Source organism: Salmo trutta, unplaced genomic scaffold (genome assembly GCF_901001165.1).
Source record: "Salmo trutta unplaced genomic scaffold, fSalTru1.1, whole genome shotgun sequence".
Lineage (NCBI taxonomy): Eukaryota > Metazoa > Chordata > Actinopteri > Salmoniformes > Salmonidae > Salmo > Salmo trutta.
The window spans coordinates 4,159,192-4,227,595 of record NW_021822992.1 but is presented as its reverse complement, the minus strand read 5'-3'; the positions used below and the strand labels follow the sequence as shown (position 1 = coordinate 4,227,595).

Here is a 68,404-nt window from a genome sequence, read left to right as displayed (position 1 = left end):
AGAAACAGATTGAAGATTTCCATTTAACCAGTCAGGATTTCTTTATTTTATTCTAGAAAAATCTATTTGATGATAAACTCTAAAGAGATGATGAGATAAGCGGGGAAAAATGAAATGACGAATGAGGAGAAACTTATTATCAGCTGTAGTTAGACAGTGTTATTCTGAACAGTAGATATTCTTATTCTAGCCTGGAACGCTCAGTTGATATGGTGATGAAACACAGCATACAGGTTAGGATTCCAGGCTATTCCTGTTGTAACCATGATGGGTGACGAACTAGAGGACTCATTAGCTGGGATGAGCTCTGGGAGACTCACTGTGGTGTGAAGTGATAAGGACTCGGATTCAGAGTAGAGAAGGCCCGAGTCCTAAATGGCACCCAAATGGTCTTTATAGTGCACTACGGGGGAATAGGGTGCCACGGCCCATAGGGAATAGGGTACCAGGGCCCACAGAGAATAGGGTACCAGGGCCCATAGGGAATAGGGTACCAGGGCTCATAGAGAATAGGGTACCAGGGCCCATAGTGTAGTGTCCTACGTTTGACCAGGGCCCATAGGGAATAGGGTACCAGGGCCCATAGGGAATAGGGTACCAGGGCTCATAGAGAATAGGGTACCAGGGCCCATAGTGTAGTGTCCTACGTTTGACCAGGGCCCATAGGGAATAGGGTACCAGGGCCCATAGTGTAGTGTACTACGTTTGACCAGGGCCTATAGGGAATAGGGTGCCAGGGCCCATAGTGTAGTGTACTACGTTTGACCAGGGCCCATAGGGAATAGGGTGCCAGGGCCCATAGGGAATAGGGTACCAGGGCCCACAGAGAATAGGGTACCAGGGCCCATAGGGAACAGGGTACCAGGGCTCATAGGGAATAGGGTACCAGGGCCCATAGGGAATAGGGTACCAGGGCTCATAGGGAATAGGGTACCAGGGCCCATAGGGAATAGGGTACCAGGGCCCACAGAGAATAGGGTACCAGGGCCCATAGGGAATAGGGTACCAGGGCTCATAGGGAATAGGGTACCAGGGCCCATAGGGAATAGGGTACCAGGGCCCATAGTGTAGTGTCCTACGTTTGACCAGGGCCCATAGGGAATAGGGTACCAGGGCCCATAGTGTAGTGTACTACGTTTGACCAGGGCCTATAGGGAATAGGGTGCCAGGGCCCATAGGGAATAGGGTACCAGGGCCCATAGGGAATAGGGTGCCAGGGCCCATAGGGAATAGGGTACCAGGGTCCATAGAGAATAGGGTGCCAGGGTCCATAGGGAATAGGGTACCAGGGTCCAGAGGGAATAGGGACCAGGGTCCATAGGGAATAGGGTACCAGGGCCCATAGAGAATAGGGTGCCAGGGTCCAGAGGGAATAGGGACCAGGGTCCATAGGGAATAGGGTACCAGGGTCCATAGGGAATAGGGACCAGGGTCCATAGAGAATAGGGTACCAGGGTCCATAGGGAATAGGGTTCCAGGGTCCATAGGGAATAGGGTACCAGGGCCCAGAGGGAATAGGGTACCAGGGCCCATAGTGAATAGGGTACCAGGGCCCATAGAGAATAGGGTACCAGGGTCCATAGGGAATAGGGTACCAGGGCCCATAGAGAATAGGGTACCAGGGCCCATAGGGAATAGGGTGCCAGGGCCCATAGAGAATAGGGTACCAGGGTCCATAGGGAATAGGGTACCAGGGCCCATAGGGAATAGGGTGCCAGGGCCCATAGGGAATAGGGTACCAGGGCCCGTAGGGAATAGGGTGTCAGGGCCCATAGAGTAGAAGTTGTGCACTATTTATGAAATAGAGTGCCATTTAGGACACAGCCGAGGGCCTGAAGTAATGATAAAGAGTGAGGACTTATTTCAGGGCCACAAACTCACAGCACCTCTACAGGGAATACAGGATATTACAGAAAGGAGGAGCAGCAACAGCTAATGAACAGTCACAACCAGCCATGTACTTGACTTGAGAACGGCCCTGTTTTTATCTCTACATTTGGAATCATCATTTGAATTGGTCTGGACAAAAAAACATATGGCATCCTATTCCCTATACTGGACACTTTTGACCAGGGCCCATAGGAAATAGGGTACCAGGGCCCATAGGGAATAGAGTACCAGGGTCCATAGGGAATAGGGTGCCAGGGCCCATAGGGAATAGGGTACCAGGGCCCATAGGGAATAGGGTACCAGGGCCCATAGGGAATAGGGTACCAGGGTCCATAGGGAATAGGGTGCCAGGGCCCATAGAGAATAGGGTACCAGGGCTCATAGGGAATAGGGTACCAGGGTCCATAGGGAATAGGGACCAGGGCCCATAGGGAATAGGGTACCAGGGCCCATAGGGAATAGGGTACCAGGGCCCATAGGGAATAGGGTACCAGGGCCCATAGGGAATAGGGTACCAGGGCCCATAGGGAATAGGGTACCAGGGCCCATAGGGAATAGGGTACCAGGGCCCATAGAGAATAGGGTACCAGGGCCCATAGGGAATAGGGTACCAGGGCCCATAGGGAATAGGGTACCAGGGTCCATAGAGAATAGGGTACCAGGGCCCATAGGGAATAGGGTACCAGGGCCCATAGGGAATAGGGTACCAGAGCCCATAGGGGATAGGGTACCAGGGCCCATAGGGAATAGGGTACCAGGGCCCATAGGGGAATAGGGTACCAGGGCTCATAGGGAATAGGGTACCAGGGCCCATATGGAATAGGGTACCACGGTCCATAGGGAATAGGGTACCAGGGCCCATAGGGAATAGGGTACCAGGGCCCATAGGGAATAGGGTACCAGGGCCCATAGAGAATAGGGTACCAGGGCCCATAGGGAATAGGGTACCAGGGCCCATAGAGAATAGGGTACCAGGGTCCGTAGGGAATAGGGTACCAGGGTCCATAGGGAATAGGGTACCAGGGCCCATAGGGAATAGGGTACCAGGGTCCATAGGGAATAGGGTACCAGGGTCCATAGGGAATAGGGTACCAGGGTCCATAGAGAATAGGGTATCAGGGTCCATAGGGAATAGGGTACCAGGGCTCATAGGGAATAGGGTACCAGGGTCCATAGGGAATAGGGTACCAGGGTCCATAGAGAATAGGGTACCAGGGCCCATAGGGAATAGGGTACCAGGGTCCGTAGGGAATAGGGTACCAGGGCCCATAGGGGATAGGGTACCAGGGCCCAGAGGGAATAGGGTACCAGGGCCCATAGGGAATAGGGTACCTAGGTCCATAGAGAATAGGGTACCAGGGTCCATAGGGAATAGGGTACCAGGGCCCAGAGGGAATAGGGTACCAGGGCCCATAGGGAATAGGGTACCAGGGCCCATAGGGAATAGGGTACCAGGGCCCAGAGGGAATAGGGTACCAGGGCCCATAGGGAATAGGGTACCAGGGTCCATAGGGAATATGGTACCAGGGCCCATAGGGAATAGGGTACCAGGGTCCATGGGGAATAGGGTACCAGGGTCCATAGGGAATAGGGTACCAGGGCCCATAGAGAATAGGGTACCAGGGCCCATGAGGAATAGGGTACCAGGGTCCATAGGGAATAGGGTACCAGGGTCCATAGGGAATAGGGTACCAGGGCCCATAGGGAATAGGGTACCAGGGCTCATAGGGAATAGGGTACCAGGGCCCATGAGGAATAGGGTACCAGGGTCCATAGGGAATAGGGACCAGGGCCCAGAGGCAATAGGGTACCAGGGTCCATAGGGAATAGGGTACCAGGGCCAATAGGGAATAGGGACCAGGGCCCAGAGGGAATAGGGTACCAGGGTCCATAGAGAATAGGTACCAGGGCCCATAGGGAATAGGGTACCAGGGCTCATAGGGAATAGGGTACCAGGGCTCATAGGGAATAGGGTACCAGGGTCCATAGGGAATAGGGACCAGGGCCCATAGGGAATAGGGAATAGGGTACCAGGGCTCATAGGGAATAGAGTACCAGGGCCCATAGGGAATAGGGACCAGGGCCCAGAGGGAGTAGGGTACCAGGGTCCATAGGGCTCTATAGAGGGAGTAGGGTACCAGGGTCCATAGGGCTCTATAGAGGGAGTAGGGTACCAGGGTCCATAGGGAATAGGGTACCAGAGCCCATAGGGAATAGGGTACCAGGGCCCAGAGGGAATAGGGTACCAGGGCCCATAGGGAATAGGGTACCAGGGCCCATAGGGAATAGGGTACCAGGGCTCATAGGGAATAGTGTACCAGGGCCCATAGGGTAGTGTACTATATTTAACCAGGGCCCATAGGGAATAGGGTACCAGGGCCCATAGGGTAGTGTACTACATTTAACCAGGGCCCATAGGGAATAGGGTACCAGGGCCCATAGAGAATAGGGTACCAGGATCCATAGGGAATAGGGTACCAGGGTCCATAGGGAATAGGGTACCAGGGTCCATAGGGAATAGGGTACCAGGGCCCATAGGGAATAGGGTACCAGGGCCCATAGAGAATAGGGTACCAGGGTCCATAGGGAATAGGGTGCCAGGGCCCATAGGGAATAGAGTACCAGGGTCCATAGGGAATAGGGTACCAGGGCCCATAGGGAATAGGGTACCAGGGTCCATAGGGAATAGGGTACCAGGGTCCATAGGGAATAGGGAATAGGGTACCAGGGTCCATAGAGAATAGGGTGCCAGGGCCCATAGGGAATAGGGTACCAGGGTCCATAGGGAATAGGGTACCAGGGCCCATAGGGAATAGGGTACCAGGGCCCATAGAGAATAGGGTACCAGGGTCCATAGGGAATAGGGTGCCAGGGCCCATAGGGAATAGAGTACCAGGGTCCATAGGGAATAGGGTACCAGGGCCCATAGGGAATAGGGTACCAGGGTCCATAGGGAATAGGGTACCAGGGCCCATAGGGAATAGGGTGCCAGGGCCCATAGGGAATAGAGTACCAGGGTCCATAGGGAATAGGGTACCAGGGCCCATAGGGAATAGGGTACCAGGGTCCATAGGGAATAGGGTACCAGGGCCCATAGGGAATAGGGTACCAGGGTCCATAGGGAATAGGGTACCAGGGTCCATAAAGAATAGGGTGCCAGGGCCCATAGGGAATAGGGTACCAGGGTCCTTAGAGAATAGGGTACCAGGGCCCATAGAGAATACAATAGCACGTCCAGAACATCATGACGGACCTGGCAGAACAGTCCTGTACGTCCATCTGGTGTCAGCACGACCAGAACATCATGACGGACCTGGCAGAACAGTCCTGTACCGTCCATCTGGTGTCAGCACGTCCAGAACATCATGACCGACCTGGCAGAACAGTCCTGTACCGTCCATCTGGTGTCAGCACGACCAGAACATCATGACGGACCTGGCAGAACAGTCCTGTACCGTCCATCTGGTGTCAGCACGTCCAGAACATCATGACCGACCTGGCAGAACAGTCCTGTACCGTCCATCTGGTGTCAGCACGACCAGAACATCATGACGGACCTGGCAGAACAGTCCTGTACCGTCCATCTGGTGTCAGCACGACCAAAACATCATGACGGACCTGGCAGAACAGTCCTGTACCGTCCATCTGGTGTCAGCACGACCAGAACATCATGACGGACCTGGCAGAACAGTCCTGTACCGCCCATCTGGTGTCAGCACGACCAGAACATCATGACGGACCTGGCAGAACAGTCCTGTACTGTCCATCTGGAGTCAGCACGACCAGAACATCATGACGGACCTGGCAGAACAGTCCTGTACCGTCCATCTGGTGTCAGCACGACCAGAACATCATGAACAACGAACCAAACAGAACAATATTCACCTGCTGAGGAGAATGGGGACGGACCTCTATTCTACTACTTCCTTGATTCCTCACATCCTGTCTCCTTGCTTCCTTCTCTAAATGCATTGGTGGAGAAGATCAGAAGGGAGGAAGCTCAGATCTTCGACTACAATATCCTTTGAGAAAAGAGATGAGGAGGGAGGATGTGAGGAATCGAAGACATACAATTGAGATTCACCCAAGGTGTCTGGCCTTAAGATACAGCACCCCCCCATCAGTACAGACAGCAGTAGATCACCCAAGGTGTTGGACCTTAAGATACAGCACCCCCCCCCCCCCCCCCATCAGTACAGACAGCAGTAGATCACCCAAGGTGTAGGGCCTTAAGATACAGCACCCCCCTCCCCCATCAGTACAGACAGCAGTAGATCACCCAAGGTGTCGGGCCTTAAGATACAGCACCCCCCCCATCAGTACAGACAGCAGTAGATCACCCAAGGTGTCGGGCCTTAAGATACAGCACCCCCCCATCAGTACAGACAGCAGTAGATCACCCAAGGTGTTGGGCCTTAAGATACAGCACCCCCCATCAGTACAGACAGCAGTAGATCACCCAAGGTGTTGGGCCTTAAGATACAGCACCCCCCCATCAGTACAGACAGCAGTAGATCACCCAAGGTGTTGGGCCTTAAGATACAGCACGCCCCCCCCATCAGTACAGACAGCAGTAGATCACCCAAGGTGTTGGGCCTTAAGATACAGCACTCCCCCCCATCAGTACAGACAGCAGTAGATCACCCAAGGTGTTGGGCCTTAAGATACAGCACCCCCCCATCAGTACAGACAGCAGTAGATCACCCAAGGTGTTGGGCCTTAAGATACAGCACCCCCCCCCCCATCAGTACAGACAGCACCCAAGGTGTTGGGCCTTAAGATACAGCACCCCCCCATCAGTACAGACAGCAGTAGATCACCCAAGGTGTTGGACCTTAAGATACAGCACCCCCCCATCAGTACAGACAGCAGTAGATCACCCAAGGTGTTGAACCTTAAGATACAGCACCCCCCCATCAGTACAGACAGCAGTAGATCACCCAAGGTGTTGGGCCTTAAGATACAGCACCCCCCAATCAGTACAGACAGCACCCAAGGTGTTGGGCCTTAAGATACAGCACCCCCCCATCAGTACAGACAGCAGTAGATCACCCAAGGTGTTGGGCCTTAAGATACAGCACCCCCCCATCAGTACAGACAGCACCCAAGGTGTTGGGCCTTAAGATACAGCACCCCCCCCCATCAGTACAGACAGCAGTAGATCACCCAAGGTGTTGGACATTAAGATACAGCACCCCCCCATCAGTACAGACAGCAGTAGATCACCCAAGGTGTCGGGCCTTAAGATACAGCACCCCCCCATCAGTACAGACAGCAGTAGATCACCCAAGGTGTCGGGCCTTAAGATACAGCACCCCCCCATCAGTACAGACAGCAGTAGATCACCCAAGGTGTCGGGCCTTAAGATACAGCACCCCCCCATCAGTACAGACAGCAGTAGATCACCCAAGGTGTTGTGCCTTAAGATACAGCACCCCCCCATCAGTACAGACAGCAGTAGATCACCCAAGGTGTTGGGCCTTAGGGATCCACCCCTAAAATGACATACCCAAATCTAACTTCCTGTAGCTCAGGACCTGAAGCAAGGATATGCATATTCTTGATACCATTTGAAAGGAAACACTTTGAAGTTTGTGGAAATGTGAAATGAATGTAGTAGAATATAACACAATAGATCTGGTAAAACATAATACAAAGAAAAAAAACTTGCATTTTTTTTGTATTTGTTTTTGTACCATCATCTTTGAAATGCAAGAGAAAGGTCATAATTAATTATTCTAGCCCGGGCGCAATTTAGACTTTGACCACTAGATGGCAGCAGTGCATGTGCAAAATTTTAGACTGATCCAATGAACTATTGCATATCTATTCAAAATGTTGTATCAAGACTTCCCAACTGTGCCTAATTGGTTTATTCCTACATTTTCAAGTTCATAACTGTGTACTCTCCTCAAACAATAGCATGGTATTATTTCACTGTAATAGCTACTGTAAATTGGACAGTGCAGTTAGATTAACAAGAATTTAAGCTTTCTGCCCATATCAGATATGTCTATCGCCTGGGATTTTTTGTTTGTTTATTACAACCTCATGCTAATCACATTAGCCTACATTAGCTCAACCGTCCCGAGGAACGGGACAACGATCCTGTAGAGATTTTAAGGTACAGCACCCCCCAATCAGTACAGACTGCAGTCGATCCAAATCCACGGAGAAAATACAACATTCTCATGAGCAGATTTGTCCTGTAGCTCCCCCTCTGGTCAAATAGAGTTACAGTACTAGGATAGATTCATCTTTCAGTCGTAAAGGTTATTAAATGAGGTTAAACAACACTGATTTAGGTCACTCGGGAAAAAAGGCAATTAACTGTGAGAAGGATGGTCCCCTGATTGGACAACAGAGAGACAGAGACAGGAAGTTAGAGGTTGGGAGATACATCTGGGTCAGAGACAGAGACAGGAAGTTAGAGGTTGGGAGATACATCTGGGTCAGAGACAGAGACAGGAAGTTAGAGGTTGGGAGATACATCTGGGTCAGAGACAGAGACAGGAAGTTAGAGGTTGGGAGATACATCTGGGTCAGAGACAGTGGTATGCTCTGTATTCAGCGACCACTGGCTGGCCACTGGTAAAAAACATTAATTGGAAATCTGTGACTGAACAATGTATTTTCACATGTTTTTAGATTAAGTTTGAGAAGAGTCACAATATTGTTGCAGAGTTTGAAAGGTGAAGCACCACAACATCCTGAAACGGGGTGTAGTGTTATGTAGTGTTATGTAGTGTTATGTAGTGTGTTATGTAGTGTTATGTAGTGTTATGTATTGTTATGTAGTGTGTTATGTAGTGTTATGTATTGTTATGTAGTGTGTTATGTAGTGTTATGTAGTGTTATGTAGTGTTATGTAGTGTGTTATGTAGTGTTCTGTAGTGTTCTGTGGTGTTCTGTATTGTTATGTAGTGTGTTATGTAGTGTTATGTAGTGTTATGTAGTGTTATGTAGTGTGTTATGTAGTGTTCTGTAGTGTTACGTAGTGTTATGTAGTGTTACGTAGTGTGTTATGTAGTGTTATGTAGTGTGTTATGTAGTGTTATGTAGTGTTATGTAGTGTGTTATGTAGTGTTATGTAGTGTTATGTAGTGTAGTGTTATTTAGTGTTATGTAGTGTTATGTAGTGTAGTGTTATTTAGTGTTATGTAGTGTAGTGTTATGTAGTGTTATGTAGTGTTATGTAGTGTAGTGTTATGTAGTGTTATGTAGTGTAGTGTTATGTAGTGTAGTGTTATGTAGTGTTATGTATTTTATGTGTTGTGTTTTGTTTCCTGTTTGTTTACATACATAATAAAAGACTGGCAGTAAATGTGTCAGTGTTTCTCTCTGTTTTCTCCCCAAGTCCACCACACTGTCTGTGCTGCTAAGCCTAGTATTACTGATACCAGGAGACCAGGGGACCAGGGGACCAGGAGACCAGGGGACCAGGGGACCAGGGGACCACCACACTGTCTGTACTGCTAAGCCTAGTATTACTGATACCAGGGGACCAGGAGACCAGGGGACCAGGGGACCAGGGGACCAGGGGACCAGGGGACCACCACACTGTCTGTACTGCTAAGCCTAGTATTACTGATACCAGGAGACCAGGGGACCAGGGGACCAGGGGACCACCACACTGTCTGTGCTGCTAAGCCTAGTATTACCAATACCAGGAGACCAGGGGACCAGGGGGCCACCACACTGTCTGTACTGCTAAGCCTAGTATTACTGATACCAGGAGACCAGGGGACCAGGGGACCAGGGGACCAGGAGACCAGGGGACCACCACACTGTCTGTACTGCTAAGCCTAGTATTACTGATACCAGGAGACCAGGGGACCAGGGGACCAGGGGACCAGGAGACCAGGGGACCAGGATACCAGGGGACCAGGGGACCAGGGGACCAGGGGACCAGGGGACCACCACACTGTCTGTGCTGCTAAGCCTAGTATTACTGATACCAGGAGACCAGGGGACCAGGGGACCAGGAGACCAGGGGACCAGGGGACCACCACACTGTCTGTGCTGCTAATCCTAGTATTACTGATACCAGGGGACCAGGGGACCAGGGGACCACCACACTGTCTGTGCTGCTAATCCTAGTATTACTGAGAATAGTGAATAAAACACTCGCCCCGGGCTACATGATCTGTGTCAGTGGGTGTCAGTGTCTTTCTCTGTTTTCCCCCCCTACCCAGACTGCACCACAGCAACTGACCTGTCATTTCTCACAGACACAGACACAGACACAGATAGACACAGACAGACACAGACAGACACACACAGACAGACAGACAGACAGACAGACAGACAGACAGACAGACAGACAGACAGACAGACAGACAGACAGACAGACAGACAGACAGACAGACAGACAGACAGACAGACAGACAGATTTATCAGCTTCGGCCTCAAGACCCCTTTTGTTCGTCTCTCAACTTTTTGATGATGTGCTTTTGACTTCGAATGTGAATTTGCGCCACGTCAGCTCGGCCACTATTGGTCAGCCACCTCAGCTCGGCCACTATTGGTCAGCCACCTCAGCTCGGACACTATTGGTCAGCCACCTCAGCTCGGACACTATTGGTCAGCCACCTCAGCTCGGACACTATTGGTCAGCCACCTCAGCTCGGACACCATTGGTCAGCCACCTCAGCTCGGCCACCATTGGTCAGCCACCTCAGCTCGGACACCATTGGTCAGCCACCTCAGCTCGGACACTATTGGTCAGCCACCTCAGCTCGGCCACCATTGGTCAGCCACCTCAGCTCGGACACCATTGGTCAGCCACCTCAGCTCGGACACCATTGGTCAGCCACCTCAGCTCGGACACCATTGGTCAGCCACCTCAGCTCGGCCACTATTGGTCAGCCACCTCAGCTCGGACACCATTGGTCAGCCACCTCAGCTCGGACACCATTGGTCAGCCACCTCAGCTCGGCCACTATTGGTCAGCCACCTCAGCTCGGCCACCATTGGTCAGCCACCTCAGCTCGGCCACCATTGGTCAGCCACCTCAGCTCGGACACTATTGGTCAGCCACCTCAGCTCGGACACCATTGGTCAGCCACCTCAGCTCGGACACTATTGGTCAGCCACCTCAGCTCGGCCACCATTGGTCAGCCACCTCAGCTCGGACACCATTGGTCAGCCACCTCAGCTCGGACACCATTGGTCAGCCACCTCAGCTCGGACACCATTGGTCAGCCACCTCAGCTCGGACACTATTGGTCAGCCACCTCAGCTCGGACACCATTGGTCAGCCACCTCAGCTCGGACACCATTGGTCAGCCACCTCAGCTCGGCCACTATTGGTCAGCCACCTCAGCTCGGCCACCATTGGTCAGCCACCTCAGCTCGGCCACCATTGGTCAGCCACCTCAGCTCGGACACTATTGGTCAGCCACCTCAGCTCGGACACCATTGGTCAGCCACCTCAGCTCGGCCACCATTGGTCAGCCACCTCAGCTCGGACACTATTGGTCAGCCACCTCAGCTCGGACACCATTGGTCAGCCACCTCAGCTCGGACACTATTGGTCAGCCACCTCAGCTCGGACACCATTGGTCAGCCACCTCAGCTCGGACACTATTGGTCAGCCACCTCAGCTCGGACACCATTGGTCAGCCACCTCAGCTCGGACACTATTGGTCAGCCACCTCAGCTCGGCCACAATTGGTCAGCCACCACAGCTCAGACACCATTGGTCAGCCACCTCAACTCGGCCACCATTGGTCAGCCACCTCAGCTCGGCCACCATTGGTCAGCCACCTCAGCGCTACCTCAGCTCGGCCACCATTGGTCAGTACCATCTCAGCTCGGCCACAATTGGTCAGCCACCTCAGCCACCATTGGTCAGTACCACCTCAGCCACCATTGGTCAGCCAAATGCTCAATATAGATTATTATTACAACAGAGAAATTGCGCAAAAGTCATTCATATTTCATTTTTTTTAACCAAATATATATATTTTTCTTCGACCAGCCCACCTCAATACAAGATGGTCCAGCCCCTCTGTCATTTGGCAGAATTACCAAACGGCCAATCCGCCCAAGTCCTGAAATCAGTTCTCCTTCTCCTAATCAATTCTCAGAAATGTAGTACAAATATGTTCCACAAGGTGGCATAATATCCCTGAAAACAACTTGTCGTCCACTTACCGTAGTATCAAAACTCTCTCTGGCCTCAGACCTAAATGCATTTACACACTGTGATTCGCTGATGTTAGGAGGTCTCACCTTGTGTTAGGATCTAACTGATCTACCATCAGCAGCATCCTGGCTCAGAGCATCCCTAAAGATGCAGGCTATTGGGTCAATAATATAATTACACAGCATCATATCCTGCTTTCCTCCATGACACAGGGACAACTAGCCATCACACTAAATTATTATATTTTTTTAGTAATTGTGATGGCTAAGCAACCTGGTCTCATAGACTAGACGTAACATAGTAAATGTAAATCCGGGACATTATAATGAGTATGATAGGAACAGACGTGAAGTAGGGTGGCTGGTCGGGTGGAGAGATGGGCGACAACGCAAAAGTCTAGCGACCCAAAAGTTGTGCGTTCGAATTTCATCACGGACAACTTTATTGTTTTAGTTAATTAGCAACTGTGCAACTACTTACTGCTACTACTTAGCATGTTAGCTAACCCTTCCCCTAACCCTAAATCTAACCTTAACACTTTAACCTAACTCCTAACACTAACCTTAACACTAACCTTAACCCCTAACCTTAATCCCTAACCTTAACTCTAACCTTAACCCTTTAACCTAACCTTAAACCCCTAACCGAAACCCTAACCTTAACCCTTCCCCTAACCCTAACCTTAACCCTAACCTTAACCACTAACAATAACCCCTAACCCCTAACCTTAACCCTAACCTTTTAACCTAATTACTAACACTAACCTAAACCTGAACCCTAACCTTACCCCTAACCCCTAACCTTAACCTTTAACCTAACCTTAATCACTAACCCTAACCTTAACCCTAACCTTAACCACTAACAATAACCCTAACCCCTAACCTTAGCCCTAACCTTTTAACCTAATTACTAACACTAACCTAAACCTGAACCCTAACCTTACCCCTAACCCCTAACCTTTAACCTCTCATCAATGAATGGCGCTGTAATGGCGCTGTAACCCTAACCCTAACCACTAACAATAACCCTAACCTTAACCCTAACCTTTTAACCTAATTACTAACACTAACCTAAACCTGAACCCTAACCTTAAACCTCTCATCAAAGAATGCCGCTGTAATGGCGCTGTAACCCTAACCCTAACCTTAACCTTTAACCTCTCATCAATGAATGCTGCTGTAATGGATAGCAGATGTTTTTCCCCCGGGCCTCCTGATCAATTTCTTTACACTGATCTTAACTTTTCTTTGTACATAATGTTTTTTTGCCGTCACGGCTGTCGAAAGGAGAAGCGGACCAAAGTGCAGCGTGTTTCATTCCACATTTTATTTACACTGTGAAACTAGGCAATACATATAAATAAACTGAATGACAAAAACAACAAACCGTGACGCTGAGGTGAAACATACACTGACTCAAAGATAATCACCCACAAACCCAGGTGGAGAAAAAAAAAACCTACTTAAGTATGATCTCCAATTAGAGACAACGAGGACCAGCTGCCTCTAATTGGAGATCATTCCAAACAAAACCCCCAAACATAGAAATACAAAACTAGAACAACCCAACATAGAAATACAAAACTAGAACATAACAACATAATAGAAAAACTAAACTAGAACCCCCCCCCCCTGTCACGCCCTTACCTACTCTACCATAGAAAATAACAGCTTACTATGGTCAGGACGTGACATTTGCCATCGTTTCCTACGACCGAACAAGATCTCCTGCACAGCAGAACAGCGATCAATAACCTGGATTTGGATGCCGATGTTCTACTTCAACGAGTCGGAGGAGCAGGACATATTACTCACCCCGGACCTTAATCCCAGAGACTCGGGAAAAAGAGGAAAAATAACAGGAATATTTTATACTTTTAAACTGGAAGAACTTGTCCCGATTGGTATTTTTAAATCACTGATGAATGATCTTGAGACTGATTCCCTGACCTGTCAATGTTTTTAATTTGCTGTTTTTTATTTTGTTATACTCTTGTGAATTCTATGGCTTTTACTAGATTACTTGTAGTTTTTTCATGTTGTTTATCTGTAATTCTTTGTAATGACTTGGTGCTGCCTATCTTGGCCAGGACGCTCTTGAAAAAGGAGATTTTAAATCTCAATGAGCCCTTCCTGGTTAAATAAAGGTTAAATAAATAAAAAATATTTTATGTCTCTTGAAGTCGTGGCTGAATAAGGACATGGATAATATACTGGTCTAGCTGTTTTTTTCTCTCTATGTCACGCCCTGACCAGGGGAACTCTGCTATTTTGGTCAGGGTGTGGTATTTCTATGGTTTATTTTCTATGTTTTGTTATAGCCTTTCTTTGTGGTTTATTTCTATGTTGGGCTCGGGGTGATTTCCAATCAGACAGCTGTCGCTAGTTATGTCTGATTGGGAATCACATTTAAGTTCCTTTCCCCCCACGATGTTTGTGGGTTGTTGTCTCTTTGTTTTTGAGCAAGTAACGTATCGGCATTTTTTCTTGATTTTGTGTACATGTTTAATTCTAGTTCGTTGAATAAACATGTATTCGCTCCCAGCTGCGTTTTGGTCCGCTTCCTCGTCACCAGACGCCGAACGTTACAGAACAACCCACCAAACCAGGACCAAGCAGCAGAGGAACGAAGAGGAAGGATGGACATGGGCCGAGTTAAGGAGGAGCATTTCCAGGGCGATGGAAGAGTTTAGGGAGACCGAGAGGCATCCCCAAGAATTTTTTAGGGGGGGGCACAAGGGCTGTTTGACGGGGCAGGAGCTGCCCGCCAGTCAAAAGTCACCAGAGCTGCCCGCCAGTCAACAGTCGTCGGAGCTGCCCGCCAGTCAACAGTCGTCGGAGCTGCCCGCCAGTCAACAGTCGTCGGAGCTGCCCGCCAGTCAACAGTCGTCGGAGCTGCCCGCCAGTCAACAGTCGTCGGAGCTGCCCGTCAGTCAACAGTCGTCGGAGCTGCCCGCCAGTCAACAGTCGCCGGAGTGGTCAGACTGCGCTGAACTGCCGGAGTGGCCAGACTGCGCTGAACTGCCGGAGTGGCCAGACTGCGCTGAACTGCCGGAGTGGCCAGACTGCGCTGAACTGCCGGAGTGGCCAGACTGCGCTGAACTGCCGGAGTGGCCAGACTGCGCTGAACTGCCGGAGTGGCCAGACGTCCCCAGTCCAGTCCGGCCCGTCCCTGCTCCCCGCACCAAGCCAGTGGTGCGTGTCCCCAGTCCAGTCCGGCCCGTCCCTGCTCCCCGCACCAGGTTAGTGGTGCGTGTCCCCAGTCCTGTCTGGCCCATCCCTGCTCCCCGCACCAGGTTGGTGGTGCGTGTCCCCGGTCCTGTCCGGCCCGTCCCTGTCCCCCGCACCAGGCCCACGGCGCGTGTCCACAGTCCGGCACGGCCTGTGTCCGGTCCACCGGTGACCAGTCCTGTTCCGGTCGGCGGCTCCGCTTCGGAGCCTGAGCATGCCGCTCCACCGTGGTCCAGTCCGGGCCAGAGGGGTAGGGCTAAGGTGGAGGCAGGGGGAGAAACACGCCCGGGGCCAGAGCCTCCACCGAGGGTGAGGCGCCCACCCGGGTCCCCCCCCTAATAGACTTTAGGTTGGTGCGCCGGGAGTACGCACCGTTGGAGGGGGGGTACTGTCACGCCCTGACCAGGGGAACTCTGCTATTTTGGTCAGGGTGTGGTATTTCTATGGTTTATTTTCTATGTTTTGTTATAGCCTTTCTTTGTGGTTTATTTCTATGTTGGGCTCGGGGGTGATTTCCAATCAGACAGCTGTCGCTAGTTATGTCTGATTGGGAATCACATTTAAGTTCCTTTCCCCCCACGATGTTTGTGGGTTGTTGTCTCTGTTTTTGAGCAAGTAACGTATCGGCATTTTTTCTTGATTTTGTGTACATGTTTAATTCTAGTTCGTTGAATAAACATGTATTCGCTCCCAGCTGCGTTTTGGTCCGCTTCCTCGTCACCAGACGCCGAACGTTACACTCTATGCATCGGCAGGACAGAACGGCGACGTCGTGAGTAAGCTCAACGGAGGAGGTGTGTGTGTCTCTTTGTTAACAACAGCTGGTGTGTGACCTCTAATATTAAGGAAGTATCGAGGTTCTGCTCGCCTGAGGTAGAGTATCTCATGATAAGCTGTAGACTTTCGTAGCTGTCTACTTACCACCACAAAGTGATGCTGGCACTAAGATCACATTCGACGAGCTGTATGAGGCCATAAGCGAACGAGAAAAGGCTCATCCAGAATGAGCTCCTAGTGGCCGGTGTTTTTGACGCAAGAAAACAGAAATAACAATATATATTTTTAGGTATTTACATCATTTCTACCAGCATGTCACCTGTGCAACTAGAGGCGAAAAAACTAGAAAACACCTTTACTCCACACACAGAAATGCGTACAAAGCTCTCCCTCGCCCTCAATTTGGCCAATCTGACCATAACTTTATCCTCCTGATTCCTGCTTACAAGCAAAAACTCAAACAGGAAGTGGTCCGATGAAGGGGATGCTAAGCTACAGGACCGTTCCGCTAGCACTGACTGGAATATGCTCCGGGATAAATCCGATAACATCGACGACGTCGACCCCACAGTGACCGTACGTACATATCCCAACCAGAAGCCATGGATTGCAGGCAACATCCGCACCGAGCTAAAGGCTAGAGCTGCTGCTTTCAAGGAGCAGGTCACTAATCCGGATGCTTATAAGAAATACCGCTTCACCCTCCGACGAACCATCAAACAGGCAAAGGGTCAATACATGACCAAGATCGAATCCTACTACACCGACTCTGACTCTCGTCGGGTGTGGCAGGACGTACAAACTATCACGGATTACAAAGGGAAACCCAGCCGCGAGCTGCCAAGTGACGCTAGCCTACCAGACTAGCTAAATGCCTTCTATGCTCTCTTCGAAGCAAGCAACACTGAAGCGTGCATGAGAGCACCAGCTGTTCCGGATGCCTGTGCGATCACACTCTCGGTAGCAGTTGTGAGTAAGACCTTTAAACAGGTTAACATTCAGAAGGCCGCAGAGCCAGATGGATTACCAGGACGCGTACTCAGAGCATGCGCTGACCAGCTGGCAAGTGACATTTTCAACCTGTCCCTGACCCAGTCTGCAATCTTTTAAGCAGACCACCATAGTCCCTGTGCCCAACAACGCCAAAGTAACCTGTCTAAATGATTATCGTCCCGTAGCACTCACATCTGTAGCCATGAAATGCTTTGAAAGGCTGGTCATGGCTCACATCAAAACTATCATCCTAGACACCCTGGACCCACTCCAATTCGCATACCGCCCCAACAGATCCACAGATGATGCCATCTCTATTGCAGTCCACACTGCCCTTTACCACCTGGACAAGAGGAACACCTATGTGAAAATGCTTTTCATTGACTACAGCTTAGTGTTAAACACCATAGCTCATCACTAAGCTAAGGACCCTGGGACTAAACACCTCCCTCTGAAACTGGATCCTGGACTTCCTGACGGGCCGCCCCCTGGTGGTGAGGGTAGGCAACAACACATCCGCCTCGCTGACCCTTCAACACGGGTGTGCGTGCTTAGACTCCTCCTGTACTCCCTCATTCTGCGTGGCTGTGCACGACTCCAACACCAACATTAAGTTTGCAGACAAGACAACAGTGGTAGGTCTGATCACCGACAACGATGAGACAGCCTCAATAGGGAGGAGGTCAGAGACCTGGCAGTATGGTGCCAGGACAACAGCCTCTCCTTCAACGTCAGCAAGACAGAGGAGCTGACCGGGGACTACAGGAAACAGAGGGCAGATCATTTATTTAGACTTGGACATAACAAAAAGAGGTTGAATACTTACTGACTCAAGACATTTCAGCTTTTCATTTTTAATTAATCTGTCAACATTTGTAAAAAACATAATTCCACTTTGACATTATGGGGTTTTGTGTGTAGATCAGTGATACGACATTTACATGTAAAACATTTGGAGTTCAGGCTGTAACACAACGAAATGTGGAAAACGTCAAGGTGGTGAATACTTTCTGAAGGCACTGTAGGTAGTTAGTTCAATAGTTAACCAATTAGTTAGTTAAACAGTTAACCAAATAGTTAGTTAAATAGTTAACCAATTAGTTAGTTCAATAGTTAACCAATTAGTTAGTTAAATAGTTAACCAACTAGTTAGTTAAATAGTTAACCAAATAGTTAGTTAAACAGTTAACCAAATAGTTAGTTAAATAGTTAACCAAATAGTTAGTTAAATAGTTAACCAAATAGTTAGTTAAATAGTTAACCAATTAGTTAGTTAAATAGTTAACCAAATAGTTAGTTAACCAAATAGTTAGTTAACCAAATAGTTAGTTAAACAGTTAACCAAACAGTTAACCAAATAGTTAGTTAAACAGTTAACCAAATAGTTAGTTAAATAGTTAACCAAATAGTTAGTTAAATAGTTAACCAAATAGTTAGTTAAATAGTTAACCAATTAGTTAGTTAAACAGTTAACCAAATAGTTAGTTAAATAGTTAATCAAATAGTTAGTTAAACAGTCAACCAAATAGTTAGTTAACCAAATAGTTAGTTAAACCGTTAACCAAATAGTTTGTTAACCAAATAATTAGTTAAACAGTTAACCAAATAGTTAGTTAAATAGTTAATCAAATAGTTAGTTAAACAGTTCACCAAATAGTTAGTTAAACAGTTCACCAAATAGTTAGTTAAACAGTTAACCAAATAGTTAGTTAAACAGTTAACCAAATAGTTAGTTAAACAGTTAACCAAATAGTTAGTTAAACAGTTAACCAAATAGTTAGTTAAATAGTTAATCAAATAGTTAGTTAAACAGTTAAGCAAATAGTTAGTTAAACCGTTAACCAAATAGTTCGTTAACCAAATAATTAGTTAAACAGTTAACCAAATAGTTAGTTAAATAGTTAATCAAATAGTTAGTTAAACAGTTAACCAAATAGTTACCCGGACCATCTGCAATACATTGACCCTTTTTGTACTGACTTTTTCACCTCATCACATGGACTCACTGCTGCTACTGGTAACCTGTCACTGTATTCCTGGTTACAGTACATATCTACCTCAATCACATGGACTCACTGCTGCTACTGTTAACCTGTCACTGTATTCCTGGTTACAGTACATATCTACCTCAATCACATGGACTCACTGCTGCTACTGTTAACCTGTCACTGTATTCCTGGTTACAGTACATATCTACCTCAATCACATGGACTCACTGCTGCTACTGGTAACCTGTCACTGTATTCCTGGTTACAGTACATATCTACCTCAATCACATGGACTCACTGCTGCTACTGTTAACCTGTCACTGTATTCCTGGTTACGGTACATATCTACCTCAATCACATGGACTCACTGCTGCTACTGGTAACCTGTCACTGTATTCCTGGTTACAGTACATATCTACCTCAATCACATGGACTCACTGCTGCTACTGGTAACCTGTCACTGTATTCCTGGTTACAGTACATATCTACCTCAATCACATGGACTCACTGCTGCTACTGGTAACCTGTCACTGTATTCCTGGTTACAGTACATATCTACCTCAATCACATGGACTCACTGCTGCTACTGTTAACCTGTCACTGTATTCCTGGTTACGGTACATATCTACCTCAATCACATGGACTCACTGCTGCTACTGGTAACCTGTCACTGTATTCCTGGTTACAGTACATATCTACCTCAATCACATGGACTCACTGCTGCTACTGGTAACCTGTCACTGTATTCCTGGTTACAGTACATATCTACCTCAATCACATGGACTCACTGCTGCTACTGGTAACCTGTCACTGTATTCCTGGTTACAGTACATATCTACCTCAATCACATGGACTCACTGCTGCTACTGTTAACCTGTCACTGTATTCCTGGTTACAGTACATATCTACCTCAATCACATGGACTCACTGCTGCTACTGTTAACCTGTCACTGTATTCCTGGTTACAGTACATATCTACCTCAATCACATGGACTCACTGCTGCTACTGTTAACCTGTCACTGTATTCCTGGTTACAGTACATATCTACCTCAATCACATGGACTCACTGCTGCTACTGGTAACCTGTCACTGTATTCCTGGTTACAGTACATATCTACCTCAATCACATGGACTCACTGCTGCTACTGTTAACCTGTCACTGTATTCCTGGTTACAGTACATATCTACCTCAATCACATGGACTCACTGCTGCTACTGTTAACCTGTCACTGTATTCCTGGTTACAGTACATATCTACCTCAATCACATGGACTCCCTGCTGCTACTGTTAACCTGTCACTGTATTCCTGGTTACAGTACATATCTACCTCAATCACATGGACTCACTGCTGCTACTGTTAACCTGTCACTGTATTCCTGGTTACAGTACATATCTACCTCAATCACATGGACTCACTGCTGCTACTGTTAACCTGTCACTGTATTCCTGGTTACAGTACATATCTACCTCAATCACATGGACTCCCTGCTGCTACTGTTAACCTGTCACTGTATTCCTGGTTACAGTACATATCTACCTCAATCACATGGACTCACTGCTGCTACTGTTAACCTGTCACTGTATTCCTGGTTACAGTACATATCTACCTCAATCACATGGACTCACTGCTGCTACTGTTAACCTGTCACTGTATTCCTGGTTACAGTACATATCTACCTCAATCACATGGACTCACTGCTGCTACTGTTAACCTGTCACTGTATTCCTGGTTACAGTACATATCTACCTCAATCACATGGACTCACTGCTGCTACTGTTAACCTGTCACTGTATTCCTGGTTACAGTACATATCTACCTCAATCACATGGACTCACTGCTGCTACTGGTAACCTGTCACTGTATTCCTCATTTTATTTTTATTTATTTATTTTATTTCACCTTTATTTAACCAGGTAGGCAAGTTGAGAACAAGTTCTCATTTACAATTGCGACCTGGCCAAGATAAAGCAAAGCAGTTCGACAACATACAAAAACACACAGTTACACATGGAGTAAAACAACATACAATCAATGATGCAGTAGAAAAAAATAAGACTATATACAATGTGAGCAAATGAGGTGAGATAAGGGAGGTAAAGGCAAAAAATGCCATGGTGGCAAAGTAAATAAAGTATAGCAAGAAAAACACTGGAATGGTAGATTTGTAGTTTGAAGAAAGTTAAAAGTTAAAATATAAATAATATGGTGCAAAGGAGCTAAAATAAATAAATACAGTAGGGGAAGAGGTAGTAGTTTGGGCTAAATTAAAGATGGGCTATGTACAGGTGCAGTGATCTGTGAGCTGCAATATTGACTCAGTACTGGTACCCCGTGTATATAGCCTCCACATTGACTCAGTACCGGTACCCCCTGTATATAGCCTCCACATGGACTCAGTACTGGTACCCCCTGTATATAGCCTCCACATGGACTCAGTACTGGTACCCCGTGTATATAGCCTCCACATTGACTCAGTACCGGTACCCCGTGTATATAGCCTCCACATTGACTCAGTACCGGTACCCCCTGTATATAGCCTCCACATTGACTCAGTACCGGTACCCCCTGTATATAGCCTCCATATTGACTCAGTACCGGTACCCCCTGTATATAGCCTCCATATTGACTCAGTACTGGTACCCCCTGTATATAGCCTCCATATTGACTCAGTACTGGTACCCCCTGTATATAGCCTCCATATTGACTCAGTACTGGTACCCCCTGTATATAGCCTCCATATTGACTCAGTACTGGTACCCCGTGTATATAGCCTCCACATTGACTCAGTACTGGTACCCCGTGTATATAGCCTCCACATTGACTCAGTACTGGTACCCCCTGTATATAGCCTCCACATTGACTCAGTACTGGTACCCCCTGTATATAGCCTCCACATTGACTCAGTACTGGTACCCCCTGTATATAGCCTCCACATTGACTCAGTACTGGTACCCCCTGTATATAGCCTCCACATTGACTCTGTACCGGTACCCCGTGTATATAGCCTCCATATTGACTCAGTACCGGTACCCCCTGTATATAGCCTCCATATTGACTCAGTACCGGTACCCCCTGTATATAGCCTCCACATTGACTCAGTACTGGTACCCCCTGTATATAGCCTCCATATTGACTCAGTACCGGTACCCCGTGTATATAGCCTCCATATTGACTCAGTACTGGTACCCCCTGTATATAGCCTCCATATTGACTCAGTACTGGTACCCCGTGTATATAGCCTCCATATTGACTCAGTACCGGTACACCCTGTATATAGCCTCCATATTGACTCAGTACCGGTACCCCGTGTATAAAGCCAAGTTATCGCTACTCATTGTGTATTTATTATTACGTGTTTTACTTCCTTATTATTTCTCTATGTTCCTTCTGTCAGCGTTGTTGGGAAAGGCCGTCAGGAAGCATTTCACTGTTATTCTGCACATGTTGTTTATGAAGCATTTGTCCTACCACTTTTTAAAAGGGGGAGATCCAACTCTTTTAAATAATTATAGGCCAATCTCAAAGCTGTCACCCCTGGTGAAAATACTTGAAACCCTTGTGAGTGACCAGCTAAAAGAGTTTTTATATACTAACTCTATTTTATCAATGTACCAATCGGGTTTCAGGAAGAAGCACAGCACAATTACAGCAGCCATGAAGGTTTTAAATGATATCACTGAAGCCCTTGACAAGAAACAGCATTGTGTCTCACTTTTTATTGATCTCTCTAAGGCTTTTGATACAGTTGATCATGCTATACTGAGGCAGATTGTCGAGTGTAGGTCTTTCAGAGCATGCAGTTGCATGGTTTGTTAACTATCTGTCTGATAGAACTCAGTGCACTCAATTTGATGGGCTTAGTTCTGTTAAATTGTCTGTCTTAAATGGTGTGCCCCAAGGCTCTGTACTTGGTCCTCTCTTATTCACTATTTATATAAATAATTTAGACAAAAATGTCCAAAATGCACAACTTCATTTTTATGCTGATGATACTGTTATTTACTGTTGTGCTTCATCTCTTACAAAAGCTTTCCAGAACTTGCAAACTGCTTTTAATACTGTTCAACATACCTTGTCTCAATTGAAGCTTATCCTCAATACTGACAAAACAAAACTACTGGTGTTTTCTAAAGCAAGAAATAGACCTCTGAACCTTTCACCTATTACTACCTGTCAGGGCAAGGAGATTGAGGTTGTAACCTCATATAAATATCTTGGAATTTGGATTGATGACTGCCTCTCTTTTAAAATGCATATTCAACAACTTACAAAAAAATTGAAGCTGAAATTGGGATTTTATTTTAGGAATAAGGCCTGTTTTTCTTTTGAATCCAGAAGGAGGCTAGTATCAGCTACATTTATGCCTTTACTAGACTACGGGGATATTTTATATATGAATGCTTCCGCTCAGTGTTTGAGATCAATTGACACCCTTTACCATGGCACTCTGAGATTTATTTAAACTGCAAAACCCTTACGCACCACTGCACTTTGTATACCAGGGTTGGCTGGCCTTCTCTAGTCACTCATAGGCTCAGTCACTGGTGTACTTTTATTTACAAAGCCATTTTGGGTTTACTACCTTTTTATTTGGCCATTTTTATTGTTCAGAAATGTGGTGGGTCGTCTCTTCGTTTGCTGGACGTTATCCTGCTAACTGTTCCAAATGTCCGAACTGAATTTGGTAAAAGGGCTTTTATGTACTCTGCGCCATCGTCTTGGAATGCCTTACAAAATACTTTTAAACTGGATGAACTTGTCCCGATTGGTATTTTTAAATCACGGATGAATGATCTTGAGACTGATTCCCTGACCTGTCAATGTTTTTAATTTGCTGTTTTTGATTTTGTTATATTCTTTGTTAATTCTATGGTTTTTACTAGATTACTTGTAGTTTTTCATGTTGTTTGTCTGTAATTTTTTGTAATGACTTGGCGCTGCCTATCTTGGCCAGGACGCTCTTGAAAAAGAGATTTTAAATCTCAATGAGCCATTCCTGGTTAAATAAAGGTTAAATAAATAAAATAAATAAAAAATAAAATGTGACGAATAAAATTTGATTTGATTTTACCCTAACCCCTACCCTAACTAACGTTAGCCACCTAGCTAATTGTAATTCATAACATATCATATGAATTGTAATTCATAACATATCACAGGAATTGTAATTCATAATATATCATACTAAATGGATGATGGACATCCACAAATGAATAGATAGCATATGAAACATAACATATCTACCCCTGAGTCCAGGTTGGGCTAAGGCCTAAGGCCCACCTGCCATGTGCATCAGGAAACACAGGTATAGAACTCAACACTAGGCCCTGTGTGTAACCTCCTAAACACTAGGCCCTGTGTGTAACCTCCTAAACACTAGGCCCTGTGTAACCTCCTAAACACTAGGCCCTGTGTGTAACCTCCTAAACACTAGGCCCTGTGTAACCTCCTAAACACTAGGCCCTGTGGAACCTCCTAAACACTAGGCCCTGTGTAACCTCCTAAACACTAGGCCCTGTGGAACCTACAGACAGGTACATAGTTGGGTCACACCTCTCTAGGGCAGAGTTTAGGACTGGCAACATCATTCATCAAAGTTATTTTGGTAGAGTACTGGAAGACACTGAGATTGACATAATGCATCTGCTTCATACAACTCTATGAATCTGTGCCAGTCGTTTCTCTCTCCAGTCGTTTCTCTCTCCAGTCGTTTCTCTCTCCAGTCGTTTCTCTCTCCAGTCGTTTCTCTCTCCAGTCGTTTCTCTCTCCAGTCGTTTCCTTTCAGACCAGTGATGTGTTATCGTTGTGAGAACACCCCTGAGTCTGAGGTGATAGAGACTATTCTATATCACCTCTGTCTCCCTCCCATCCAGGAGACAATCTGTCCCCCTGCCATCCAGGAGACAATCTGTCTCCCTCCCATCCAGGAGACAATCCCTGCTCTGACCCTCTGTCTCCCTCCCATCCAGGAGACAATTCCTGCTCTGACCCTCTGTCTCCCTCCCATCCAGGAGACAATCCCTGCTCTGACCCTCTGTCTCCCTGCCATCCAGGAGACAATCCCTGCTCTGACCCTCTGTCTCCCTGCCATCCAGGAGACAATCCCTGCTCTGACCCTCTTTATTTAGGGTCTGATTCTTCCCCGTGTCCTCCAGACAATACCCTTGACTCTGCAGTCTAGGATGTGTTCACGGAATCACTGTGTACCAAATACCAACTGTGTATGTATGACTAGATAGGCTTAGCTTTAGGACATATTATACCCACCACAAAGCCATATAGCTGTTGATGAACGATCAACCCACCACAAAGCCATATAGCTGTTGATGAATGATCAACCAACCACAGAGCCATATAGCTGTTGATGAACGATCAACCCACCACAGAGCCATATAGCTGTTGATGAACGATCAACCCACCACAAAGCCATATAGCTGTTGATGAACGATCAACCCACCACAAAGCCATATAGCTGTTGATGAACGATCAACCAACCACAGAGCCATATAGCTGTTGATGAATGATCAACCAACCACAAAGCCATATAGCTGTTGATGAACGATCAACCCACCACAAAGCCATATAGCTGTTGATGAACGATCAACCCACCACAAAGCCATATAGCTGTTGATGAACGATCAACCCACCACAAAGCCATATAGCTGTTGATGAACGATCAACCAACCACAAAGCCATATAGCTGTTGATGAACGATCAACCCACCACAAAGCCATATAGCTGTTGATGAACGATCAACCCACCACAAAGCCATATAGCTGTTGATGAACGATCAACCCACCACAAAGCCATATAGCTGTTGATGAACGATCAACCCACCACAAAGCCATATAGCTGTTGATGAACGATCAACCCTTTACTGAACAGGCAGTTGGTGGATGTGTCCCTCATTCCCCAATCCCAACCAGGATGCATTCCCTGGTCCGGACCGGTGGGATTGGGAACGGTTGGGAAAGGCATGCGATGTCCCAGGGAGAAGCAGGGTGTCAATGACCTGTTTTAGGGAGCGATACCTACCCTATAGACTCCAGGAGGAAACCTGAGAGCTTCCCATTGAGAGATACCCACCCTATAGACTCCAGGAGGAAACCTGAGAGCTTCCCATTGGGAGATACCCACCCTATAGACTCCAGGAGGAAACCTGAGAGTTTCCCATTGAGAGATACCTACCCTATAGACTCCAGGAGGAAACCTGAGAGCTTCCCATTGAGAGATACCCACCCTATAGACCCCAGGAGGAAACCTGAGAGCTTCCCATTGAGAGATACCCACCCTATAGACTCCAGGAGGAAACCTGATAGCTTCCCATTGAGAGATACTCACCCTATAGACCCCAGGAGGAAACCTGAGAGCTTCCCATTGAGCGATACCCACCCTATAGACTCCAGGAGGAAACCTGAGAGCTTCCCATTGAGAGATACACAGCATCTGGACTCCAGGAGGAAACCTGAGAGCTTCCCATTGAGAGATACCCACCCTATAGACTCCAGGAGGAAACCTGAGAGCTTCCCATTGAGAGATACCCACCCTATAGACCCCAGGAGGAAACCTGAGAGCTTCCCATTGAGAGATACCCACCCTATAGACTCCAGGAGGAAACCTGATAGCTTCCCATTGAGAGATACTCACCCTATAGACCCCAGGAGGAAACCTGAGAGCTTCCCATTGAGCGATACCCACCCTATAGACTCCAGGAGGAAACCTGAGAGCTTCCCATTGAGAGATACACAGCATCTGGACTCCAGGAGGAAACCTGAGAGCTTCCCATTGAGAGATACCCACCCTATAGACCCCAGGAGGAAACCTGAGAGCTTCCCATTGAGAGATACCTACCCTATAGACTCCAGGAGGAAACATGAGAGCTTCCCATTGAGAGATACACAGCATCTGGACTCCAGGAGGAAACCTGAGAGCTTCCCGTTGAGAGATACCCACCCTATAGACCCCAGGAGGAAACCTGAGAGCTTCCCATTGAGAGATACCTACCCTATAGACTCCAGGAGGAAACCTGAGAGCTTCCCATTGGGAGATACCTACCCTATAGACTCCAGGAGGAAACCTGAGAGCTTCCCATTGAGAGATACCCACCCTATAGACCCCAGGAGGACACCTGAGAGCTTCCCATTGAGAGATACCCACCCTATAGACTCCAGGAGGACACCTGAGAGCTTCCCATTGAGAGATACCCACCTTATAGACTCCAGGAGGAAACCTGAGAGCTTCCCATTGAGAGATATCCACCCTATATACCCCAGTAGGAAACCTGAGAGCTTCCCATTGAGAGATACCCACCCTATAGACTCCAGGAGGAAACCTGAGAGCTTCCCATTGAGAGATACCCATCCTATAGACTCCAGGAGGAAACCTGATAGCTTCCCATTGAGAGATACCCACCCTTTATCTGTTATAACAACACTACACTTTATCTGATATAACACTTTATCTGTTATAACAACACTACACTTTATCTGTTATAACAACACTACACTTTATCTGATATAACACTTTATCTGTTATAAGAACACTATACTTGATCTGTTATAACAACACTCCACTTTATCTGTTATAACAACACTACACTTTATCTGATATAACACTTTATCTGTTATAACAACACTACACTTTATCTGTTATAACAACACTACACTTTATCTGATATAACACTTTATCTGTTATAACAACACTCCACTTTATCTGTTATAACAACACTACACTTTATCTGATATAACACTTTATCTGTTATAACAACACTACACTTTATCTGTTATAACAACACTACACTTTATCTGATATAACACTTTATCTGTTATAACAACACTACACTTTATCTGTTATAACAACACTACACTTTATCTGATATAACACTTTATCTGTTATAAGAACACTATACTTGATCTGTTATAACAACACTCCACTTTATCTGTTATAACAACACTACACTTTATCTGATATAACACTTTATCTGTTATAACAACCCTCCACTTTATCTGTTATAACAACACTTTACCTGCTATAACACTACACTTTATCTGTTATAACAACACTTTATCTGTTATAACAACACTTTATCTGTTATAACAACACTACACTTTCTGTTATAAGAACACTTTATTTGTTATAACAACACTACACTTTATCTGTGATAACGACACTTTAGATGTTATAACAACACAACGCTTTATCTGTTATAACAACACTACACTTTATCTGCTATAACAACACTACACTTTATCTGTTATAACGACACTTTATCTGTTATAACAACACTATACTTTATCTGTTATAACACTATACTTGATCTGTTATAACAACACTACACTTTATCTGTTATAACAACACTACACTGTATCTGCTATAACAACACTTTATCTGTTATAACAACACTACACATAATCTGCTATAACAACACTATCTGTTATAACAACACTACACATTATCTACTATAACAACACTACACTTTATCTGTTATAACAACACTACACTTAATCTGTTATAACAACACTACACTTTATATACTATAACAACACTACACTTTATCTGTTATAACAACACTTTCTGTTATAACAACACTTTAGATGTTATAACAACACAACACTTTATCTGTTATAACAACACTATACTTTATCTGTTATAACAACACTACACTTTATCTGTTATAACGACACTTTATCTGCTATAACAACACTACACTTTATCTGTTATAACAACACTACACTCTATCTGTTATAACAACACTACACTTTATCTGTTATAACAACACTACACTTTATCTGTTATAACAACACTACCCTACCTGTGAAGGAATATGGAATGGGATATAGAAAGAATGAATTAGGATTCAGATGTCCTCAAAGAGGCAATTATTTTAGCAGCAATCACCATACATACAGAGGAAATCACATATTAAAAAACAACATCCAAACTGTAAAGGTTGGTGTGTGTGTGTGTGTGTGTGTGTGTGTGTGTGTGTGTGTGTGTGTGTGTGTGTGTGCGTGCGTGTGCGTGTGTGTGTATATGTGTGTGTTTGTGTGTGTGTGTGTGTGTGTGTGTGTGTATATATGTGTGTGTGTGTGTGTGTGTGTGTGTGTGTGTGTGTGTGTATATATGTGTGTGTGTGTGTGTGTGTGTGTGTGTATATATGTGTGTGTGTGTGTGTGTGTGTGTGTGTGTGTGTGTGTTTGGTAGCCAAGCCTCACCTGTTGAGAGGGTACAACTGACACACCAGTACAAACACACATTCCAGTCCCACTCTCACTTCACACTTTAGTCGTTACCTGTCAACCAGGAAGTAGTAAACACACCGTGTGTGTGTGTGGTAGTGTGTGTGTGTGTGTGTGTGTTTCCTGGTAATGTCCAGACATGAAACTGGTTCCCATGAAATACCTAGAATACAACACACCTTTCACCTTTATCTGTTATAACAACACACCTTTCACCTTTATCTGTTATAACAACACACCTTTCACCTTTATCTGTTATAACAACACACCTTTCACCTTTATCTGTTATAACTTGATCTGCTATAACACTACACTTTATCTGTTATAACACTACACATTATCTGCTATAAAACTACACTTGATCTGTTATAACAACACTTTATCTACTATAACAACACTACACTTTATCTGCTATAACAACACTTTATCTGTTATAACAACACTACACTTTATCTGCTATAACACTTTATCTGTTATAACAACACTACACTTTATCTGTTATAACAACACTTTATCTGTTATAACAACACTTTATCTGCTATAACAACACTTTATCTGTTATAACAACACTACACTTTATCTGTTATAACACTACACTTTATCTACTATAACAACACTTTATCTACTATAACAACACTACACTTTATCTACTATAACAACACTTTATCTACTATAACAACACTACACTTTATCTGTTATAACAACACTTTATCTGTTATAACAACACTACACTTTATCTGCTATAACAACACTACACTTTATCTGTTATAACAACACTTTATCTGTTATAACAACACAACACTTTATCTGTTATAACAACACTACACTTTATCTGCTATAACAACACAACACTTTATCTGCTATAACACTTTATCTGTTATAACAACACTTTATCTGTTATAACAACACAACACTTTATCTGCTATAACAACACTACACTTTATCTGCTATAACAACACAACACTTTATCTGCTATAACACTTTATCTGTTATAACAACACAACACTTTATCTGTTATAACAACACTACACTTTATCTGTTATAACAACACTACACTTTATCTGTTATAACAACACTACACTTTATCTGCTGTATCCGGAACTTTCCGATTTGCTAACTCGTTGAAATATGATCCCGAGTTTCCCCGCTTGGGAAGTATTAGAATCAACCAATAGGAAGCTCTACGCAAATAACTTACGTTCATTGTCACTCGGACGTTCCGAGTTTCCAAAAGCACGTCAACGCGGCATTACACACTGCACAAACGTTTTATTAATATAATGACTTCAATTCTCTTCTACAGTCATTTGCAGCTATACCAATGTGATATTTTGTTCGTTTTGACTCCAGATCGGTTGAATTAGAAAGGGACTCATCGACTAATGTACTGGTTTACTGAGCGCCAGGGAAATACGCACGTTGCGTAAATCATACAGTCAGACTTGAACCAAAGGACGCAAAGACCGGATCCTGATAAAGAAGTGAAATGCCCCACGGGACAAGTTCATTTGACATCCTTCCTTCCTCCGGTGCCTCGGCTAACTCAAACTTGAAAGTCCAGTTCGTCAAGCAAGACCTCGTGAAAATGCCTCAGGAGTTTGACAAGTAAGTAATTTACTGTGCTGCTTGGCGAAGTTACTACGCCTGTTATTTCATTTGATTTACTTTTAATATCCCACAAGGAATTTATTTAGCCTAATTAAACGTACATAATATTATTACATCAATTTACCTCGACTAGCCTGTATTATATTTATTATTTAACCTTTATTTAACTCGGCAAGTCAGTTAAGAATAAATTCTTATTTACAATGACAGTCTACTTGTAAAGCCCGGCCAAACTCTCCCCGAACCCGGACGACGCTGGGCCCAATTGTGCGTCGCCCTAAGGGACTCCCGATTCACGGACGGTTGTGATACAGCCCAGTTGTGATACAGCCCGCGATCGAACCCGGGTCTGTAGTGACGCCTCTAGCACTGCACGCTGCCGGTACCCCCTGTATAAAGCCTCATTATTGTTATTTTACGGTCTAACTTTTTTTCTTACTTTAGTTTATTTAGTAACAAAAAAAAAAATAGCCAATATTTTCTAACTTTTTACAAAATTCTGCATTGTTGGTTAAGGGCTTGTAAGTAAGCATTTCTGTAAGGTCTACACCTGTTATATTAGGCACATGTGACAAATAACATGTGATTTGATTTGATGAACACATCGGTGACCCATTTCTACAACCATCGAACAATAGCAGCAGTAAATATTTGCAGATTATGGCAGGTCTAAATTCTGTGGCTATTATGGTAACCTAATTTATGGTGGAATACTTGACATGATCTGTCCGTTATATAGTCTGCCTGCAGTCTAGCATCTTTAACTTGGAGTAGAAAAAAAACAACTTTTAGGAATGAAATGTATCATTTGTTATTGAGAAATACTGTGAGAGGTTATATTTTGTGAGGAAAAAAATAATAAAAAATCAATACATTTATGATTTACTGTAGTTTAATAACATATGCTGCAGTTTAATCAACCCGAGGGATACCATGAACAGAGTCAGGGAGACAGGAAACCTGAAACCCCACCTCTTTAAGGAATACCGGGATAGGATATAGTAATCCTTCTACCCCCCCAGACCCCTCAGCCCCCCCCAGCCCCCCCCCCTCACCCCCCTCCCTCCCCCCAAAAAGATATAGATGCACTATTGTAAAGTGGTTGTTCCACTGGATATCATAAGGCGAATGCAGCCAATTTTGTAAGTCACTCTGGATAAGAGCGTCTGCTAAATGACTTAAAAAATGTAAAATGGTGGCAGCTTGGTGAGAAACAGCCCGGGGCAGAATTTACAGCAACAGTAGCGGCTTGGCAGACATGGTGGCGAATGCTCTTTAATGACACAATGAACATGTTCTCTCATGTCCCACCGTTTCCCAATGTGGTGGGTCCAATAGTGGGAATATCGATGGGTGGGTCCAATAGTGGGAATATTGATGGGTGGGTCCAATAGTGGGAATATCGATGGGTGTGTCCAATAGTGGGAATATCGATGGGTGGGTCCAATAGTGGGAATATCGATGGGTGGGTCCAATAGTGGGAATATCGATGGGTGGGTCCAATAGTGGGAATATCGATGAGTGTGTCCAATAGCAAGCATCTGGTAATGTTGTTGTATTGTGTCCTACTGGTTGAAGTTTCCCTGCGGTGAGGAATATTTTTCTAGGGATTGTCCTCCAGTAAGCGTCTGGTGATTGTGTTGTCCTCCAGTAAGCGTCTGGTGGTCGTGTTGTCTCATTGTGTTGTCCTCCAGTAAGCGTCTGGTGATTGTGTTGTCTCATTGTGTTGTGTCCTCCAGTAAGCGTCTGGTGATCGTGTTGTCTCATTGTGTTGTGTCCTCCAGTAAGCGTCTGGTGATTGTGTTGTCTCATTGTGTTGTGTCCTCCAGTAAGCGTCTGGTGGTCGTGTTGTCCTCCAGTAAGCGTCTGGTGATTGTGTTGTCTCATTGTGTTGTTTCCTCCAGTAAGCGTCTGGTGATTGGGTTGTCTCATTGTGTTGTCCCCCAGTAAGCGTCTGGTGATTGGGTTGTGTCCTCCAGTAAGCGTCTGGTGATTGTGTTGTCCTCCAGTAAGCGTCTGGTGATTGTGTTGTCCTCCAGTAAGCGTCTGGTGATTGTGTTGTCCTCCAGTAAGCGTCTGGTGATTGTGTTGTCCTCCAGTAAGCGTCTGGTGGTCGTGTTGTCTCATTGTGTTGTCCTCCAGTAAGCGTCTGGTGATTGGGTTGTCTCATTGTGTTGTGTCCCCCAGTAAGCGTCTGGTGATTGGGTTGTGTCCTCCAGTAAGCGTCTGGTGGTCGTGTTGTCCTCCAGTAAGCGTCTGGTGATTGTGTTGTCTCATTGTGTTGTCCTCCAGTAAGCATCTGGTGATTGGGTTGTGTCCTCCAGTAAGCGTCTGGTGGTGGTGCTGTCCTCCAGTAAGCGTCTGGTGATTGTATTGTCCTCCAGTAAGCGTCTGGTGATTGTGTTGTCCTCCAGTAAGCGTCTGGTGATTGTGTTGTCCCCCAGTAAGCGTCTGGTGGTCGTGTTGTCCTCCAGTAAGCGTCTGGTGGTCGTGTTGTCTCATTGTGTTGTCCTCCAGTAAGCGTCTGGTGATTGGGTTGTGTCCTCCAGTAAGCGTCTGGTGGTGGTGTTGTCCTCCAGTAAGCGTCTGGTGATCGTGTTGTCCTCCAGTAAGCGTCTGGTGATTGGGTTGTGTCCTCCAGTAAGCGTCTGGTGGTGGTGTTGTCCTCCAGTAAGCGTCTGGTGATTGGGTTGTGTCCTCCAGTAAGCGTCTGGTGGTGGTGGTGCCCAACGAGATGTTTGCCCCGTCGCGGAGGTCCTTCAGCAGTGAGGACGAGGAATGGAAGACCAATCTGGAGAACCCGCTGACTGCAGCCACCAAGGCCATGATGAGCATCAATGGAGACGAGGACAGTGCTGCCACTCTGGGACTGCTCTACGATTACTATGAGGTGAGAGGTCAGGGGTTAGACTGCTCTACGATTACTATGAGGTGAGAGGTCAGGGGTTAGACTGCTCTACGACCACTATAAGGTGAGAGGTCAGGTGTTAGACTGCTCTACGACCACTATAAGGTGAGAGGTCAGGGGTTAGACTGCTCTACGATTACTATAAGGTGAGAGGTCAGGGGTTAGACTGCTCTACGACCACAATAAGGTGAGAGGTCAGGGGTTAGACTGCTCTACGACCACTATAAGGTGAGAGGTCAGGGGTTAGACTGCTCTACGACCACTATAAGGTGAGAGGTCAGGGGTTAGACTGCTCTACGATTACTATAAGGTGAGAGGTTAGGGGTTAGACTGCTCTACGACCACAATAAGGTGAGAGGTCAGGGGTTAGACTGCTCTACGACCACTATAAGGTGAGAGGTCAGGGGTTAGACTGCTCTACGACCACTATAAGGTGAGAGGTCAGGGGTTAGACTGCTCTACGACCACTATAAGGTGAGAGGTCAGGGGTTAGACTGCTCTACGACCACTATAAGGTGAGAGGTCAGGTGTTAGACTGCTCTACGACCACTATAAGGTGAGAGGTCAGGGGTTAGACTGCTCTACGATTACTATAAGGTGAGAGGTCAGGGGTTAGACTGCTCTACGACCACAATAAGGTGAGAGGTCAGGGGTTAGACTGCTCTACGACCACTATAAGGTGAGAGGTCAGGGGTTAGACTGCTCTACGACCACTATAAGGTGAGAGGTCAGGGGTTAGACTGCTCTACGATTACTATAAGGTGAGAGGTCAGGGGTTAGACTGCTCTACGACCACAATAAGGTGAGAGGTCAGGGGTTAGACTGCTCTACGACCACTATAAGGTGAGAGGTCAGGGGTTAGACTGCTCTACGACCACTATAAGGTGAGAGGTCAGGGGTTAGACTGCTCTACAACCACTATAAGGTGAGAGGTCAGGGGTTAGACTGCTCTACGATTACTATAAGGTGAGAGGTCAGGGGTTAGACTGCTCTACGACCACTATAAGGTGAGAGGTCAGGGGTTAGACTGCTGTACGACCACTATAAGGTGAGAGGTCAGGGGTTAGACTGCTCTACGACCACTATGAGGTGAGAGGTCAGGGGTTAGACTGCTCTACGACCACTATAAGGTGAGAGGTCAGGGGTTAGACTGCTCTACGATTACTATGAGGTGAGAGGTCAGGGGTTAGACTGCTCTACGACCACTATAAGGTGAGAGGTCAGGGGTTAGACTGCTCTACGACCACTATAAGGTGGATCAACGTGCTGCTGGCTAAGACTCTGATGTGAAATCTGACAGGTCAACGTCAGAGCTAAGTTGTATACTTACGGTTTCACAATGTTTGAAGTGAGCCAATAACCCTCCTTGGTGATAAATCTGTGGTGTGTGATTGTTCTTCCTAGATCCCAAGAGACAAGCGACTGCTGCCCAGCTCTAAAGCAGCAGAGACATCAGCCTCTAACACCCAGAGGAACCTAGAGAACATGGAGAATCGCGTTCAAGTGCCAAAATCTGAACCTGTCAACTTGTCTCTAAACATCCAGCAGCTGGACTGTACAGACAGGCAAGGGTATGGAGGGGCGCCTGGGGAGGCAGTGGGAGCTGTGGTGAAGACTGAGGACCAGACGTCTTGCTACATGGCTCCTGGGGGTCCGGGGGCGCCTGGGGGATCGTACAGGGGAGAGGGGGAGCAGCAGCAGGTCCGGGTGGTTTATGAGCAGATCAATCCCTGTGACCATGGTTCCCTGGTCAGCCATGTCAGCCATGTTGACCCTGGTTCCCTGGTCAGCCATGTTGACCCTGGTTCCCTGGTCAGCCATGTTGACCCTGGTTCCCTGGTCAGCCATGTCAGCCATGTTGACCATGGCTCCCTGGTCAGCCATGTTGACCCTGGTTCCCTGGTCAGCCATGTCAGCCATGTTGACCATGGTTCCTTGGTCAGCCATGTTGTGAGACACAGAGGCTACATGAAGGAGGAACAGAGCCAGAAGAGTTCTCCAGACAGCACCGATGATGCCTCCTACCCTGAGGAGCAGGAGGTGAGGCCTGGAGCAGAGTGGGATGGGGTCTACATGTTTTGTTATTCCTTTGAATCCAATCAATTATGATCAACTGGAGCAAAACCTTTTCAGCCATGACTGTTCTGTTGTTCCTGTTTCTGCTGGTTAATGACACTATAGTCCCGTATCTTCTGACATGACTGTACTTGTAACGGTCGTCGTATGGAGTAGACCAAGGCGCAGCGGGTTGAGTGCTCATATTTACTTTTATTGAACACATAAAGAAAACAAGAAAATGAACGAATGACAAACAGTCTTGCAGGCTACACGCAGCAGTGCAAAAACAACTTCCCACAAAAGACAAGTGAAAAAAGGGCTACCTAAGTATGACTCCCAATCAGCAACAACGATGTACAGCTGTTCCTGATTGAGAGCCATACCAGGCCAACAAAGAAATACACAACATAGAAAATCATAGAAATACAAAACATAGAACAATACCCAAAAACCCCGGACCACATAAAACAAACACCCCCTGCCACGTCCTGACCAAACTACAATAACAAATAACCCCTTATTCTGGTCAGGATGTGACAGTACCCCCCCCCCCCAAAGGTGCAGACCCCGGATGCACCTGAAACAAAACCCAACAAAACAAATACCCACAACAAACCAAAAAAAAAATCCAAAACTACATGGGAGGGAAGGGAGGGTGGCCACCGTCACCGACGGTGCTTCTGCAACACCCCCCCCTTCCCAATACTCCCCCCTACGGAGGTGGCTCAGGAACGGGACGCAGACCCCGCTCCACCCCTGGCTCACCCCACTTATGTAACGTCTATAGAGCGAGGTCCTTCTGCGTCGACCCCGGACTGGGAACCCTCGCAACGGGCGACTCTGGCTGCGTCGTACTGGAAGGCGACTCTGTCTGTGATGTACTGTAGGGCGACTCTGGCTGAGCCGACTCCGGACTGTAGGGCGACTCTGGCTGCGCCGACTCCGGACTGTAGGGCGACTCTGGCTGCGCCGACTCCGGACTGTAGGGCGACTCTGGCTGCGCCGACTCCGGACTGTAGGGCGACTCTGGCTGCGCCGGTTCCGGACTGTAGGGCGACTCTGGCTGCGCCGGTTCCGGACTGTAGGGCGACTCTGGCTGCGCCGGTTCCGGACTGTAGGGCGACTCTGGCTGCGCCGGTTCCGGACTGTGGGCCTTCTCTGCTGGCTCCGGACTGTGGGCCGTCTCTGCTGGCTCCGGACTGTGGGCCGTCTCTCTACGGGGCACTGTCGCCGGACACTCTGGACGGGGCATTGTTGCCGGACACTCTGGATGGGGCACTGTCGCCGGAAGCTCTGGACGAGGCACTGTTGCCAGAAGCTCTGGACGAGGCACTGTTGCCGGAAGCTCTGGACGAGGCACTGTCGTCGGAAGCTCTGGACGGGGACTGCGCACTGAAGACCTGATGCGTGGAGTTGGCTTAGGATGTGCCGGACTAGGGACACGCACCACAGGGCTAGTGCGAGGAGCAGGAGCAGGACAAGCTGGACTGGGCTGACGCACTGGAAGCCTAGTGCGTGGGGCTGGAACTGTCTTCACCAGACGGCTAGCACGCACCTCAGGACAAGTATGGAGAGCTGACTCAGGTGACATAAATTTGAGGACACGCTCCGTAGGGCGAATGTCGTGCCTAAAACACCAACACAGCAGCTCTCTCATAGCTTTCTCCTCCACTTTTCCCATCAACTCCTTTACAGTCTCTGCTTCGCTCACCTCCAATTTCACCCCGACTGGCTCTGGTTCCATCCTCGGCTCCGCCGATCTGTCCGTGTGCCCCCCCCCCCAAAAAAAATGACTTGGGGGTGCCTCTCGTGCTTCCCAATCGGCGCGTACAAAGCCTCATAACGCCGCCGCTCCGCCTTGGCTGCCTCTATCTCCTCCGGTGGGCGACGGTATTCACCAGCCTGGTGCCATGGTCCAGCCCCGTCCAGGATCTCCTCCCATGTCCATGATTCCTTGTAGTCCACATAGTTCCTCTGCTGCTCCTTCCCCCGCTGCTTGGTCTGTTGGTGGAGGGGAAGTTCTGGAACTGTCGTCGTATGGAGTAGACCAAGGCGCAGCGGGTTGAGTGCTCATATTTACTTTTATTGAACACATAAAGAAAACAAGAAAACGAACGAACGACAAACAGTCTTGCAGGCTACACGCAGCAGTGCAAAAACAACTTCCCCACAAAACACAAGTGAAAAAAGGGCTACCTAAGTATGACTCCAAATCAGCAACAACGATGTACAGCTGTTCCTGATTGAGAGCCATACCAAGCCAACAAAGAAATACACAACATAGAAAATCATAGAAATACAAAACATAGAACAATACCCAAAAACCCCGGAACACATAAAACAAACACACCTCTTACATAAGGACATATCCCAACAAACCCCGAACCACATAAAACAAACACCCCCTGCCACGTCCTGACCAAACTACAATAACCAATAACCCCTTATACTGGCCAGGACGTGACTATTCTGTTGTTCCTGTTTTCTGCCATTTAATATCTTCTGACATGACTGTTCTGTTGTGTATTTATAATACAGAGATACAGACCATCACCTTCTATAGGAGGGGACGAATCCCTCTACAGTCGGCCTGGAGCGTAAGTTACCGACTGACTCTCTCTAACCTCTACAGTCAGCCTGGAGCGTTAGTTACCGACTGACTGTCTTTAACCTCTACAGTCAGCCTGGAGCGTTAGTTACCGACTGACTCTCTCTAACCTCTACAGTCAGCCTGGAGCGTTAGTTACCGACTGACTGTCTCTAACCTCTACAGTCAGCCTGGAGCGTTAGTTACCGACTGACTCTCTCTAACCTCTACAGTCAGCCTGGAGCGTTAGTTACCGACTGACTCTCTTTAACCTCTACAGTCAGCCTGGATCGTTAGTTACCGACTGACTCTCTTTAACCTCTACAGTCAGCCTGGAGCGTTAGTTACCGACTGACTCTCTTTAACCTCTACAGTCAGCCTGGAGCGTTAGTTACCGACTGACTCTCTTTAACCTCTACAGTCAGCCTGGAGCATTAGTTACCGACTGACTGTCTCTTTCCTCTACAGTCAGCCTGGAGCGTTAGTTACCGACTGACTCTCTTTAATCTCTACAGTCAGCCTGGAGCGTTAGTTACCGACTGACTCTCTTTAACCTCTACAGTCAGCCTGGAGCGTTAGTTACCGACTGACTCTCTTTAACCTCTACAGTCAGCCTGGAGCGTTAGTTACCGACTGACTCTCTTTAACCTCTACAGTCAGCCTGGAGCGTTAGTTACCGACTGACTCTCTTTAACCTCTACAGTCAGCCTGGAGCGTTAGTTACCGACTGACTCTCTTTAACCTCTACAGTCAGCCTGGAGCATTAGTTACCGACTGACTGTCTCTTTCCTCTACAGTCAGCCTGGAGCGTTAGTTACCGACTGACTCTCTTTAACCTCTACAGTCAGCCTGGAGCGTTAGTTACCGACTGACTGTCTTTAACCTCTACAGGCACCACTACCATACTGCTACCACTACTACACTGCTACCACTTGTCTACAGCTACCACTACTATACTGCTACCACTACTCTACTGCTACCACTACTATACTGCTACCACTACTACACTGCTACCACTACCATACTGCTACCACTACCACACTGCTACCACTACCACACTGCTACCACTACTATACTGCTACCCACTACTATACTGCTACCACTACCATACTGCTACCACTACCACACTACTACCTCTACCATACTACTACCACTACCATACTGCTACCACTTGTCTACTGCTACCACTACTATACTGCTACCACTACCATACTACTACCACTACTATATTGCTACCACTACTATATTGCTACCACTACCATAATGCTACCACTACGACAATGCTACCACCACCATACTGCTACCACTACTACAGTGCTACCACTTGTCTACAGCTACCACTGCCATACTGCTACCACTACCACACTGCTACCAAAACCATACTGATACCACTACTACACTGCTACCACTTGTCTACAGCTACCACTACCATACTGCTACCACTACCATACTGCTACCACTACTATACTGCTACCACTACTATACTGCTACCACTACCATACTGCTACCACTACCATACTGCTACCACTACCACACTGCTACCACTACCATACTGCTACCACTACCATACTGCTACCACTACCACTACTCTACTGCTACCACTACTACACTGCTACCACTTGTCTACTGCTACCACTACCATACTGCTACCACTACTATACTGCTACCACTACCATACTGCTACCACTACTATACTGCTACCACTACCATACTGCTACCGCTACCACTACTCTACTGCTACCACTACTCTACTGCTACCACTACTCTACTGCTACCACTACCATACTGCTACCACTACTCTACTGCTACCACTACCATACTGCTACCACTACCATACTGCTACCACTACCATACTGCTACCACTACCATATTGCTACCACTACCACACTGCTACCACTACCATACTGCTACCACTACCATACTGCTACCACTACTCTACTGCTACCACTACCATACTGCTACCACTACTCTACTGGTACCACTACTCTACTGGTACCACTACTCTACTGCTACCACTACCATACTGCTACCACTACTCTACTGCTACCACTACTCTACTGGTACCACTACTCTACTGCTACCACTACCATACTGCTACCACTACCATACTGCTACCACTACTCTACTGGTACCACTACTCTACTGGTACCACTACCATACTGCTACCACTACCATACTGCTACCACTGCCATACTGCTACCACTACTCTACTGCTACTACTACTCTACTGCTACCCACTACTCTACTGCTACCACTACTCTACTGCTACCACTACCATACTGCTACCACTACCATACTGCTACCACTACTCTACTGGTACCACTACTCTACTGCTACCACTACTCTACTGCTACCACTACTCTACTGCTACCACTACCATACTGCTACCACTACTCTACTGCTACCACTACCATACTGCTACCACTACCATACTGCTACCACTACTCTACTGCTACCACTACTCTACTGGTACCACTACCATACTGCTACCACTACCATACTGCTACCACTACCATACTGGTACCACTACTCTACTGCTACCACTACTCTACCACTACCACTACTCTACCGCTACCACTACTCTACCGCTACCGCTACCACTACTCTACTGCTACCACTACCATACTGCTACCACTACCATACTGCTACCACTACTATACTGCTACCACTACCATACTGCTACCACTACCATACTGCTACCACTACTATACTGCTACCACTACCATACTGCTACCACTACCATACTGCTACCACTACTCTACTGCTACCACTACCATACTGCTACCACTACCATACTGCTACCGCTACCATACTGCTACCACTACCATACTGCTACCACTACCACTACTCTACTGCTACCACTACCATACTGCTACCACTACCATACTGCTACCACTACCATACTGCTACCACTACCATACTGCTACCACTACCATACTGCTACCACTACCATACTGCTACCACTACTATACTGCTACCACTACCATACTGCTACCACTACCATACTGCTACCACTACTCTACTGCTACCACTACCATACTGCTACCACTACTCTACTGGTACCACTACTCTACTGCTACCACTACCATACTGCTACCACTACCATACTGCTACCACTACTCTACTGCTACCACTACCATACTGCTACCACTACTCTACTGCTACCACTACCATACTGGTACCACTACCATACTGCTACCACTACCATACTGCTACCACTACCATACTGCTACCACTACCATACTGCTACCACTACTCTACTGCTACCACTACTCTACTGCTACCACTACCATACTGCTACCACTACTCTACTGGTACCACTACTCTACTGCTACCACTACCATACTGCTACCACTACCATACTGCTACCACTACTCTAATTCAATTCCATTGTATTCAATAGGCCTTTGTCCATGAAGGGTAGTGTGGTTGCGCTCAACACACATCAGTGTCCTCTTCTCAACAGTGACACTTTCCAGTGTTCTCTAGAGGCGCCCAGGTCTGTCAATCAGAAGCAGAGGGAGGGGCCTATGACCTACCTGAACAAGGGACAGTTCTACGCCGTGACGCTGCGCGAGATGGGCGGAGCCAACAAGGGCCGACGCAATCCATTCAGCAAAGTGCGGGTGAGTAGGCAGTGGGAAGAGGCAGGGAGTGTTGTGCAGGTGAGGGGGAGGAGCCAGAGTGTTGTGCAGGTGAGGGAGAGGGGGAGGAGCCAGAGTGTTGTGCAGGAGAGGGAGGAGCCAGAGTGCTGTGCAGGTGAGAGAGAGGGGGAGGGGCCAGAGTGTTGTGCAGGAGAGGGAGGAGCCAGAGTGCTGTGCAGGTGAGGGGGAGGAGCCAGAGTCTTGTGCAGGTGAGGGAGAGGGGAGGAGCCAGAGTGTTGTGCAGGTGAGGGAGAGGGGGAGGAGCCAGAGTGTTGTGCAGGTGAGGGAGAGGGGGAGGAGCCAGAGTGTTGTGCAGGTGAGGGAGAGGGGGAGGAGCCAGAGTGTTGTGCAGGTGAGGGATAATGATGTCCTGTGTATTGAGCTGAACCCTAGCCTGGATAATGATGTCCTGGGTATTGAGCTGAACCCTAGCCTGGATAATGATGTCCTGGGTATTGAGCTGAACCCTAGCCTGGATAATGATGTACTGGGTATTGAGCTGAACTCTAGCCTGGATAATGATGTCCTGGGTATTGAGCTGAACCCTAGCCTGGATAATGATGTCCTGGGTATTGAGCTGAACCCTAGCCTGGATAATGATGTCCTGGGTATTGAGCTGAACCCTAGCCTGGATAATGATGTCCTGGGTATTGAGCTGAAGCCTAGCCTGGATAATGATGTACTGGGTATTGAGCTGAATGTACTGTATTCTCTCTAGAGTGTGGTGATGGTGACGTTCAGTGATGATAAGGACAGAGATGAGCAGCTGAAACACTGGAAGTACTGGCACTCCAGACAACACACCGCCAAACAGAGGGTCCTAGACATCGGTAAGAACAACTAACTGTAACTAACTAACCCTAACTAACGTACTGGTACTCCAGGCAACCCCCCGCCAAACAGAGGGTCCTAGACATCGGTAAGAACAACTAACTAACCCTAACTAACCCTAACTAACGTACTGGTACTCCAGACAACACCCTGCCAAACAGAGGGTCCTAGACATCGGTAAGAACAACTAACTGTAACTAACTAACCCTAACTAACCCTAACTAACCCTAACTAACCCCTAACCAACATACTGGTACTCCAGGCAACACCCTGCCAAACAGAGGGTCCTAGACATTGGTAAGAACAACTAACTGTAACTAACTAACCCTAACTAACCCTAACTAACCCTAACTAACTAACGTACTGGTACTCCAGGAAACACCATGCCAAACAGAGGGTCCTAGACATCGGTAAGAACAACTAACTGTAACTAACTAACCCTAACTAACCCTAACTAACCCTAACTAACCCTAACCAACATACTGGTACTCCAGGCAACACCCTGCCAAACAGAGGGTCCTAGACATTGGTAAGAACAACTAACTGTAACTAACTAACCCTAACTAACCCTAACTAACCCTAACTAACCAACATACTGGTACTCCAGACAACACCCTGCCAAACAGAGGGTCCTAGACATCGGTAAGAACAACTAACTGTAGCTAACTAACACTAACTAACCCTAACTAACCCTAACTAACGTACTGGTACTCCAGGCAACACCCTGCCAAACAGAGGGTCCTAGACATCGGTAAGAACAACTAACTAACCCTAACTAACCCTAACTAACCCTAACTAACGTACTGGTACTCCAGGCAACACCCTGCCAAACAGAGGGTCCTAGACATCGGTAAGAACAACTAACTAACCCTAACTAACCCTAACTACCCTAACTAACGTACTGGTACTCCAGGCAACACTCTGCCAAACAGAGGGTCCTAGACATCGGTAAACTCAACATGCCTTTTCCCACATTGACTTGATCAACCATGATATCAGTATCCTCCAGGAAAGCCACAGTGTCTTTTGAGCCAAAGCCCAGGTAAAGGAAAGACCGTTTCGATACCACTCCTCTCTCTTGTCTGTCTTTTCTCATGTTACTGATGCACACTACGACTCATAACCAGTCTACATTTCCATGGAGAAACCCTCCCAATTCCTAGACAGTAACAGATGGGGAATACAGCGGGGAGGGGGAAGAATCAGTGGGGGAAGAATCAGCCAGAGGTGTGGTCCACTGCCCCAGGTACCTAACATATTAGGAATGGAGACCCCCCCCCAGCAGGTGGTAGACCTGGGAGATGAGAGGAGGAGAGCCCTCACGTTACCGGTAGTGAAACCTGACACAGGGCGATGATTTGATTAACGGTCTGGCACGATTCCTCCTGAGGCCCGGTGGCGATGTCACTGCATCAGGGCTGTTAGCCTGAAACATGGGGGGTGGGTGGTGGGGGGGGGACTTGTCTCAACTTGTGGGAAGTAGTAAACTGTAGGTAAATAGACAGGGAATCTTTTATCTGTCACGTGGCCTTGTCCCAATACAACATCTTTATATCTCATCTTCCTGTAAAACTGTGTTGAACGCTGTGCTTTGTGGATGTGCCAACTAAATACTTAGAATCTGATTCGGGCTCAGAAGATGTTGCAAATACTGATCTTTTCTTTAAGTGAATTTAGTGTGCTAGGTGTAACCGATGGGGAAAGGGATAGGTGTAACCGATGGGGAAATGGATAGGTGTAACCGATGGGGAAATGGATAGGTGTAACCGATGTGAAATGGCTAGGTGTAACCGATGGGGAAATGGATAGGTGTAACCGATGGGGAAATGGATAGGTGTAACCGATGTGAAATGGCTAGGTGTAACCGATGGGGAAATGGCTAGGTGTAACCGATGGGGAAATGGATAGGTGTAACCGATGGGAAATGGCTAGGTGTAACCGATGGGGAAATGGCTAGGTGTAACCGATGGGGAAATGGCTAGGTGTAACCGATGGGGAAATGGCTAGGTGTAACCGATGGGGAAATGGCTAGGTGTAACCGATGGGGAAATGGCTAGGTGTAACCGATGGGGAAATGGATAGGTGTAACCGATGGGGAGATGGATAGGTGTAACCGATGGGGAAATGGCTAGGTGTAACCGATGGGGAAATGGATAGGTGTAACCGATGTGAAATGGCTAGCTAGTTAGCGGCGGTGCGCACTAATAGCGTTTCAATCGGTGACGTCACTCGCTCTGAGACCTTGAAGTAGTTGTTCCCCTTTGCTCTGCAAGGGCTTTTGGGGCGCGGTGGGTAACGATGCTTCGTGGGGTGACAGTTGTCGATGTGTGGCAGAGGGTCCTTGGTTCGACGAGCCCAGGTCGGGGCGAGGAGAGGGACGGAAGTAAACTGTTACACTCTCATCATCCGTACGCTAGCAGTGTTAAAAACATTTCCTACTGTGCTACCGCAGGGAATATTTTGAGTCTTAGAGGTGGACATACAGTGCGTGTGTGTGTGTGTGTGTGTGTGTGTGCGTGTGTGTGTCTGTGTGGTATTTTGAAATGCTCTTTTTAACATGCTCTGTGTAAATGAAACATCAAAGTTAGTGTTTTAGAGATACTGATGTCCTGTGACCGACCTCTCTGCATGCAGCCGACTACAAAGAGAGCTTCAACACCATCGGGAACGTTGAAGAGATTGCCTACAACGCCGTCTCCTTCACCTGGGACGTCAACGACGAGGCCAAGGTGAGGAGAAACAGGACCGTTGTATAAAAGTGCTACCAACAGAAGTGGCAACCCTCAGCACCGAACAGGAGACGGCGATGTGGAAAAGTTAACAAGTGAAAATATTTCTAGGGTCCTAAATCTTTGGAGGATGTTGGAATACAGTATGTGGTAAACAATGAGTTCCATCGTACCTGTGGTGCCATTATCTGCTTCCTGTTGGTCTGTCAGAAACAGGCCATTATCCACTCCCTGTTGGTCTGTCAGAAACAGGCCATTATCCCGCTCCCTGTTGGTCTGTCAGAAACAGGCCATTATCCCGCTCCCTGTTGGTCTGTCAGAAACAGGCCATTATCCACTCCCTGTTGGTCTGTCAGAAACAGGCCATTATCCACTCCCTGTTGGTCTGTCAGAAACAGGCCATTATCCACTCCCTGTTGGTCTGTCAGAAACAGGACATTATTTCGCTCCCTGTTGGTCTGTCAGAAACAGGCCATTATCCGCTCCCTGTTGGTCTGTCAGAAACAGGCCATTATCTGCTCCCTGTTGGTCTGTCAGAAACAGGCCATTATCCACTCCCTGTTAGTCTGTCAGAAACAGGCCATTATCCACTCCCTGTTAGTCTGTCAGAAACAGGCCATTATCCGCTCCCTGTTGGTCTGTCAGAAACAGGACATTATCCGCTCCCTGTTGGTCTGTCAGAAACAGGACATTATTTCGCTCCCTATTGGTCTGTCAGAAACAGGCCATTATCCGCTCCCTGTTGGTCTGAAACAGGCCATTATGCGCTCCCTGTTGGTCTGTCAGAAACAGGCCATTATCCGCACCCTGTTGGTCTGTCAGAAACAGGCCATTATCCGCTCCCTGTTGGTCTGTCAGAAACAGGCCATTATCCGCTTCCTGTTGGTCTGTCAGAAACAGGCCATTATCCCGCTCCCTGTTGGTCTGTCAGAAACAGGCCATTATCCGCTCCCTGTTGGTCTGTCAGAAACAGGCCATTATCCGCTCCCTGTTGGTCTGTCAGAAACAGGCCATTATCCCCACCCTGTTGGTCTGACAGAAACAGGCCATTATCCTCACCCTGTTGGTCTGTCAGAAAAAGCCCATTATCCGCTCCCTGTTGGTCTGTCAGAAACAGGCCATTATCCCCACCCTGTTGGTCTGACAGAAACAGGCCATTATCCTCACCCTGTTGGTCTGTCTGAAACAGGCCATTATCCCCACCCTGTTGGTCTGTCAGAAACAGGCCATTATCCCGCTCCCTGTTGGTCTGTCAGAAACAGGCCATTATCCCGCTCCCTGTTGGTCTGTCTGAAACAGGCCATTATCCCGCTCCCTGTTGGTCTATGAGAAACATATGATAGGACAGGGAGTCCTCTTCAAGGTTCCTCTAATCTCTGGGGAAAGGAACGGACAGCTCTGGGTAGTGTTATACAGTGGGGAGAAACTCTGGGTAGTGTTATACAGTGGGGGAGAACTCTGGGTAGTGTTATACAGTGGGGAGAACTCTGGGTAGTGTTATACAGTGGGGGAGAACTCTGGGTAGTGTTATACAGTGGGGAGAACTCTGGGTAGTGTTATACAGTGGGGAGAACTCTGGGTAGTGATTAACAGAACTCTGGGTAGTGATTAACAGTGGGGAGAACTCTGGGTAGTGATTACATAACTCTGGGTAGTGATTAACAGAACTCTGGGTAGTGATTAACATAACTCTGGGGTAGTGATTAACAGAACTCTGGGTAGTGATTAACAGAACTCTGGGTAGTGATTAACAGAACTCTGGGTAGTGATTAACAGTGGGGAGAACTCTGGGTAGTGATTAAACAGAACTCTGGGGTAGTGATTAACAGTGGGGAGAACTCTGGGTAGTGATTAACATAACTCTGGGTAGTGTATTACAGAACTCTGGGTATGATTAACAGAACTCTGGGTAGTGTTAACATAACTCTGGGTAGTGATTAACGAACTCTGGGTAGTGATTAACAGAACTCTGGTAGTGATTAACAGAACTCTGGGGTAGTGATTAACAGAACTCTGGGTAGTGATTAACAGAACTCTGGGTAGTGATTAACAGAACTCTGGGTAGTGATTAACAGGAAACTCTGGGTAGTGATTAACAGAACTCTGGGTAGTGATTAACAGTGGGGAGACTCTGGGTAGTGATTAACAGAACTCTGGGTAGTGATTAACAGACACTCGGGTAGTGATTAACATAACTCTGGTAGTGATTAACAGAACTCTGGGTAGTGATTAACAGAACTCTGGGTAGTGATTAACAGAACTCTGGGTAGTGATTAACAGAACTCTGGGTAGTGATTAACAGAACTCGGGTAGTGTATACAGTGGGGAGAACTCTGGGGAGTGATTAACAGTAGGGAGAATTCTGGGTAGTGATTAACAGTGGGGAGAACTCTGGGTAGTGATTAACAGTGGGGAGAACTCTGGGTAGTGATTAACAGTGGGGAGAACTCTGGGTAGTGATTAACAGTGGGGAGAACTCTGGGTAGTGATTAACAGTGGGGAGAACTCTGGGTAGTGATTAACAGTGGGGAGAACTCTGGGTAGTGATTAACAGTGGGGAGAACTCTGGGTAGTGTTATACAGTGGGGAGAACTCTGGGTAGTGATTAACAGTGGGGAGAACTCTGGGTAGTGTTATACAGTGGGGAGAACTCTGGGTAGTGATTAACAGTGGGGAGAACTCTGGGTAGTGATTAACAGTGGGGAGAACTCTGGGTAGTGATTAACAGTGGGGAGAACTCTGGGTAGTGTTATACAGTGGGGAGAACTCTGGGTAGTGATTAACAGTGGGGAGAACTCTGGGTAGTGATTAACAGTGGGGAGAACTCTGGGTAGTGATTAACAGTGGGGAGAACTCTGGGTAGTGATTAACAGTGGGGAGAACTCTGGGGAGGGATACAACTCACCTACTGTTCGTGTGGAGGTATGTGCGTAAGTGGGGAGTGAGTTATACAATGAATGTCTTTGTATAATGGACTTCAGAACGTTCTCGTGAATAAACTGTACAGAACCTTTTTCAGAAAGCTGAGTCTTTGACTAATTATTATTAAACCCAGAGTCTTACAAACCTTGGGGATTAGTCGAAGCTTATCGATTTGTTAATTATTATCATTAGGATACAAAATTATTCTGACAACGTTGTTATCGCAGAAACAGACTTAAACCGTACGAATGCCCCGGACGTTTTCTTTATGATGTTTATTTTTATTATTTTCACGACAGTCTATTTCATGACAGTGGGTTATACGGTAATGGTGCTTGCCCTATTTCATATAGATATAACCTGTACTCTCTCTCCTCTCGACCAGGTATTCATCACAGTGAACTGTCTGAGTACAGACTTCTCCTGCCAGAAAGGGGTGAAGGGCATGCCTCTGATGATCCAGATAGACACTTACAACTATAACCATCGCTGCAACACACCCACACACAGAGCCTTCTCTGAGATCAAGGTCTTCTGTGACAAGGCGAGTCTCTCTCTTTGACCTTTATTAACCCTAAACCTCTCCACGGAAGGCTCTCTAAAACTATTTGGTTTTAAATATACTGTATCAAAATTAAAAAGTGTGTGAATTGGCCAATAAAGTACTTTTAGGTGTCAGGGAAAATGTACGGAGTAAAAAGTACATTATTTTCTTTAAGAATGTAGTGAAGTAAAATTAAAAGTTGTCAAAAATATAAATAGTAAAGTACAGAAACCCCAAAAAACGACTTAAGTAAAAATACTTTAATGTACTACTTAAGTACTTTACATCACTGGAGGTGGGCTGGCCTGGGGGTGGGCTGGGGAGATGGGAGGTGGGCTGGGGAGATGGGAGGTGGGCTGGGGAGATGGGAGGTGGGCTGGACTGGGGTGGGGGAGATGGGAGGTGGGCTGGACTGGGAAGATGGAAGGATGGCTGGACTGGGGAGATGGAAGGATGGCTGGACTGGGAGATGGAAGTATGGCTAGACTGGGGAGATGGGAGGTGGGGTGGGCTGGGGAGATGGAAGGATGGCTGGACTGGGGAGATGGGAGGTGGGGTGGGCTGGGGAGATGGAAGGATGGCTGGACTGGGAGATGGGAGGTGGGGTGGGCTGGGCTGGGGAGGTGGGCTGGGACTGGGGGTGGGAGGTGGGCTGGACTGGTGTTAATCATCCCATCCATTCCATGTTTCCATCTCTCCTCCTAATCCCTGGTATTAATCATCCCATCCATTCCAGGTCTCCACCTCTCCTCCTAATCCCTGGTATTAATCATCCCATCCATTCCAGGTCTCCATCTCTCCTCCTAATCCCTGGTATTAATCATCCCATCCATTCCATCTCTCCTCCTAATCCCTGGTATTAATCATCCCATCCATTCCAGGTTTCCATCTCTCCTCCTAATCCCTGGTATTAATCATCCCATCCATTCCAGGTTTCCATCTCTCCTCCTAATCCCTGGTATTAATCATCCCATGCATTCCAGGTCTCCATCTCTCCTCTTAATCCCTGGTATTAATCATCCCATCCATTCCATCTCTCCTCCTAATCCCTGGTATTAATCATCCCATCCATTCCAGGTTTCCATCTCTCCTCCTAATCCCTGGTATTAATCATCCCATCCATTCCATCTCTCCTCCTAATCCCTGGTATTAATCATCCCATCCATTCCATGTTTCCATCTCTCCTCCTAATCCCTGGTATTAATCATCCCATCCATTCCAGGTTTCCATCTCTCCTCCTAATCCCTGGTATTAATCATTCCCGTCCATTCCAGGTTTCCATCTCTCCTCCTAATCCCTGGTATTAAACATCCCATCCATTCCAGGTTTCCATCTCTCCTCCTAATCCCTGGTATTAATCATCCCGTCCATTCCAGGTTTCCATCTCTCCTCCTAATCCCTGGTATTAATCATCCCGTCCATTCCAGGTTTCCATCTCTCCTCCTAATCCCTGGTATTAATCATCCCGTCCATTCCACAGGGAGCAGAAAGGAAAATCCGTGGCGAGGAGAGGAAGCAGATCCGGATGAAGCCCAAAGGTCAGATAAGTAGTTTCCATGGAGATAATGGTAAAGAACATACCGGTTGCTATTAACGTCCTGAAGTTCTCCTGCGGTAACGAGAGTACCTGTCTGGATTCAACAGGAAGCTATGATTAGGGGTTTCAGTGCCACGTCCTGACCAGTATAAGGGGTTATTTGTTATTGTAGTTTGGTCAGGACGTGGCAGAGGGTATTTGTTTAGAGTGGTTTCGGGGTTTGTTGGGCTATGTTCTTATGTAAGAGGGGTGTTTGTTTAGAGTGTTTCGGGGTTTGTCTGGTTATGTTCTTGTTAGTATATTTCTATGTTAGTTCTAGTATGTCTATTTCTATGTGTTGTTTTATTGGGTTGACCTTCAATTGGAAGCAGCTGCTCCTCGTTGCTTCTAATTGAAGGTCCTATTTAAGAGGGGTGGGGGTTTTTTTCTATGGGATTTTGTGGGTAGTTATTCCTTGTTTAGTGTTTGTTGCAACTGACAGGACTGTTTCGTTTCGTTCACGTATTTAGTTGTTTCTCCTTCATCAAAAATAAAAAAAAAGATATACATATTCCCGCTGCGTTTTGGTCTAATCCCTATGACAACCGGGACATTCAGACTGGTGCGGCAGGGAAGGTGGATGATGGTTGCATGGATCTGAATCAACTGGACGTCAGACTTCAGTTTATGATTTTTTTCCCTACTCACCTGTGTACCTGTGTAACTAACGATCGTCTGACAGAGGGGACCAAGATGCAGCGTGGTTAGTGCTCATCATTAAATGTATTTACTGAGAACGCTTTAGACGCGATAACAAAACGACCAACAGTTCTGTCAGGTGCAAAACACTAAACAGAAATAACTACCCACAAAGGAAAACAGGCTGCCTAAGTATGGCTCCCAATCAGCGACAACGATGTACAGCTGTCCCTGATTGAGAGCCATACCAGGCCAAAACAAAGAAATACGAAAAACATAGAAAAAAGGGACATAGAATGCCCACCCAAATCACACCCTGACCAAACCTAAATAGAGACATAAAAAAGGCTCTCTCAGGTCAGGGCGTGTCAACCTACGTACCTGCGTACCTGTGACAGTAGGTGTGCAGATGTTTTTGTTGTTGTTCTATGTAGACTAACCGCGAGTAACCTTACATGTTGTTTCTCTCCCGTGTTCCAGGGACGGATGGGAGCCTGGCAGCGTTGGACAGGAAGTCAGATACAATGTTTTTCAAGTCCCTCTCTGACCTGGACACTCAGCCTGTCCTGTTCATCCCAGACGTCAACTTCGGGCACCTGCAGAGGACTGGACAGGTGAGAGACACTTTTGGAGACAACGGTTTAAACCAGCCACCGTGACACACAGACAAATGCATGAGTGAGCCAATAATGACCCAGAAGGATCCAGAATATCTCTATCATTTGGTAATGAAAGTGTTTATCTTAGATACAATCTTACAGCGTGATTCATCTGTCTGTCTGTGTTGTCCACCCTGAGGTCTTTGCCTTGTGATTTATCTTTCGTCTGTGTTGTCCACCCCGAGGTCTTTGCCTTGTGATTTATCTGTCTGTCTGTGTTGTCCACCCCGAGGTCTTTGCCTTGTGATTCATCTGTCTGTCTGTGTTGTCCGTCCCTAGGTCTTTGCCTTGTGATTCATCTGTCTGTCTGTGTTGTCCACCCCGAGGTCTTTGCCTTGTGATTCATCTGTCTGTCTGTGTTGTCCACCCTGACTATCTGTCTGTCTGTGTTGTCCACCCCGAGGTCTTTGCCTTGTGATTCATCTGTCTGTCTGTGTTGTCCACCCTGAGGTCTTTGCCTTGTGATTCATCTGTCTGTGTTGTCCACCCCTAGGACTTTGCCTTCAACACAGAGGAGATGGAGAGGGAAGGGTAAGTGAAGCTGTATAGTTCTAATAGAGAGGGAAGGGGAAGTGTAGCTGTATAGTTCTAATAGAGAGGGAAGGGTAAGTGTAGCTGTATAGTTCTAATAGAGAGGGAAGGGGGAGTGTAGCTGTATAGATGGAGAGGGAAGGGGAAGTGTAGCTGTATAGATGGAGAGGGAAGGGGAAGTGTAGCTGTATAGTTCTAATAGAGAGGGAAGGGTAAGTGTAGCTGTATAGTTCTAATAGAGAGGGAAGTGTAAGTGTAGCTGTATAGATGAGAGGGGAAGGGGAAGTGTAGCTGTATAGATGGAGAGGGAAGGGAAGTGTAGCTGTTAATGGAGAGCGAAGGAAGTGTAGCTTAGTATTCTAATAGAGAGGGGAAGGGTAAGTGTAGCTGTATAGATGGAGAGGGAAGGGTAAGTGAAGCTGTATAGATGGAGAGGGAAGGGTAAGTGTAGCTGTATAGATGGAGAGGGAAGGGTAAGTGTAGCTGTATAGATGAGAGGGAAGGGTAAGTGAAAGCTGTATAGATGGAGAGGGAAGGGTAAGTGTAGCTGTATAGATGGGAGAGGGAAGGGGAAGTGTAGCTGTATAGATGGAGAGGGAAGAGGTAAGTGTAGCTGTATAGATGGAGAGGGAAGGGTAAGTGTAGCTGTATAGATGGAGAGGGAAGGGTAAGTGTAGCTGTATAGATGAGAGGGAAGGGTAAAGTGTAGCTGTATAGATGGAGAGGGGAAGGGTAAGTGTAGCTGTATAGATGGAGAGGGAAGGGTAAGTGTAGCTGTATAGATGGAGAGGGAAGGGTAAGTGTAGCTGTATAGATGAGAGGGAAGGGTAAGTGTAGCTGTATAGATGGAGAGGGAAGGGTAGTGTAGCTGTATAGTTCTAATAGAGAGGGAAGGGTAAGTGTAGCTGTATAGATGGAGAGGGAAGGGTAAGTGTAGCTGTATAGATGGAGAGGGAAGGGTAAGTGTAGCTGTATAGATGGAGAGGGAAGGGTAAGTGTAGCTGTATAGATGGAGAGGGAAGGGTAAGTGTAGCTGTATAGATGGAGAGGGAAGGGTAAGTGTAGCTGTATAGATGGAGAGGGAAGGGTAAGTGTAGCTGTATAGTTTTAATAGAGAGGGAAGGGTAAGTGTAGCTGTATAGATGGAGAGGGAAGGGGAAGTGTAGCTGTATAGATGGAGAGGGAAGGGTAAGTGAAGCTGTATAGTTCTAATAGAGAGGGAAGGGTAAGTGTAGCTGTATAGATGGAGAGGGAAGGGGAAGTGTAGCTGTATAGATGAGAGGGAAGGGTAAGTTTAGCTGTATAGTTCTAATAGAGAGGGAAGGGTAAGTGAAGCTGTATAGTTCTAATAGAGAGGGAAGGGGAAGTGTAGCTGTATAGATGGAGAGGGAAGGGTAAGTGTAGCTGTATAGATGGAGAGGGAAGGGTAAGTGTAGCTGTATAGATGGAGAGGGAAGGGTAAGTGTAGCTGTATAGATGGAGAGGGAAGGGTAAGTGTAGCTGTATAGTTCTAATAGAGAGGGAAGGGTAAGTGTAGCTGTATAGATGGAGAGGGAAGGGGAAGTGTAGCTGAATAGATGAGAGGGAAGGGTAAGTGTAGCTGTATAGATGGAGAGGGAAGGGTAAGTGTAGCTGTATAGTTCTAATAGAGAGGGAAGGGTAAGTGTAGCTGTATAGATGGAGAGGGAAGGGTAAGTGTAGCTGTATAGATGAGAGGGAAGGGTAAGTGTAGCTGTATAGATGGAGAGGGAAGGGTAAGTGTAGCTGTATAGATGGAGAGGGAAGGGTAAGTTTAGCTGTATAGTTCTAATAGAGAGAGAAGGGTAAGTGAAGCTGTATAGTTCTAATAGAGAGGGAAGGGTAAGTGTAGCTGTATAGATGGAGAGGGAAGGGTAAGTGTAGCTGTATAGATGAGAGGGAAGGGTAAGTGTAGCTGTATAGATGGAGAGGGAAGGGTAAGTGTAGCTGTATAGTTCTAATAGAGAGGGAAGGGTAAGTGTAGCTGTATAGATGGAGAGGAAGGGTAAGTGTAGCTGTATAGATGGAGAGGGAAGGGTAAGTTTAGCTGTATAGTTCTAATAGAGAGGGAAGGGTAAGTGAAGCTGTATAGTTCTAATAGAGAGGGAAGGGTAAGTGAAGCTGTATAGTTCTAATAGAGAGGGAAGGGTAAGTGTAGCTGTATAGTTCTAATAGAGAGGGAAGGGTAAGTGTAGCTGTATAGATGGAGAGGGGAAGGGTAAGTGTAGCTGTATAGATGGAGAGGGAAGGGTAAGTGTAGCTGTATAGATGGAGAGGGAAGGGTAAGTGTAGCTGTATAGATGGAGAGGGAAGTGAAGCTGTATAGATGGAGAGGAAGGGTTAAGTGTAGCTGTATAGATGGAGAGGGAAGGGTAAGTGTAGCTGTATAGATGAGAGGGAAGGGGAAGTGTAGCTGTATAGATGGAGAGGGAAGGGGAAGTGTAGCTCCAGAATACCACAGTCTACTGCAGTAACTGCGTCAGAATACCACAGTCTACTGCAGTTACTGCATCCAGAATACCACAGTCTACTGCAGTTACTGCATCCAGAATACCACAGTCTACTGCAGTTACTGCGTCCAGAATACCACAGTCGACTGCAGTTACTGCATCCAGAATACCACAGTCTACTGCAATTACTGCGTCCAGAATACCCACAGTCGACTGCAGTTACTGCATCCAGAATACCACAGTCTACTGCAGTTACTGCGTCCAGAATACCACTATCTACTGCAATTACTGCGTCCAGAATACCACAGTCGACTGCGTTACTGCATCCAGAATACCACAGTCGACTGCAGTTACTGCATCCAGAATACCACTATCTACTGCAATTACTGCGTCCAGAATACCACAGTCGACTGCAGTTACTGCATCCAGAATACCACAGTCTACTGCAGTTACTGCCTCCAGAATACCGACTATCTACTGCAATTACTGCGTCCAGAATACCACAGTCGACTGCAGTTACTGCATCCAGAATACCACAGTCTACTGCAGTTACTGCGTCCAGAATACCACGGTCTACTGCAGTAACTGCGTCCAGAATACCACTATCTACTGCAGTTACTGCGTCCAGAATACCACAGTCTACTGCAGTTACTGCATCCAGAATACCACAGTCTACTGCAGTTACTGCCTCCAGAATACCACAGTCGACTGCAGTTACTGCGTCCAGAATACCACAGTCTACTGCAATTACTGCATCCAGAATACCACAGTCTACTGCAGTTACTGCGTCCAGAATACCACAGTCTACTGCAGTAACTGCGTCCAGAATACCACTATCTACTGCAGTTACTGCGTCCAGAATACCACAGTCTACTGCAGTTACTGCATCCAGAATACCACAGTCTACTGCAGTTACTGCCTCCAGAATACCACAGTCGACTGCAGTTACTGCGGTCCAGAATACCACAGTTTTACTGCAGTTACTGCGTCCAGAATACCACAGACTACTGCAGCTACTGCATCCAGAATACCACGGTCTACTACAGTTACTGCGTCCAGAATACCACAGTCTACTGCAGTTACTACGTGCAGAATACCACAGTCTACTGCAGTAACTGCGTACAGAATACCACAGTCTACTGCAGTTACTGCATCCAGAATACCACAGTCTACTGCAGTTACTGCGTCCAGAATACCACAGTCTACTGCATTTACTGCATCCAGAATACCACAGTCTACTGCAGTTACTGCGTCCAGAATACCACAGTCTACTGCAGTTACTGCGTCCAGAATACCACAGTCTACTGCAGTTACTGCGTCCAGAATACACAGTCTACTGCAGTACTGCGTCCAGAATACCACAGTATTACACCATACAGTAAGACTGGCTACCTACGTAATACACCATACAGTAAGACTGGCTACTCTACTGTATAATACACCATACAGTAAGACTGGCTACTCTACTATAATACACCATACAGTAAGACTGGCTACTCTACTGTAATACACCATACAGTAAGACTGGCTACTCTACTATAATACACATACAGTAGACTGGCTACTCTACTATAATACACCATACAGTAAGACTGGCTACTCTACTGTAATACACCATACAGTAAGACGGCTACTCTATAATACACATACAGTAAGGCTGGCTACTCTACTGTAATACAACCATACCAGTAAGGCTGGCTACTCTACCATAATACACCATACAGTAAGACTGACTACTCTACTATAATACACCATACAGTACGACTGGCTACTCTACTATAATACACCATACAGTACGACTGGCTACTCTACTGTAATACACCATACAGTAAGGCTGGCTACTCTACTATAATACACCATACAGTAAGACGGACTACTCTACTATAATACACCATACAGTAAGGCTGGCTACTCTACTATAATACACCATACAGTAAGACTGACTACTCTACTGTAATACACCATACAGTAAGGCTGGGCTACTCTACTGTAATACACCATACAGTAAGGCTGGCTACTCTACTATAATACACCTGGCTACTCTACTATAATACACCATACAGTAGAACAGGCTACTCTACTATAATACACCATACAGTAAGGCTGCTACTCTACTGTAATACACCATACAGTAAGGCTGGCTACTCTACTATAATACACCTGGCTACTCTACTATAATACACCAAGTACAGAAGACAGGCTACTCTACTATAATACACCATACAGTAAGACTGACTACTCTACTGTAATACACCATACAGTAAGGCTGGCTACTCTACTATAATACACAATACAGTAAGGCTGGCTACTCTACTATAATACACCATACAGTAAGACTGGCTACTCTACTATAATACACCATACAGTAAGGCTGGCTACTCTACTGTAATAACACCATACAGTAGGCTGGCTGCTCTACTATAATACACCATACAGTAAGACTGGTACTCTACTGTAATACACCATACAGTAAGGCTGGCTACTCTACTATAATACACCATACAGTAAGGCTGGCTACTCTACTGTAATACACCATACAGTAAGGCTGGCTGCTCTACTATAATACACCATACAGTAAGACTGGTACTCTACTGTATAACCATACAGTAAGGCTGGCTAGCTACTATAATACACCATACAGTAAGACTGGCTACTCTACTATAATACACCATACAGTAAGGCTGGCTACTCTACTGGTATACACCATACAGTAAGATGGCTACTCTACTGTAATAACACCGTAACAGTAAGGCGGGCTACTCTACTAATACACATACAGTAAGGCTGGCTACTCTACTATAATACACCATACAGTAAGCAGGCTACTCTACTGTAATACACCATACAGTAAGACTGACTACTCTACTATAATACACTATACAGTAAGACTGGCTACTCTACTATAATACACCATACAGTAAGAACTTGCTACTCTACTGTAATACACCATACAGTAAGACTGGCTACTCTACTATACCATACAGTAAGGCTGGCTACTCTACTATAATACACCATACAGTAAGCAGGCTACTCTACTATATACACCATACAGTAAGACTGACTACTCTACTATAATACACCATACAGTAAGGCTGGCTACTCTACTATAATACACAATACAGTAAGGCTGGCTACTCTACTATATACACCTGGCTACTCTACTATAATACACCATACAGTAAGACAGGCTACTCTACTATAATACCCATACAGTAAGGCTGGCTACTCTACTGTAATACACCATACAGTAAGACTGGCTACTCTACTATAATACACCATACAGTAAGACTGGCTACTCTACTGTAATACACCATACAGTAAGACTGGCTACTCTACTATAATACACCATACAGTAAGGCTGGCTACTCTACTATAATATACCATTCAGTAAGACTGGCTACTCTACTATAATACACCATACAGTAAGGCTGGCTACTCTACTGTAATACACCATACAGTATGACTGGCTACTTTACTGTAATACACCATACAGTAAGACTGGCTACTCTACTGTAATACACCATACAGTAAGGCTGGCTGCTCTACTATAATACACCATACAGTAAGACTGGCTACTCTACTGTAATACACCATACAGTAAGGCTGGCTACTCTACTATAATACACCATACAGTAAGACTGGCTACTCTACTGTAATACACCATACAGTAAGACTGGCTACTCTAACTATATACACCATACAGTAAGACTGGCTACTCTACTGTAATACACCGTACAGTAAGGCTGGCTACTCTACTATAATAAATCATACAGTTAGGCTGGCTACTCTACTATAATACACCATACAGTAAGCAGGCTACTCTACTATAATAACCATAACAGTAAGACTGGCTACTCTACTGTAATACACCATACAGTAAGACTGGCTACTCTACTATATACACCATACAGTAAGGCTGGCTACTCTACTATAATACACCATACAGTAAGACTGGCTACTCTACTGTAATACACCTGGCTACTCTACTGTAATACACCTGGCTACTCTACTATACCATACAGTAAGACTGGCTACTCTACTGTAATACACCATACAGTAAGACTGGCTACTCTACTATAATACACCATACAGTAAGGCTGGCTACTCTACTATAATACACCATACAGTAAGGCTGGCTACTCTACTATAATACACCTGGCTACTCTACTATAATACACCATACAGTAAGACTGGCTACTCTACTATAATACACCATACAGTAAGACTGGCTACTCTACTATAATACACCATACAGTAAGGCAGGCTACTCTACTGTAATACACCATACAGTAAGGCAGGCTACTCTACTATAATACTCCATACAGTAAGACTGGCTACTCTACTATAATACACCATACAGTAAGGCTGGCTACTCTACTATAATACACCATACAGTAAGACTGGCTACTCTACTGTAATACACCATACAGTAAGGCTGGCTACTCTACTATAATACACCATACAGTAAGACTGGCTACTCTACTATAATACAACCATACAGTAAGGCTGGCTACTCTACTATAATACACCATACAGTAAGACTGGCTACTCTACTATAATACACCATACAGTAAGACTGGCTACTCTACTATAATACACCATACAGTAAGGCTGGCTACTCTACTATAATACACCATACAGTAAGGCTGGCTACTCTACTGTAATACACCATACAGTAAGACTGGCTACTCTACTATACCATACAGTAAGGCTGGCTACTCTACTATAATACACCATACAGTAAGACTGGCTACTCTACTGTAATAGACCATACAGTAAGGCTGGCTACTCTACTATAATACACCATACAGTAAGGCTGGCTACTCTACTGTAATACACCATACAGTAAGGCAGGCTACTCTACTGTAATACACCATACAGTAAGGCTGGCTACTCTACTATAATACACCATACAGTAAGACTGGCTACTCTACTGTAATACACCATACAGTAAGGCAGGCTACTCTACTATAATACACCATACAGTAAGGCTGGCTACTCTACTATAATACACCATACAGTAAGACTGGCTACTCTACTGTAATACACCATACAGTAAAACTGGCTACTCTACTTATATACCATACAGTAAGACTGGCTACTCTACTATAATACACCTGGCTACTCTACTATAATACGCCATACAGTAAGACAGGCTACTCTACTATAATACACCATACAGTAAGGCTGGCTACTCTACTGTAATACACATACAGTAAGACTGGCTACTCTACTGTAATACACCATACAGTTAAGACTGGCTACTCTACTATAATACACCATACAGTAAGGCTGGCTACTCTACTATAATACACCATACAGTAAGACTGGCTACTCTACTATAATACACCATACAGTAAGACTGGCTACTCTACTATAATACACCATACAGTAAGGCTGGCTACTCTACTATAATACACCATACAGTAAGGCTGGCTACTCTACTATAATACACCATACAGTAAGACTGGCTACTCTACTGTAATACACCTGGCTACTCTACTGTAATACACCTGGATACTCTACTATACCATACAGTAAGACTGGCTACTCTACTGTAATACACCATACAGTAGACATGGCTACTCTACTATAATACACCAGACAGTACGCACTGACTACTCTACTATAATACACCATACAGTAAGGCTGGCTACTCTACTATATACACCATACAGTAAGGCTGGCTACTCTACTATAATACACCTGGCTACTCTACTATAATACACCATACAGTAAGACTGGCTACTCTACTCTATATACACCATACAGTAAGACTGGCTACTCTACTATAATACACCATACAGTAAGGCAGGCTACTCTACTGTAATACACCATACAGTAAGGCAGGCTACTCTACTATAATACACCATACAGTAAGACTGGCTACTCTACTATAATACACCATACAGTAAGGCTGGCTACTCTACTATAATACACCATACAGTAAGACTGGCTACTCTACTGTAATACACCATACAGTAAGGCTGGCTACTCTACTATAATACACCATACAGTAAGACTGGCTACTCTACTATAATACACCATACAGTAAGGCTGGCTACTCTACTATAATACACCATACAGTAAGACTGGCTACTCTACTATAATACACCATACAGTAAGACTGGCTACTCTACTATAATACACCATACAGTAAGGCTGGCTACTCTACTATAATACACCATACAGTAAGGCTGGCTACTCTACTGTATACACCATACAGTAAGACTGGCTACTCTACTATACCATACAGTAAGGCTGGCTACTCTACTATAATACACCATACAGTAAGACTGGCTACTCTACTGTAATACACCATACAGTAAGGCTGGCTACTCTACTTAATACACCATACAGTAAGGCTGCTACTCTACTGTAATACACCATACAGTAAGGCAGGCTACTCTACTGTAATACACCATACAGTAAGGCTGGCTACTCTACTATAATACACCATACAGTAAGACTGGCTACTCTACTGTAATACACCATACAGTAAGGCAGGCTACTCTACTATAATACACCATACAGTAAGGCTGGCTACTCTACTATATACACCATACAGTAACTGGCTACTCTACTGTAATTACACCATACAGTAAACTGGCTACTCTACTATAATACACCATACAGTAAGACTGGCTACTCTACTATAATACACCTGGCTACTCTACTATATACGCCATACAGTAAGACAGGCTACTCTACTATAATACACCATACAGTAAGGCTGGCTACTCTACTGTAATACACCATACAGTAAGACTGGCTACTCCACTGTAATACACCATACAGTAAGACTGGCTACTCTACTATAATACACCATACAGTAAGGCTGGCTACTCTACTATAAACACCATACAGTAAGACTGGCTACTCTACTATAATACACCATACAGTAAGACTGGCTACTCTACTATAATACACCATACAGTATGACTGGCTACTCTACTATAATACCCATACAGTAAGGCTGGCTACTCTACTATAATACACCATACAGTAAGGCTGGCTACTCTACTGTTACACCATACAGTAAGACTGGCTACTCTATAATCACCATACAGTAAGACTGGCTACTCTACTATAATACCCATACAGTAAGGCTGGCTACTCTACTATAATACACTATACAGTAAGACTGGCTACTCTACTATAATCACCATACAGTAAGACTGGCTACTCTACTATAATACACCATACAGTAAGACTGGCTACTCTATAATACCATACAGTAAGACTGGCTACTCTACTATAATACACCATACAGTAAGACTGGCTACTCTACTATATATACACCATACAGTAAGGCTGGCTACTCTACTGTAATACACCATACAGTAAGACTGGCTACTCTACTATAATACACCATACAGTAAGGCTAGCTACTCTATAATACACCATACAGTAAGACTGGCTACTCTATAATACACCATACAGTAAGACTGGCTACTCTACTGTAATACACCATACAGTAAGCTGGCTACTCTACTATACCATACAGTAAGACTGGCTACTCTACTATAATACACCATACAGTGAGACTGGCTACTCTACTGTAATACCCATACAGTAAGGCTGGCTACTCTACTATAATACACCATACAGTAAGACTGGCTACTCTACTGTAATACACCATACTAAGGCTGGCTACTCTACTATAATACACCATACAGTAAGGCTGGCTACTCTACTATAATACACCATACAGTAAGACTGGCTACTCTACTATAATACACCATACAGTAAGCAGGCTACTCTACTATAATAAACCATACAGTAAGACTGGCTACTCTACTGTAATACACCATACAGTAAGACTGGCTACTCTACTATAATACACCATACAGTAAGGCTGGCTACTCTACTATAATACACCATACAGTAAGACTGGCTACTCTACTGTAATACACCTGGCTACTCTACTGTAATACACCTGGCTACTCTACTATACCATACAGTAAGACTGGCTACTCTACTGTAATACACCATACAGTAAGACTGGCTACTCTACTATAATACACCATACAGTACCACTGACTACTCTACTATAATACACCATACAGTAAGGCTGGCTACTCTACTATAATACACCATACAGTAAGGCTGGCTACTCTACTATAATACACCTGGCTACTCTACTATAATACACCATACAGTAAGACTGGCTACTCTACTATAATACACCATACAGTAAGACTGGCTACTCTACTATAATACACCATACAGTAAGGCAGGCTACTCTACTGTAATACACCATACAGTAAGGCAGGCTACTCTACTATAATACTCCATACAGTAAGACTGGCTACTCTACTATAATACACCATACAGTAAGGCTGGCTACTCTACTATAACACATACAGTAAGACTGGCTACTCTACTGTAATACACCATACAGTAAGGCTGGCTACTCTACTATAATACACCATACAGTAAGACTGGCTACTCTACTATAATACACCATACAGTAAGGCTGGCTACTCTACTATAATACACCATACAGTAAGGCTGGCTACTCTACTATAATACACCATACAGTAAGACTGGCTACTCTACTGTAATACACCATACAGTAAGGCTGGCTACTCTACTATAATACACCATACAGTAAGGCTGGCTACTCTACTATAATACACCATACAGTAAGACTGGCTACTCTACTGTAATACACCATACAGTAAGTCTGACTACTCTACTATAATACACCATACAGTAAGACTGGCTACTCTACTATACACCTGGCTACTCTACTACTAATACCCATACAGTAAGGCAGGCTACTCTACTATAAACACCATACAGTAAGGCTGGCTACTCTACTGTAATACACCATACAGTAAGACTGGCTACTCTACTGTAATACACCATACAGTAAGACTGGCTACTCTACTATAATACACCATACAGTAAGGCTGGCTACTCTACTATAATACACCATACAGTAAGGCTGGCTACTCTACTATAATACCCATACAGTAAGGCTGGCTACTCTACTATAATACACCATACAGTAACTGGCTACTCTACTATAATACACCATACAGTAAGGCTGGCTACTCTACTATAATACACCATACAGTAAGACTGGCTACTCTACTATACACCTGCTACTCTACTGTAATACACCTGGCTACTCTACTATACCATACAGTAAGACTGGCTACTCTACTGTAATACACCATACAGTAAGACTGGCTACTCTACTATAATACACCATACGTAACTGACTACTCTACTATAATACACCATACAGTAAGGCTGGCTACTCTACTATAATACACCATACAGTAAGGCTGGCTACTCTACTATAATACACCTGGCTACTCTACTATAATCACCATACAGTAGAACTGGCTACTCTACTATAATACACCATACAGTAAGACTGGCTACTCTACTATAATACCCATACAGTAAGGCAGGCTACTCTACTGTAATACACCATACAGTAAGGCAGGCTACTCTACTATAATACACCATACAGTAAGACTGGCTACTCTACTATATCACCATACACTGGCTACTCTACTATATAACCATACAGTAAGACTGGCTACTCTACTGTAATACACCATACAGTAAGGCTGGCTACTCTACTATAATACACCATACAGTAAGACTGGCTACTCTACTATAATACACCATACAGTAAGGCTGGCTACTCTACTATAATACACCATACAGTAAGACTGGCTACTCTACTATAATACACCATACAGTAAGACTGGCTACTCTACTATAATACACCATACAGTAAGGCTGGCTACTCTACTATAATACACCATACAGTAAGGCTGGCTACTCTACTGTAATACACCATACAGTAAGACTGGCTACTCTACTATACCATACAGTAAGGCTGGCTACTCTACTATAATACACCATACAGTAAGACTGGCTACTCTACTGTAATACACCATACAGTAAGGCTGGCTACTCTACTATAACACCATACAGTAAGCTGGCTACTCTACTGTAATACACCATACAGTAAGGCAGGCTACTCTACTGTAATACACCATACAGTAAGGCTGGCTACTCTACTATAATACACCATACAGTAAGACTGGCTACTCTACTGTAATACACCATACAGTAAGCGGCTACTCTACTATAATACACCATACATAAGGCTGGCTACTCTACTATAATACACCATACAGTAAGACTGGCTACTCTACTATACACACATACAGTAAGACTGGCTACTCTACTATAATACACCATACAGTAAGACTGGCTACTCTACTATAATACACCTGGCTACTCTACTATAATACACCATACAGTAAGACAGGCTACTCTACTATAATACACCATACAGTAAGGCTGGCTACTCTACTGTAATACACCATACAGTAAGACTGGCTACTCTACTGTAATACACCATACAGTAAGACTGGCTACTCTACTATAATACACCATACAGTAAGGCTGGCTACTCTACTATAATACACCATACAGTAAGACTGGCTACTCTACTATAATACACCATACAGTAAGACTGGCTACTCTACTATAATACACCATACAGTAGACTGGCTACTCTACTATAATACACCATACAGTAAGGCTGGCTACTCTACTATACACCATACAGTAAGGCTGGCTACTCTACTATAATACACCATACAGTAGACTGGCTACTCTCTATAATACACCATACAGTAAGACTGTCTCTACTATATACACCATACAGTAAGGCTGGCTACTCTACTATAATACACTATACAGTAAGACTGGCTACTCTACTATAATACACCATACAGTAAGGCTGGCTACTCTACTATAATCACCATACAGTAAGACTGGCTACTCTATAATACACCATACAGTAAGACTGGCTACTCTACTATAATACACCATACAGTAAGACTGGCTACTCTACTATAATCACCATACAGTAAGGCTGGCTACTCTACTGTAATACACCATACAGTAAGACTGGCTACTCTACTATAATACACCATACAGTAGGCTGCTACTCTATAATACACCATCCAGTAAGACTGGCTACTCTATAATACACCATACAGTAAGACTGGCTACTCTACTGTAATACACCATACAGTAAGGCTGGCTACTCTACTATACCATACAGTAAGACTGGCTACTCTACTATAATACACCATACAGTAGACTGGCTACTCTACTATAATACACCATACAGTAAGGCTGGCTACTCTACTATAATACACCATACAGTAAGACTGGCTACTCTACTGTAATACACCATACAGTAAGGCTGGCTACTCTACTATAATACACCATACAGTAAGGCTGGCTACTCTACTATAATACACCATACAGTAAGACTGGCTACTCTACTATAATACACCATACAGTAAGGCTGGCTACTCTACTGTAATACACCATACAGTAAGACTGGCTACTCTACTATAACACCATACAGTAAGACTGACTACTCTACTGTAATACACCATACAGTAAGCTGGCTACTCTACTATAATACACCATACAGTAAGGCACTCTACTATAATACACCATACAGTAAGACTGGCTACTCTACTGTAATACCCATACAGTAAGACTGGCTACTCTACTATAATACACCATAGTAACTGACTACTCTACTGTAATACACCATACAGTAAGGCTGACTACTCTACTATAATACACCATACAGTAAGGCTGGCTACTCTACTGTAATACACCATACAGTAAGACTGGCTACTCTACTATAATACACCATACAGTAAGGCTGGCTACTCTACTAATACACCATACAGTAAGACTGGCTACTCTACTATAATACACCATACAGTAAGGCTAGCTACTCTATAATACACCATACAGTAAGACTGGCTACTCTACTATAATACACCATACAGTAAGGCTGCTACTCTCTACTATAACACCATACAGTAAGGCTGGCTACTCTACTTAATACACCATACAGTAGGCTGGCTACTCTACTATAATACACCATACAGTAAGACTGGCTACTCTACTATATACACCATACAGTAAGGCTGGCTACTCTACTCTACTATACCCACAGTCCAGTTCATAGTGAATGATGGCAGGTCCTACTGTAAAACACACAGTCCAGTTCATAGTGAATGATGACAGGATCCTACTGCCTGTAACACACAGTCCAGTTCATAGTGAATGATGGCAGGTCCTACTGTAACACCACGTCCAGTTCATAGTGAATTATGGCAGGTCCTACTGCCTGTAAACACACAGTCCAGTTCATAGTGAATGATGGCAGGGTCCTACTGCCTGTTAACACACAGTCCAGTTCATAGTGAATGATGACAGGTCCTACTGCCTGTAAAACACAGTCCAGTTCATATGTGAATGATGGCCGGTCCTACTGGAAACACACAGTCCAGTTCATAGTGAATGATGGCAGGTCTCTACTGCCTGTAAACACACAGTCCAGTTCATAGTGAATGATGGCAGGTCCACTGTAAACCCACAGTCCAGTTCATAGTGAATGATGGCAGGTCCTACTGTCAACACACAGTCCAGTTCATAGTGAGTGATGGCAGGTCCTACTGCCTGTAAACACACAGTCCAGTTCATAGTGAATGATGGCAGGTCCTACTGTAAACACACAGTCCATTCATAGTGAATGATGACAGGTCCTACTAGCCTGTTACACACAGTCCAGTTCATAGTGAATGATGACAGAGGTCCTACTGCCTGTTAACACAAGTCCAGTTCATAGTGAATGATGGCAGGGTCCTACTGCCTGTAAACACACAGTCCAGTTCATAGTGAATGATGACAGGTCCTACTGCCTGTAAACACACAGTCCAGTTCCTAGTGAATGATGGCAGGTCCTACTGTAAACACACAGTGCCAGTTCATAGTGAATGATGCAGGGTCCTACTGCCTGTAAACAGTCCAGTTTCATAGTGAATGATGACAGGTCCTACTGTAAACACACAGTCCAGTTCATAGTGAATGATGGCAGGTCCTACTGGCTGTAAACAGTCCAGTTCATAGTGGAAGGGATGGCATGCTTGTGTGGCATATGGCTAATTTGCATAGAGACCTACTGTAGCTCTGAATTGGCTTGGCCCACCGGTCTGCAGTAGACCGCCGGTCCCTGGACGAGACAGATTGTTTTTATTAGGTTTATTTACTGCAGTGTCTTAATTGTCCAAGCGCACGACCACTTTCCCACTCTACATTCACCAAAACCTTACTCTAACGGCTTCCCAAACACTATGAATTTATGAAAAGGTTAAAAATGAAACCATATCAAGTGTTCGCTTGACAGAAAATATTAAAAACAGGTGTCAGAGTCTTCCTGGGTTGTACACGAACACATTTTAATAAGATTTTCAGTTCGAGAGAGGGTAGGAGAGAGGGATGTGAGAGAGGGTAAGGAGAGAGAGGGTAGGAGTGAGAGGGTAGGATGAGAGGGTAGGGAGAGAGGGTAGGAAGAGG

At 45.7% G+C, this 68,404-nt stretch overlaps 1 protein-coding gene across 1 annotated transcript; it reads left to right on the top strand.

Annotated features, from left to right (window-relative positions):
- Nucleotides 1-30,747: 30,747 nt before the first annotated feature.
- LOC115187915 (grainyhead-like protein 1 homolog) lies at nt 30,748-52,509 on the top strand. The gene is made up of 11 exons (XM_029746978.1): nt 30,748-30,874; nt 33,581-33,767; nt 35,190-35,825; nt 38,382-38,440; nt 41,897-42,056; nt 42,793-42,904; nt 45,540-45,634; nt 48,942-49,100; nt 50,581-50,638; nt 51,796-51,929; nt 52,468-52,509. Exons 1-11 carry the CDS (start codon nt 30,756-30,758, stop codon nt 52,507-52,509), a joined length of 1,761 nt encoding a protein of 586 aa, XP_029602838.1. The 5' UTR covers nt 30,748-30,755.
- The last annotated feature ends 15,895 nt before the right edge of the window (nt 52,510-68,404 follow it).

Bases quoted from the DNA above. Each gene is read 5' to 3' on its own strand.
- LOC115187915 (XM_029746978.1), top strand. From the start codon at position 30,756: ATGCCCCACGGGACAAGTTCATTTGACATCCTTCCTTCCTCCGGTGCC. The intron at 38,441-41,896 runs GTAAGTTACCGA...TCTTCTCAACAG, and splicing joins CTCTACAGTCGGCCTGGAGC to TGACACTTTCCAGTGTTCTC. The intron at 50,639-51,795 runs GTCAGATAAGTA...CCCGTGTTCCAG, and splicing joins GATCCGGATGAAGCCCAAAG to GGACGGATGGGAGCCTGGCA.